Here is a 72089-nt window from a genome sequence, read left to right as displayed (position 1 = left end):
TATAATATGTAAATTAGTTTAAATATTTAATTAAAAAAAGATGATGTAGCATTATATATCTTTATTTAATTGGATAAGGGTACTGATACTTAGTTCTGTTCACCTAAAAAAAAATTACACATAGCTATTTTTTTTACAAAAAAGAAGAAAGAAGAACAAAAATTGTTTAAAAATTTAAAATTAAGTTTTTCTTTAAAAAAACCATAAAAATAAAAGTAAAAAAAAGAAAAATTTGATTTCAGGGATATACTGTTTTCGTTCTTCCATCTTTTCCAGGACCCTCACGGCCAGCATCGCCTTCTAAAACTCTGCCTTAACCCTTCCCTCTATCGCTATTTTATATCTCGTAAGTTCATTTTCGTCTCACTTCTAATATTCTACTCCTTACGAGAATTTTAATTATGAGTTTTACTTTCGATTTTTCCGTTGATTTTCACTTTAATCGATTCCATTTTTTTCTCCTTCTTATATTCTAATCTTTTACTGCTCTAGATTTCAAGCCCTAGTTCTTTTTCAATGGATTTTATCTTGTCAATTCCAACTTTTTGGTTTATAGAAGTTTTCATGATAGATGTTGGTGGTTGAATTGCAGGAGAAGGTGTTGCTGATTGATTTGGTTGTTTGAGAGAAGATGCATCCTCCTTTAACATTGCACAAACACCCTATGTGCGCTGAAGTGAGTTTGATTTATCACTATTTTAATGGTTAATTCTTTGTTATTAGAAGTGTTTATGATCTCATTGTTATTCTTAATAATGTGCTTGTTTCTTATGATCAATTTGATATATTTCTATGTTAATGTCATGTGATATTAATGGCTATTAGTAGTTGAATATGTGGTAAAAAAATACCAATGAAATGGTTAGAAATTTAGTTTGCTTCATAGCCGAGGCTAGAGATAGATACCACATGTGCAACCATGTTGTTTAAGGTCGTAGTTTGTAGGTATTCAGTTATGGATACATCTCCAACCAATGCAAGATCTAGCAGGTGGGACTTTCGGGGACCATATATGAGTTTAGACCAAGCTCACAAGAGATGGTTTTGGGAGTGTCCTTGTTCTATTATAAATTTGTAACCATTTGTTTTTTCATTGCATGTAGAAAGGGAAATTTTGGGAGTGTCTTGATTCTGTCATCAATATTCAAATTGATCTTTGTACTATCAATGATATTATTTCTATTTTCACTGACAATTGGACTCCTGAAGTTCGATTAGTCAAATCCCTAGTAGTAAACATGATTATTTGTTTCACATTTTGAGTTCAATCTCCAGCGGTAAATGTCGTTAAATGTGGAGATGCTTATGATTTATACTGTTAGAAATATTGTTGCAATATAAATATTGGCAGATCATAGTGAACTTTAGAGTTAATTTGTGAATTTACTCAGTTTAGAAGTTTAGATCATTTATCTTATTCTTCTGGTAATGAAAGTTATCCTATATGGTCCAGCAAATATGAACAAGTGTATTATATTATAGCATACTTTGGTTCAGGCTATGCTTTCATGTAGATTATTGAGGAGTTTCAAAAGTGTCATGTGGAACACCCTATTGCAAAATTCTTTGGCTAATGTACAGATTTGAAAATAAAATTGGATCGTTGCTTCAGAACAGAAGTGAGGTTTTCAGTTTTTATTATCTTTTCCTTATTTTTTGTTTTAAAGTTCTTTGCTTTGATCTGGTTTTCCTGTGGCATGTAACAATTATCTGTGTTCAAACAGAAAGTTGTGAAGAGAAAGGCCAACTTTGAAAAGAGCAAAGAATTCAAGGAACAATTGCGAGTTTTCAGGAAAGAAAATGCTGCAAGCAGCAGTCAATAGACGGATTCCCTGCTTCGTTGAAATCCAAAACGGTTGTGCAAAATACGATTCTTAGTTTTGTACGATGGTCTGATATGATATTTTGCCATTTTCAAACATTGAATTATCATATCATCAATATTGTTAGAATTATTGCCACTCCCTTGTTAGAAGGATTTCCTACATAATAGAGAGGTCGTATTGTTTCTAAACAAATGTATGAAAAACGTTTAAAATAGATTAAGATTTTTTTTAAAATTAATGACATATATTTTGTATAATTTAATTTTTATACACTCAACATTAATAACAGAGCTCTATTTGTTTGAAAAATATAGAGGATTCCTACAACACCATTACCTAATAGAAAGAAACTGAGCACTCAGATAAAGTTAGATTAAATTGTTCTATTTGCTTTTTACTCCACTAGAAGAGAACATCACACAAAATTAGTCGAGAACATATGGTGGAAGGATTAAAGAAAAAAACATTGCATATGTTGCTCATATAAAACATGTTTGTCGATACCATGGTAGAGGAATTATAAAGATATAACATTACATGTGGTTGAATTTGGGTCAAATCATGGATTTACTAATGAAACTTTGATTTACCGCAGAATCATGGTTCCAAACGTATGTATGGTTGGTACTCAGTTTGCAATTTGAAAATTTCAAAAGCATGACTATGTCAAGCTTCTTATTTTGTGCTCAAATTGTATGGCAACGAGAATAATAGAATAAAAACATGTTAAAGATTCACAACGGCATATTTTTTTATCATTCACAAAACTGTTAAGGATAAAATACTTTTTCACTAGCAACATTACAAAAAAGCACATAATGGAGAATCTAAAATATACAACTATGCTAATCATGAATAGTGATGATGCATCCGATAGAGATGATTTCTTCATTTTGATTTACTCGCGTTGGGGAGAAAAGAGCCTAAGTGCATCCCTCAGAGGTATTGCCTCTCTTTCACTCTCACCTGTCTTCCATACCTTGAAATCTAAGGGAGAAGAATTAGCAGATTTTGATTCACAATAGAGTTTGAGTACAGACAATGAAAATGGTCCTCTTATTCCACCACCGTAAACACCCGAACATAGCCAGCTAGATATTTCAGGAGTCTCCAATCTCTTTCTTCCGGCTGAAATTACTTCAGGACTTTCTACTCCTTTTCTTCCGCAGCTAGGAGTTTCAGGAGTCTCCAATCTCTTTCTTCCAGCTGAAATGACTTCAGGATTTTCTACTCCTTTTCTTCCTGCGGTAGTGACTTTAGGAGTCTCAACTTCCTTTCTTTCAGCTGAAGTGACTTTAATATTTGGATCATCTTCATCACTGTCACTTAACATAATAACATCTATGGCGGTGGCCTTAACAGAATCAGCAAGGGTAACACTCTGTCTTTCTTTTATTGTCTGATTGACATCCATGTTAACACTAAGATTTCTGTAATCTACATCAAAAGAACCAGATTTAGTGTTACTTGGTTGGACATACAAATATTCAACAGTGCCAGGAAAGACTGTACCAAAAATATACTTGGTACAAACACATGTATTGTTAGCTACATTTTATATATACTTAGTGGCAGATTAAAATTTTCCTGTGTGAAGAACCTCAAAGAAGGATATAGTCAATCAAATATCATAACAATAATAAAAATATCACCCTTGGATTATAAATTCACTGAGAAAGTGATCCTTTACTGCATAATAAAATATTAAAGGCTATATTATATTGAACTGATACTGAGATATCAGAGTACATGAGTAGAAAATGGAAACAAGCAACACAAAATCACAAGTAGCAGCAGATAAATGCCAACTTCCTGCCTGACTAGGCCCAAAGCCGATTCCATCAAACTATAATGCATCTTGCCTTCCATAAAAAACCATGTCCCTGCCCTCTTCACAACCACCTCCGTCTTCTATTCTTCCTGGGCCTTACTCAATTTCTAAAAAGCATAGCCTTCTCTAACCCTAAGTGCCCTCCATGTGTTCCTATCTTCCCTTTCCTGGAATATACCTTCCAGATCTTGGCGCTATAACTCAACCGCTGTACTATTGGGCTATTAACACCTGCCAGTATATTTGGCTCCTGAGTTGTCACTGTAGAGAGGATCTTGATGAAATGATAAATCACAGCATGACAAGAATGTGAAAATAACAACAGATGCAATATCATGAACACAATATAAAGAATATTTAAAAATTGAAGTAGTTATAAGCATGCAATATATATTTATGAAAGCAGAGACAATTTAGATAGAAAGCCTGACAGACCTACAACATCTGTTCTCTTATCCAGACATCGAGCAAAGCCATCATGTGTGGAATATTGTTCAACAGAGTTACGAGCCTCTCCGGTGGCTAATTCTGACGAATCATTTTGCTCAAGCTTATCTTTTCTGGAGGAATCTTCGGTTGATAGATTGGTATCAACCATTTCAGGAGTTACTTCTGGAATTTCACTTGATAAACGTGATTGTGCTGATGGAAACTCCAGATTATCTTTTCTGGAGGAGTCTTCTGGTGACGGATTGGTATCAACCATTTCAGGAATTACTTTTGGAATTTCACTTAATAAACGTGACTGTTCGGATGGAGATTCCAGCTTCATTTTTCGGTCCATGTACTGAGCAAGTGTATGGAAATATGGTTAAGGCACAAATTGTCAGCACTAAATTTGGGAACAATTCACAACATTTTGGATTTTAGCTTCTAAAATGACATAACATTAACAAAAATGTCATAAAAGGATATTCTCTCCTCCATCCCTTTTCATTGGCCAGATCAATACGATTTCGCAACACTGCTATCTCTCTTGAGATCCACTACCATATAAAGACAAATATCAGTAACAAAACATGATAGATCAGAGGTTCTTTTATATTTTAAAGGAATCAGAAATGTTCAATAATGTTAATAACCCATTAGATAAATGAACTGTTGGGGATAAAGGATTCAAGGGATAACGTAAGGGCGTATTTAAAAATTTTAGTATGATTTATAGATTTACCGCCTTCTGGCTCATGCTCAAGTAAATTTCACAATTATGCGAATGTAAATTCTATGATTGCATAGTAAGTTTTTTGAATGCTGGAAAATAGTAAGTGAGATTTTGCCCTTGCTGAATTTCATGATGCATAGCCAATGTTGACATGCTAGAGTCCAAGTAACTTCACTTTGAATATTCAGCTCTATCTTTACAATAGGAAAAAATGGATTTATTACACAGCACAATAATATTGATATGCAACATACATGCTTCGTCACATCTTCGTGCAGAGTTCTAGCTTTCTGCTCAAGCTCCAGCTGTGAAACACACAAGTGGTTATCATTTGGTCACTACAAATCCTATCAGTTACCATTTAACAAATAAAATTCTTACTCATAAGAAACACAGCTCACACAAGGGAAACCCCATAAAATAAATGCTGGCCAAAATGACAAAAATTAAAGATGACACAAAACTAAAGCAAAAAACACCTATATTATGAGACATTAAATCAATAGGATGCTTATGTTTCTCATGACAATAGGCTGAAAATTCTAACTATCTGAAAATTCTGAACAGATGACCATAATATAATAATAAATTCTAACTATTATGTTTCTCAAATAATATGCCCCCCCTAATATGCTGACTATAGGCTGAAAATTTAATATTATGTTTCTCAAGACAGTAGGCTGAACATTCTAACTACAGTACAGTCAGATAATATAATATGGTCCCCGTACATAAATATTTCTAACTATTAAAATCTGAAGACTTACGGGGACCATATTATCATTTGAACAGATGACCAAGCATAAATGACTCACACACAGCAAACTTACTGTAGTTGGCTTTTTGAGCAGACCATTACTCATTCTCCGATACAGATCTTGACATTCTTCCTGCGGATAATGCTTATAATTAGGAATCCATGGAATATACATGAACAACAAGGGTGAGTGCGAACTTTACAGCAGAATCCATGACCTATGCATAATTTCCTTGAAGAATACGGATCCACAAATCATATCAGATGACATCAACAAATATTGAAATGAATACCATATAATCCTTCACATAAGAAACCCAACTATGCTCTTACTTTGGAAATAATACACTATGTTCAACATCTTATAGAAAGTTTAGAAAATCAGTTTCCATTTTTACTTGGAAACTGCTACCCTGTATGCAACCAGGTTTCGGAAATGGGAGAAATTGCAGCAGAAAATACTGTTAGCACAGTATTAATACCTCAGAAAAGTCATCATCAGAAATTTTGCTGATAGGTACATCTTTTGGCACATTAGGAAGCTGGAGCAAAATTTCTTGGTTGATTTCGCCTTTTTTAGATGATCTATTAATTCCTGTGATGTGGATACAAATATCAATGTATGCATATGCATATAAGAAAAGTATGATATCTAGTAAAAGAACATCACTTGTGTTGACTTCCTTCTGCAGCAATGTAATATGCCAAGAAAGAACACTACTTAAACCATTCAATGTTATACTTCATTATTCTTTTCTCAAATTGTTTTGATTACAATGTATGACTTAGATATGTGCAATACTCTTTTCCTACCAATGAAAGCTTTGGATACAATTTACGACTTAGTTATGTGCAATATTCTTTTTCTACCAATTATAGCAAAATGTTGTCAAAATTACATGTATTTAAAAATACATGTAATTTAGAATCATGAAGCAAAACCAAATTTTTCTTGCACTTAATCAAATTTAGGTCTTAAATATACTATGAAAATTTTAATATTACTCAATCAGAAGAATAAAAAGTATTCCACTCTAATCAAACTTGAAAAAAGAGAGACAATCAGTACATATACTAAAGCCACTTGACACAACCTATCACTCTATACAACATATTCTATAACATTATTTTATAACAAAGTTGCCCATTTCAATATTTATTGTTTTAAATATTCCATTTTCTTTATTTAACTAGCATACTTTAAAGTGGTAATTCATTTCTAGTCAATTTTGAAGCCGGGTTACAATATACAACATCTATAATTCTACTCTATAACAAAATAGTTGTCTGCTTCAATATGTACAATCATGTATATTTCATTTTTCTTTCTTTAACTCCTTATTCTACCACAATGTTGACTAGGTTAAACGAGAATATCTTACTAAAAGCTGCAACATCAAAAGTATGCTAGTGTGCATTATTAGGGAATTGATGCTTATATTGAACTTATGACAACATTTTAAAAATAAGACCAAGAAAAATGGCAATATGATACTATGGCAGTGTACTTGAAAGCCTGAAGCTAGTATAATTAACTACTAGCAAAAAAAAGTCGTATGGTTGATTTTTTAAGACATGACCAAGATTACCTATTACTTGCGAGAGCAGATGGGAATTATTCTGTAAATAATCATTTGGGTCGGTTTTGGTTCTAACAAAACTTCCCAATACTTTGCCATCAAAGTTTTCTGGTTGCTTCAAAAGCTCCTCAATTAAGCTTCTCTTCAAGTAGACAAGTTTTAGGTTTGAACTAATTATAGCTGCAAATCCACTTGGAAGCTCTTGAGAAACTACGCTCAGACAAGATTTTGTAGTTGAATTCAAATGTCTCTGCTCAGAAAACTTGAATGCTTCTTTGTCACCCATTTCTTCTGAACTACTGACTATATCATCTGTTTCCTCAAAATTCTCTACAAAATGTGATGCAAGAAGGTTTTGTAAACTGTTTTTATTCACTGATTTCCGCCTTAGTAAATTCTTTAACTTTGCATCACATATTACCCTTTTCTTTTTCATGGGGTCAAAAAGCTTGTTTTTATGGCAGTAGTCAATGATGATCGAAGTAACATCAAGTTCTGAAAACGCTTTTGTAGTGTCTCTACCAATACTTTTAAGAAAATCTATGAGACTTCTTGAACCCCATCCATCAAAATCTTTTTTCTTATCTTTCCCTACTTTTCCTTTTGTTGATTCTAGCTTTTTCATGCACTTCTTCTTTCTCCCCGAAGATTTAACTCCTGTTGTGCTATCTAGGTTGTCACTATCAGAACCCATAAAATTACTCACATCAGATTCACCACTATCATCTTCCCCATCGCCTATTTCATATGAATCCATGTCACACTTCTTTTTTCTATTTTTAATGAAGTCACGGGCGATATAAGCATTCTGAGAATTCAGCCCTTCTTTTCTTTTAATGACTTCATAATATTCTACAAAGTAACTTTCAAATGTAGCTGGATCTTTCATATCTATTTTTTCCTGCAAATGAAAAAGCACATTATTATAAGATATATAAAGAGCAATTTTATACAGCCTGGATAAAGAAATGGACTTTCTTTACACAATTCAACGTTTCCAACCAACAAAAAAAATGAAATAAACAATTTTAAAGTTCAATGAGAAAAAATTTCAAACTTGGTTATAGTTTATAAGGTAAAATTCTATAACTAGGCCCAGGCTAAAACTTTATTCAATCAAGTGAAACATTCCATTCATCACAATTTAATTAGTAACCCACATTCAAAATAGAACCTGTTTGGATAATCTAGGATTATTTTCCAAACATAAATGGAACCTGTTTGTTGTTTTAAAGACATCAAAACAAAAACACTAGTAAAAATAGAGAACAGAATTAACAAAAAAAACAGAGGACAAATGCCTGTTTAATTTACAGCTCTAGCACAACAATCCTGTATAGTTTTAATTGGAAACTCTTCCCACAAACATTGACAATTGTGCATAAAATATAAAATTGTAAATGTACGTAAAATAAGCAAATAGCAAGGTTTTTGAATTTAGATTCCACATACTGTTGCAAATTTTTGTTTCTTTCTTTTGCTGTGCATAATAGAAGGCATGATTGAGAAAAAAAACTTACACCATCAGAATCAACGTCGGCATTTTTCTCAATTAGAAATGCAAGTTTTGAGCAGTGCCTACAAAATCCTCTGTTTCTTTTGACAAGAGCAAAATCAACATCATAGTAACATTTTCCGCAAACAGCTGTTGGGCAGAAGAAGCACATAAACTTTGATGCTTTACGGCATACGCAGCAATAATGTGACTCTATAAAAGTTATTCAAAAGTCATTCAGCATCAATATAATTAAAATACATTTTTCCATATTCTCTTGAACATGAACAGACAAAGAATGCATTTAATCACAAGTCACAAACAACTAATTACTAACATAGGTTAAAAAAAGGTTGCCAATTCTGGTGCAGTGTTCTATCGCAATGCTAGGAAAATAAATAAATATATCACTTAAAAAGTAAAATCTCTTAGAGTTGAAGATAACACCACCTTCTCAAGCATTTTTTACATAAATCAGAATTCAAGATATAAAGGTTCAAACAATATATAGTGTTTGAAAGCAAAATGTTGCAAATTCCTAAGATGGTATCCCGGGCAAGAACGTATTTTCCAAAAACATTTAAGACGGCCAATTGTCACGGTGGTATGAAATGCATAAATATGTACCAGACCAGTAAAAGTAAGGGAAATGTATTTGAATGCCCCATAATAAAGACAGAGAGATAAACAGGGAAGCAACTTACCACAACACCAATTATTGTTACTTGTCAAAAAGGAAGCATCTTCGTTCACGCATTCAGCATGATAAGTTTTAAGGCAATCCCTTTAATCAACCATAAAAAAAAGTAAGTCACAAAAAAAACAAAATGTCTGTACAAAATGATCCAAATATTCAACATTAAAGCATACTAATGATACTGATGACCAAACTTTGGTAGTAAACCACAAATCAATCAACAAAAAACTTAATAAAACCTAAATACCAGCAGCTTCTGTATTATAGCTACCTCACAGTTATCCTCTTTTTTTGCAAGGCTAATCACAAGGAATAAGATAGGAAACAAGTCCGAAATGACTGCTAGAAATTATAAAAACAACAAACAAACAGATGCTAAACTTATCCAACCGGAACATTTATCTGGGAGTTCAACATGAGGGAGCATTTTTACATTCCTTGAGGCCTTTCTATATGAGAAACACTCCGTGTGAGAGACACACCACATATTCACCAAAAATTTTAAGGTGATAAGTGTGTGGGTTCTGTCACTTATAAATACTCAATCTCCACTTTCTAATCAATATTCGATTTCCCCCATACTTTCTTTCCCAAAGTTTCCAACTCATTATTCTCAACAAATTTCACATATGATATTATGATATGATAAATGTTGCATAATCTGTTTCGTTTAAAGATTTTGTTCATACAGATTAAGAAAAACAAACTTCACAAATGTAAGAATGAATAAAGAAGTCATTTTGAAAATAAATGTCTTCCTCACTTTTCAATGTAGAAATTATGGTTATTTTTTCAATTGTGTCATTTAACTATTACTCAGCGCACTACTTTCAACACATTAATAAGGTTAATTTAGTAAAAATGCAATGTATTATGACAACATTATTACATTTCTTAATCGGTGTGCAAAAACCTTAAGTCATTTTGAAACCTAAAGGAGAGTATTATTTTTGGGAACAAAATTAGAATAAAAAAAGAATTCCATTGAAAACCTAAAATGTCAGTAAATAGGAAAATTTCAACCATTAAAACAGACGGATCATCCCCAAAAATGCACATGATCATGCTCATACAACAAAAACATCATTATGAACATCTAAAAAGGAATTTCTAGGGCATAAAACTAGGTTAACGTTACTTGATAATGATTATAGTAAGCATGAAAATTACCATAACCGAAGTTGATGAGAAAAATGAAATCAAACACTGAAAGTGATCCTGATTTTCCAAAATAAAAAATAGCATGCATTAATGTTACAGAACTTACTTAAAATCGCACACTCTCATGTTACCACCATCCTTACAAAAGAAACAACAATCCTCGGCGATTTCTTCCTTCTTTCTTTTAAGATTCCTTTTCCCCATTTTTTCTGTTAAAAAAAGGGTAAAAATGACTCAAGTTAGTTGATCAGGATTAGTTGTGTTCAACAATGAGGTCAATGTAGCCGAAGAAAATCAAAACAAGCGAAAATGTGGATGATCCATTTCACAGAAAAAATCAAATTAACAAAGTCGGAAAGCTAGGAAACTACATTATTAAACAACAAGTTGAAAAAGAAAATAGAGAAGAACGGAGAGAGTAAATGAAGGGTCGAAAAGTTACCTTGCAAGGAAGGATTAAGCTTCTAGGAAGGTGAAAATGTGTTTGAATGCGGTGTTGGTAATGGAAAAGGAAATAGGGTATATAACAAAAACGAGAAAGAGAGAGAGAGATGATTGTTGGCGTGGAAATGGAGTGTGAGTGGGAGGAGAATGGTAGTTTCTAGAAGTTTTAGTGGGACTCGCACGGAAACGAAACAACGGATTTTTGTGGAACGTACATATACCAACACTGGCGACTGAGTTCTAATCTTTATGAGTATTTTTTAGGATATGAATTCTCTACTACTAATAATATACTGTAATCTTCAAGTAGCACACTTTTGACTGATCGCTATTAGTCCGTTTTATGAGCGTGTATAAACATTTCACGGTGTAGAATTAATTTTGTATTACTAATCATGATTATTTATTCGGACAAATCTAATTTTTATATTATATTATATAGTGTTTTTCTTTTAAAACATGATAGAATATAAATGAAAATTTATTATTTCATTTATAAATACAAAAAATATTTTTTCCGTCGTTTTTGACTTTTCACATCTATTAAAAATATAATAATTATGATATAAAAAAAATTATAAAAGATTTTACAAATTATTTTTTATTAATGATATTGAAAAAATAAATTAATATGAAAGAATAATAAATATTTAAGAATATAATAAAAATAATATTAATGATTCATTAATATTATAAAGTGGTACAAAATGTTTTTTCAAAATAATTTATAATAAAAAAGGGATATAGTATATATAATGTAATGTGTATTTTAAAATTGAGTTTACTATCCTCTACTATTAATATAAGAAAAGTAATAACTAACTTAATTACTTATTAATTCAAATTAAAATTAATTTAATACCCTAACGTCTTTCACATATTAATTCATACAGTATATTTGGAATATAAATTAATTTAATAAAATTTAGTAATAATAAATATTTGAACATAATTGGATTACTAATGTATCGTTTTACTTTCTCAATGCTTATCAGCTTATTTTTAAAATATTTTCTCTTTCATAAACAAATATCTTTATGTTTATATAATTTTAAAAGGTAAAATTTTGATTCTTCACTTTACAAAGAAAAACAAAGGAGAAATAATCATTGTCGATGAAAATGATGCACACAAGCTATATTAGATGAAACTACTTCGCAGTCAAGTTTGTGACTTGAATCTTTCATAACATACTTTATGATTTTTTTTATGTAAATATGTCTATGTCTCTTATCACTCTTAATTTATGATTTTTTTATCAGAATTATATATATATATATCCACAGCATATGTTTGTTTAAATTCTACAATGATCCCTCATCGATTTATAACCATCCTTTTATGAATTTTTTTTTAAAATATCCAAAAATTTCAAAAAAATTTCAAAAATATCCAATTTTTCAAAATAATTACACAAATGACCAATTTTGGCCATTTTTTACACTTAGGCGCCACCCTAGTTGGCGCCTACCCTTAATGGATAGGGCAAGTCGCCACTAGGAGTGGCGCCTATGCCCTTTCCTATTTTTTTTTTTTTTTTTAAATGTTATTTTTTTTGTTTTTTTAATTTTTTTTTATTTATAAATTTATATTTTTTATTAATTATATTAATTTATGTTATCACATATATATAAATAAATTTTTTTACAAGATATATATATATATATATATATATATATATATATATATATATATATATATATATATATATATTAATCTATATATATATATATATATATATATATATATATATATATATATTAATATAATTTATAAGTAACTAATATTATTTGTAAATTTTTGGAAAAAAAATTAATTTATATACGTATAAAGATATGATAGACAATATTTTTAAAGATAAAGATAAAGATATAAAGATAATAAACAGAAAATATTTTTATTTAAATAATAGACAAGACAAATATTACAAAGATATGATTAATCACATATGATGTGGTCCCTGGTACGATCCGCACGGGGGAGGTCTAGTTACTCGCCTAGACGGTTCACGTGGTGGTGGTGCTTCCCTATTACCACCCCTTGCCCTAACGCGCCCTCTTGCCGCTTGCCGTTGTGGTTGGGTCGAAGTCCCTTCAGTGCTGTAGGAAAGACGGGTCCCCTCTGCGCCCTCGAAGCTTTGTCTCGGTGGGACAAACTGACTACTGCTGGGTGCGCCCTCGAATTGTGGTCTTTGGTAGTTTAGGGTTGAATCGGGTTGGCCAAAGTGCAATGTTTGTTGTGGTGTGTAGTAGTCCTGTTGGTAGTCCTCTTGTATACCCGTGTCGGGGCTAGGTGGAGGACTGGAAGAGCTCGGGAAATTGTCGTGATGGAAGTGTTGGGATTGGTGGAAGTGGGGGGATTGATATTGTGGTAGGTGTTGGGACTGTTGATGGTGGTGGGAATGTTGAGTTTGTTGTTGGTAGTCTTCATGGTATTGGGATTGAGTATGTGGTATGTATTGTTGATTTGGTTGGGGGGTGGACATGTGTTGTGGTGGTTGTTGTTGGTAATATGGTGGTGGTGGTTGTTGTTGGTAATAAGGTGGTGGTGGTTGTTGTTGGTAAAATGGTTGTGGTGGTTGTTGTTGGTAATAAGGTGGTGGTTGTTGTTGTTGGGAATACTGTGGTGGTTGTTGTTGTTGGAAATATGGCTGTTGCATCCGGGGATCGTCCAAATAGAACGGGTCAGACACAATCATTTCTGGATTGGTATTTGCTCTATACCAATCCACATATTCCCTTGTCGGCTTCATTTCGTTGGGCGCCACCGGAAATTGTAGAACATAGTGGGCACGGTCTTTCCACATTTTACGAAACTCCTTAGCAAATTCCTTCCAATTTTGGGCATACCACTGGTGGCTGACTTTTTTTAGATGCCAAGGTTCCATAGACATTGGGGGGCCTGGGATTTCTTGATGCATTCCGAATTGAAGCTTGACACGGTCACTTTGGTGCATCTCCACAGTGGTGAACCGCATTATGGCCGTTTTTGCTGTCCAAACAGCTGCATCTTCGGGGTTGGGTTGATGTTCCAATCCCAAATATGGCCTCCAAATAAACTGCAAAGAAAAAAGTAAATATGTTATTTATCGAGAATGCATGATATTAATAAATCAGTTAGAAACTGAGTGATTTAGTGGTAATACATCTTGTGCTCGGAGACGATCCAAGAGTTGACGATAAAATATAATTTTATTTTTGGGGGTAAGACTGTAATCCAGTCCGGTTGTAATGAACCTAAACAAAAAAAGATAAATAATATTAGTTACAAATATTTATAGAATAAATATACAAAATGAAATAAGATCATAAATTTACCTAGTTGCGTAGGGGAAGGAGTAGTCATTAGGATTTTCTGGGGCTAGCTTCGGCAATCTCCACCACCCCCATGTTTGGAGCAAAAAAGCACATCCAGAAAATGTACAGTGCTCATTTTGTGCATTTTTACACAAAGAGCTATATAGGAATGCTAATACTGCAGAACCCCAACTATATGTGCTTATTCTATCAATGTCCCCGAGCAAACTCAAGTACATAAAGTTTATGCTATTTCCCGTCCCTTCGGGAAATAGCAAGTTCCCAAACAATAGCATAATGTAAACCCGGGTTTTTATGACTTTTTCTTGTTCAGAGGATTCCTCAGTCAAAGTTATGGAGTCGTGGTACAATTTAATACCCTGACCCCTTGCTTTGGCAGACCCCTCACCCTCGACCAGATCTACCCCCAACATTTGAACACATATTTGGTTAGGCTGTTGAACATTTCCGGTCACAGGCTTACCATCTATTCTAAGACCTAAAAGCATGTACACATCCTCTAATGTGACGGTACATTCACCAGTTGGTAGGTGAAAAGTGTGTGTCTCAGGTCTCCAACGTTCACACAGAGCCAAAATGAATTTGGCATCAATGGTGGCATTTACGACATGCATAACATGATCAAAACCCGCACGCTCTATGTAAGGTACGCACCATGGGTCTGGATAAGGCATTGGGTGTGAACGTTGACGAAATTTCTTGGGATCCTTTAAAAACAAACAATATAAACAATCATTATATTGGACTTTTAAAAAACTAATTACAAACATACGAAAGAGGCAATGTTCAAGAAAAACTTACGAATGAGGCAATGTTTGCCCTAGTTCCTCTGTGTTCTTGGCCCATGGTAAGAAGAGACATGACTGCAATGCAGGAAGAAGCTTGGTGGATGAGAAGTTTCGCCTGAGTTCTCTGAATAAAAGTGTTAGTGGTTGATGAAAACTTGCAAGAATGACCCTCTATTTATACTCGTTTTCAAGTAGACTGAATATGCAAAAATGTGACAAGTGTAAGGCATGCGTGGTAGTGTTGGCATGCATTGGTGGAATCTGATGATGCAAAAATGTGACAAGTGTGAGGCATGCGTGGGAATCTTGCAGAATAGGTGCAGACTAGGTGGTAGTGTTGGCATGCATTGGTGCAGACTAGGTGGGAGTTGTCTTGTCTTGGGGAAGACTTGGTGGAATCTGATGATGCAAAAATGTGACAAGTGTGAGGCATGCGTGGGAATCTGCCAGACTTGGTGGTGAAGACTTGATGGGGAACAGGCATGCGTGGGAATCTCTGAGACTAAGTTCAGGCTAGGTGGATAGGTTGGCATGCATTAGTACAGACTAGGTGGGAGTGTTGCATTCAAGGGTGTGACACGTGTAAGGCATGCGTGGGAATCTGCCAGACTTGGTGGTGAAGACTTGATGGGGAACAGGCATGCATGGGAATCTCTGAGACTAAGTTCAGGCTAGGTGGATAGGTTGGCATGTGTAACACCCCAACTAAAATAAGCTAATTATTTAATTTAAATTAATATTTTATTTATTAATTTAATCGAATAATTGGAAGTTTGGATTAATATTATTATTTTTGGGAATAATAATTATTGGGATTATTATTATTGGATTATTATTTTATAATTGGAATAAAAGTGGAAATCAGTAAAAAGGTCCCATTGGGTAAAAAGGTTTATTGTTTTCACGTGGAAAGGAAAAAGAGGCAGAACGTGGAAAAGGGCAAAAAGAGAACCAGAGAACAAGGGATTGAAGGGAGGAAAAGCTTGAAGCTGCAGAATTTGCCGGATTAACTCAGGTAAGGGGGGTTTATCGTTGATTAACGGGTATTGTATGATAATATGTCATGGGTAGTGATAGACCTTTAATTTACCTTTGAATTGGATGATTATGATGAATTTGTGGAAATAATTGATGAACGAAATTGGGTGATAATCGAAAGAAATTCGTAGGAATTGTATGTGATAATGTCAGGAGTTGTGAAATCGAATAGGGAATGATTCGGGTTAGATGATATGAGTGATTTCTGTGTAAATTTGGACTGTGGAAGGTGAGATCGAATAGAACTCGTAGCAGGAAAAACCATAGCAGATCTGGAAATCTGGTTTCTGGTCATACGCGTATGGCACTAGGCAATACGCGTATGGGATGGCTGGTACGCGTATGGCGCTAGGCAATACGCGTATGGATGAGGAAGATGAAATTTTGAACGTAAAATGGTCTCTGGTGGTACGCGTATGGGGAAGTGATACGCGTAGCATACGCGTATGGAATTGGGCAATATGCGTATGGCTTGGTCAGGATTTAGGCAATACGCGTATGAGCATAGGCAATATGCGTATGGGCAGGATTGTGATTTCCTGTGCTGTTGTCGTGCAGTTTTTGACTGTTCAGGCTGAGTAGTGAGACTTAGCTGAGGTATGATGTAATAGGGATCGTTTCTCGTTGTTTTGAGTAGTATAGGTATTAGTAGAATGTGCTAATACTGTGCTTGATTTTATGGCATGTTGTGATATGCTTTTGTGATAAATGTGTTGACAATATGTGTTGGTTGGTATGCTTTATACTGTAAATGTATCAGTTATGTATGCATTAGCGAATAGACTGTTTTATGGCTTAGAGTGTGAGCATATGTCTATTCTTGAGTTGATGTTGTGGTTGCATTGCTAGGTGATTAGCATGCATAGTTTAGCCTTTGGGGCTGTAGCTAATTCCCATTGTGAGGAATTAGTGAGTTGTGGATTGTTGTTGATGTTTGCATACTAGATGAGTAGCGTGCATAGTCTAGCCTTCGGGGCTGTAGCTAATTCCCATGGTGAGGAATTAGTGAGTGAGTCACTAGATCTCAATGAGTGGGACTAGTGAGCTCAGTAGCCGTATCCAGAGGGATCGGTGAGCTTGAACTATATGTTCGAGAATAGTCGGTACCGCATGTGTAGAGTCTCATTGCATAATGAATGCATGGCATAGCCGGTGGGGCTGTAGCTAATTCCCATTGTGAGGAATTAGTGAGTAAATCGTTGTGTTGTGTTGTTGGTATGGAGTATGGGTTGAGATTATATATAGATATATATGCTATATGTTATTGCTGAGTATGATGTTGCGTTGATACTGCCGTTATGGAGTGTGTAGTCTGGTTGGGGTGATTTGATGCGTCATTTACTTAACATTACATAATGTCGTATAATGCCTGTTATATTGATTGAGGAACTCACCCTTACAACTCTTTTTCAGGTAACGAGCAGTGAGTCGAGTAGAAGCTAATGATTGGAGTCTAGTGTAGTCTCCTAGTGGGTCATGCTCTGATAGATGTAACATCGGGGTAGGATGTTTGAATATTTTATCGATTGGTTGTGAACCATTTTGCATGTAATATGTTACATGTTTGGAATAATTGAATTGATTTCTATCCGCTGCGTATTATGCAGATACTTTATGTTTTGAATTAAATAAATGAGCATGACAGGACCTATTTGATGGTTATTGTTTGATGATCGTGTGACACCCTTCGGGGCATAATTACTCTGATTATTATATGTTATTATTTTAAATTAATATTTTGGGGTATTTAGAAGGGTGTTACATTAGTGGTATCAGAGCATAGTCGGTCGTGTCGAGTCGTAGTTATTCTGTTTCCCCTGTACGGGATAGGTGTTGTGTAACCCTATCAGTACTTACTATTTTAGCTTGTTGGGTTTTCAGAATAGAGATGGCTGGAAGAGGTAGAGATGATGCTGCGATTGCTGAGGCTCTGGGTATGCTAGCTGGAGTACTTGGAGGAAATCCGAATGTGGTGGGAATGGGAGCTGCTCGTCAGTTGAGTGAGTTCCAAAAGAACAATCCTCCAATGTTCAAGGGAGCATACGATCCAGATGGTGCTCAGAAGTGGTTGAAGGAGATTGAGAGAATCTTCAGAGTAACTGAGTGTGCTGATAACCAGAAGGTCAGGTTCGGTACGCATATGCTGTCAGAAGAAGCTGACGATTGGTGGGTTGCTACCCGCACTGAGTTGGAAACTGCTGGAGATGCTGAGATTTCTTGGGCTGTGTTCAGAGAGAGATTTCTGAGGAAGTACTTTCCCGAGGATGTCAGAGGAAAGAAAGAAATTGAGTTCTTGGAATTGAAGCAGGGTAACAGGTCCGTTACGGAGTATGCTGCCAAGTTCACAGAGCTGTCGAAGTATTACACTCCCTATGCTGAGGCTGCTGGGGAATTTTCCAAGTGTGTGAAGTTTGAGAACGGGTTGCGTCCCGAGATCAAGCAAGCGATTGGATATCAGAGGATTAGAGTGTTTTCTGATCTGGTTGACTGTTGCAGGATTTTTGAACAGGATTCCAAGGCCAGAGCTGAGAGCTATCAGCAGAGGGTTGATAGGAAAGGCAAGAATCAGATTGATCGTGGAAAACCGTATACAGCTGGCAAAGGTTTTCAGAGGCAGAGTGGGATGAAAAGGCCTAGTGGGGGAGACTCTAGTGCTCCTGTTAAGTGTTACCGATGTGGTCGGGCTGGACATCGTGTTCATGAGTGTACCAGTGCTGAGATGAAGTGTTTCAAGTGTGGAAAAGGTGGTCATTTGGCTGCAGAGTGCCGGTTGAAGACTGTGACTTGTTTCAACTGTGGAGAGTTGGGTCATATCAGTCCACAGTGTCCAAAGCCAAAGAAAGAGAATCAGTCAGGAGGCAAGGTTTTTGCTTTATCGGGTTCTGAGACTTCTGCAGATGATCGTTTGATCCGAGGTACGTGTTATATTAATGGCTTTCCTCTTGTAGCTATTATTGACACAGGTGCGACTCATTCTTTTATATCTTTGGATTGTGCTGTGAAACTTAAGTTAGAGATATCTGAGATGCGTGGTAGTATGGTGATTGATACTCCTGCGAAGGGTTCAGTGACTACTACTTCTGTTTGTTTAAGTTGTCCCTTGAGTATCTTTGGTAGAGCCTTTGGGATAGATCTTGTGTGTCTTCCATTAGTGCAGATTGACGTTATTCTGGGTATGAACTGGTTGGTGTTCAACCGAGTTTCTATCAACTGTTTTGATAAGACTGTGATATTTCCTGAGATTGAAGAAGGAAAGAGTTTGTTTCTATCAGCCAGGCAGGTGAATGAGGAAGTGGCAGATGGGGCAGAGTTGTTTATGCTGTTAGCGACTTTGGAAGCTAAAGATAAACTGGTGATTGGCGATCTAGCTGTAGTGTGTGATTTTCCTGAGGTGTTTCCGGAAGAAGTGAATGAATTGCCACCAGAACGTGAAGTTGAGTTCTCGATTGATTTGGTACCTGGTACTAGACCAATATCGATGGCTCCGTACCGTATGTCTGCTGTTGAGTTAGCTGAATTGAAGAGTCAATTGGAAGATCTGTTGGATAAGAAATTTATTCGTCCGAGTGTGTCACCGTGGGGTGCACCAGTGTTGTTGGTTAAGAAGAAAGAAGGTACTATGAGGTTGTGTGTGGACTACAGGCAATTGAATAAAGTGACGATCAAGAATCGGTATCCTTTACCGAGGATTGATGATTTGATGGATCAATTGGTTGGTGCTAGTGTGTTCAGCAAGATAGACTTGAGATCTGGGTATCATCAGATACGTGTGAAAACTGAAGATATTCAGAAGACTGCTTTCAGAACGAGGTATGGACATTATGAGTATTCTGTAATGCCTTTTGGTGTGACTAATGCGCCTGGAGTATTCATGGAGTATATGAACAGGATCTTTCATCCGTACCTAGACAAGTTTGTAGTAGTGTTTATTGATGACATTTTGGTGTATTCGAAATCTGAAGAAGAGCATGCTGAGCATTTGAGAGTGGTTTTGGGAGTTCTACGAGAAAAGAAGTTATTTGCTAAACTGTCGAAGTGTGAATTTTGGTTAGAAGAAGTTAGTTTTCTTGGCCATGTGATTTCCAGAGGTGGTGTTGCCGTTGATCCTTCTAAGATAGAAGCGGTATCTAAATGGGAAGCTCCGAAGTCAGTTTCTGAAATAAGAAGTTTTCTTGGACTTGCAGGTTATTATAGGAAATTTATTGAGGGATTTTCTAAGTTGGCGTTACCGTTGACAATGTTGACTAGAAAGGGACAAGCGTTTGTTTGGGACTCAAAATGTGAAGAAGGGTTCCAAGAGTTAAAGAGAAGGCTAACTACTGCTCCTATTCTGATATTACCGAGTTCGTCGGAATTATTTGAGGTTTATTGTGATGCTTCATTGTTGGGTTTAGGTGGTGTGTTGATGCAGAATAAGCAGGTGATAGCTTATGCTTCGAGACAACTAAGGGTTCATGAGAGGAACTATCCGACACATGATTTAGAGTTGGCAGCTGTGGTATTTGTTCTGAAGTTGTGGAGGCATTATTTGTATGGGTCAAGATTTGAAGTTTTCAGTGACCATAAGAGTTTAAAGTATTTGTTCGATCAGAAAGAGCTGAATATGAGACAGAGAAGATGGTTAGAATTTCTGAAGGATTATGACTTTGGTTTGAATTACCATCCGGGTAAAGCAAATGTAGTGGCTGATGCATTGAGTCGGAAATCATTGCATATGTCTATGTTAATGGTTAAAGAGTTGGACTTAATTGAGCAGTTTCGAGATTTGAGTTTGGTGTGTGAGAGTACTCACAATAGTGTTAAATTGGGAATGCTGAAGTTAACAAGTGGTATTCTGGATGAGATCAGAGAGGGTCAGAAATCCGATATGCTTTTGGTTGATAAGTTGACTTTAGTGAATCAAGGTCAAGGTGGTAAATTCAGAGTTGATGAGAATGGTGTTTTGAGATTTGGCGATCGGGTGTGTATTCCGGATGTTACTGAGCTTAAGAAGAGTATCCTGGAGGAAGGACATCGTAGTGGCTTGAGTATCCATCCTGGAGCTACGAAGATGTATCATGATTTGAAAAGGTTATTTTGGTGGCCGGGAATGAAAAGAGAAATTGCGAGTTTTGTTTATTCCTGTTTGACTTGTCAGAAGTCAAAGATTGAGCATCAGAAGCCGTCTGGGCTAATGCAACCGTTGGCTATTCCAGAGTGGAAGTGGGATAGTATCAGTATGGATTTTGTTGCTGGTTTGCCGAGGACAAATAAGAATTTTGAGGCTATTTGGGTGATTGTTGATAGATTGACGAAGTCGGCTCATTTCATTCCGATCAGAATGGATTATCCGTTAGAGAGGTTGGCTGAGTTGTATATTGAGAAGATTGTAAGTTTGCATGGTATTCCGTCGAGTATTGTTTCGGACAGAGATCCTAGATTTACATCAAAGTTTTGGGATGGGTTGCAGAGAGCTTTGGGAACTAAGCTGAGATTAAGTTCTGCATATCACCCGCAGACTGATGGTCAGACTGAGAGGACGATTCAGTCATTAGAAGATCTTTTGAGAGCTTGTGTTTTGGAAAAAGGAGGTGCTTGGGATTGTTATTTGCCTTTGATTGAATTTACCTACAACAATAGTTTTCATTCGAGCATTGGTATGGCACCGTTTGAAGCTTTGTACGGTAGGAGATGTCGGACGCCTTTATGTTGGTATGAGTCCGGTGAGAGTGCTGTGGTTGGACCGGAGATTGTTCAACAAACTACGGAAAAGATTAAGATGATTCAGGAGAAGATGAGAATTGCTCAGAGTCGTCAGAAGAGTTATCATGATAAGAGGAGGAAGTCACTTGAATTCCAAGAGGGAGATCACGTGTTTCTTCGTGTTACTCCGATAACTGGTGTTGGTCGAGCTTTGAAGTCGAAGAAGTTGACACCTCGATTTATTGGTCCTTATCAGATTTTGGAGAGGATAGGAGAGGTAGCCTATCGTATCGCCTTACCACCGTCGCTTGCGAATTTGCATGATGTTTTTCATGTGTCTCAGTTGAGGAGATACATTCATGATCCGTCGCATGTTGTCCAAGTAGATGATGTACAGGTGAGAGATAACCTGACTGTTGAAACATCACCTATGAGGATCGAGGATCGAGAGTTGAAGCAGTTGCGGGGTAAAGAGATTGCCTTGGTGAAGGTAGCTTGGGGAGGACCAGCAGGTGGCAATGTGACTTGGGAACTTGAGAGTCAGATGAAGGAGTCTTATCCGGAGTTGTTCGCTTGAGGTATGTTTTCGAGGACGAAAACTCTTTTAGTGGGGGAGAGTTGTAACACCCCAACTAAAATAAGCTAATTATTTAATTTAAATTAATATTTTATTTATTAATTTAATCGAATAATTGGAAGTTTGGATTAATATTATTATTTTTGGGAATAATAATTATTGGGATTATTATTATTGGATTATTATTTTATAATTGGAATAAAAGTGGAAATCAGTAAAAAGGTCCCATTGGGTAAAAAGGTTTATTGTTTTCACGTGGAAAGGAAAAAGAGGCAGAACGTGGAAAAGGGCAAAAAGAGAACCAGAGAACAAGGGATTGAAGGGAGGAAAAGCTTGAAGCTGCAGAATTTGCCGGATTAACTCAGGTAAGGGGGGTTTATCGTTGATTAACGGGTATTGTATGATAATATGTCATGGGTAGTGATAGACCTTTAATTTACCTTTGAATTGGATGATTATGATGAATTTGTGGAAATAATTGATGAACGAAATTGGGTGATAATCGAAAGAAATTCGTAGGAATTGTATGTGATAATGTCAGGAGTTGTGAAATCGAATAGGGAATGATTCGGGTTAGATGATATGAGTGATTTCTGTGTAAATTTGGACTGTGGAAGGTGAGATCGAATAGAACTCGTAGCAGGAAAAACCATAGCAGATCTGGAAATCTGGTTTCTGGTCATACGCGTATGGCACTAGGCAATACGCGTATGGGATGGCTGGTACGCGTATGGCGCTAGGCAATACGCGTATGGATGAGGAAGATGAAATTTTGAACGTAAAATGGTCTCTGGTGGTACGCGTATGGGGAAGTGATACGCGTAGCATACGCGTATGGAATTGGGCAATACGCGTATGGCTTGGTCAGGATTTAGGCAATACGCGTATGAGCATAGGCAATACGCGTATGGGCAGGATTGTGATTTCCTGTGCTGTTGTCGTGCAGTTTTTGACTGTTCAGGCTGAGTAGTGAGACTTAGCTGAGGTATGATGTAATAGGGATCGTTTCTCGTTGTTTTGAGTAGTATAGGTATTAGTAGAATGTGCTAATACTGTGCTTGATTTTATGGCATGTTGTGATATGCTTTTGTGATAAATGTGTTGACAATATGTGTTGGTTGGTATGCTTTATACTGTAAATGTATCAGTTATGTATGCATTAGCGAATAGACTGTTTTATGGCTTAGAGTGTGAGCATATGTCTATTCTTGAGTTGATGTTGTGGTTGCATTGCTAGGTGATTAGCATGCATAGTTTAGCCTTTGGGGCTGTAGCTAATTTCCATTGTGAGGAATTAGTGAGTTGTGGATTGTTGTTGATGTTTGCATACTAGATGAGTAGCGTGCATAGTCTAGCCTTCGGGGCTGTAGCTAATTCCCATGGTGAGGAATTAGTGAGTGAGTCACTAGATCTCAATGAGTGGGACTAGTGAGCTCAGTAGCCGTATCCAGAGGGATCGGTGAGCTTGAACTATATGTTCGAGAATAGTCGGTACCGCATGTGTAGAGTCTCATTGCATAATGAATGCATGGCATAGCCGGTGGGGCTGTAGCTAATTCCCATTGTGAGGAATTAGTGAGTAAATCGTTGTGTTGTGTTGTTGGTATGGAGTATGGGTTGAGATTATATATAGATATATATGCTATATGTTATTGCTGAGTATGATGTTGCGTTGATACTGCCGTTATGGAGTGTGTAGTCTGGTTGGGGTGATTTGATGCGTCATTTACTTAACATTACATAATGTCGTATAATGCCTGTTATATTGATTGAGGAACTCACCCTTACAACTCTTTTTCAGGTAACGAGCAGTGAGTCGAGTAGAAGCTAATGATTGGAGTCTAGTGTAGTCTCCTAGTGGGTCATGCTCTGATAGATGTAACATCGGGGTGGGATGTTTGAATATTTTATCGATTGGTTGTGAACCATTTTGCATGTAATATGTTACATGTTTGGAATAATTGAATTGATTTCTATCCGCTGCGTATTATGCAGATACTTTATGTTTTGAATTAAATAAATGAGCATGACAGGACCTATTTGATGGTTATTGTTTGATGATCGTGTGACACCCTTCGGGGCATAATTACTCTGATTATTATATGTTATTATTTTAAATTAATATTTTGGGGTATTTAGAAGGGTGTTACAGCATGCATTAGTACAACAACATGACAAACAACCATTAAAATCTAAGAAATTACAATAGTTAACACTATGTCGTCTGATCCATGCATCATTTGGATGCAATCAATGTCGCTTTCAACTTCAACCCACCAACGTATCGTTTCTCCAGTTTCAAATGAGAACCTTGTTCTAAGCCTCTGAATCCTTCTGATGACTTCACCAGGTTGGTAATCTCCCTCTAACCAAGACATCAAGGACCTTTTTAGTTGGTCCAACGAACGGATGTTCCAAAATTTCATCTCCATTGGAGGTTTCAAAGGCGAGAAAATAACATGCCCATCCCTTTTTAAGATTACTGGTTCAGGATCCGGGCGCCTTGATGATGTTCGCTGCCATGACGACGGTCTTGGGGATGCCATGAACTCAACTTGATACAGAAAGTGATAGGAAACAGTGGTGAAGAAAATGCAAGGAAATAACACTTTATTTATAGGAAAAGATCTGGGTTGTACACCAGTCTACCTAACCCTAATTAGTGTCGCACTTGATTACTTAATCTTATAGGGAATTAGGGTTTCAATTAGGTCATAACTACCAAACTCTAATTATAACCGATCAATAAACCCTAATTATAATTGATAAATTAACCTTAACATGATTAACCCTAATTCTTCCAAAAAATTTTAAATAATAATAATTACTTATAAATTAAATTAGTATATATATAAATTAATATATATATCTATATATATATATATATATATATATATATATATATATATATATATATATATATATATATATCTTGTAAATAATTTTATTTATATATATGTGTTAATATAAATTAATATAATTTAGAAAAAATATAAATTCATAAATTAAAAAAAAAAATTTAAAAAAAAAAACATATTTAAAAAAAAAAAAAATTTAAGGGTAGGCGCCACTCCTAGTGGCGACTTGCCCTACCCTTTAAGGGTAGGCGCCAACTAGGGTGACGCCCATGTAGGAAACTAGGGCAAAAATTGCCCATTTTGGTAATTTTTTGGAAAAAATGGATATTTTTGAAATTTTTTTAAAAATTCTGAATATTTTAAAAAAAAATTCTCCTTTTATCATCATTCATAGATAAAACATTATCAATCTATGAATTTTACTAGATTACTAAAGTTTTTATATATGAAACATATAGAAATATCAGCAAAATTGTGAAATTTGTATCAAGAGAGCAAATGAATTGTATTCCTAAAAGTTAGATTGAAAATATAATTTCTTCTCAATTTTGTTGTTATTAGGATTTATAATTAGTTGATATAGTTATTTGACTTTTTAGTATTGCTTTATTCTATTAATATTTAAAAATGTAGATTGAATCTTGAATAGATTGAAAGTAACATGATGAGGAGTTAGTTAAATGTAGACTCTATGTATAGTTAAATTGAAGTAACAGTACTAACTCAACTTTATTGGTGAAGTGTGAATTTTAAAGATGACCTAAATCAGCTAAAACAAAACTTCATTTTTTAAGAGATTAACCCTGAGAGATGATACTAATTCAAATGCTCTTAAGATATTTTTAATATTACATAAGTTATTGGGATGTTACACAACATATAAAACCATCCATTATCACCTAAGTTATGTTTTTTTAAATTGACAATGTTTATTTATTTTTTATTTGGACAGATAACACTTTTAACTTGGTTTGAAATTTAGTTTGACAATGTTACGACATTATGGTAAAATAGTTGGTCATATGCTATACTATAATGAAGTTGTTATATGAGCTTTTAAATAAGGCTAACATAAATAGATATTTGTAAGGATGTTTCTTGGAGATCCTAAAACTTATTGATATTAATTTTTATTTTAAATATTTGATCCATTTATATTTATTATGTTAATTTCTTTAATAAATTTGTTGCCCTTAGTAATATTATCACAATCATAATAGTGCAACATTTATATTGGTATGTGTGAACCTGATATATATCTAACCGTAGTGATGATGTTAGCATGATAACTCTCAAATCTCTAATGGTAGAATGTATTGTAAATAAATATTTTGGTAAATTACTCCGAAACAATTTTCATGATTCATTTTTAATTATATTTTAAAATGTGAACTAATAATATAAGAATTTTGATTACTGCTCCTATTATTATAATTAGTATATCTAGGAGTGTGTAAAAAACCCGGTTATTCATAGCCAAATTGGTATCTAAAATGATGCATTTTAAAAAACCAAATCAAATGCTAAAATAAAAATTTGGGTATCTATTTTGTTATCCAAATATAAACCGTTACCCATTATAAAAATTTGGTTTTGTTATTGGTATCCAAATTTTACTATGCGCTAAATTTTTATATTGGTATGTTTTGTTAAACTGAAATACAATTTTCATATTATTTTAATCGTATTTTACAAGGAGGAAATATGTTATATTTATATACACAGAAAACATATTTCTAATTATAATTAAATCAGAATAATTATAGTCAAATCATGGTAATTAACAATTAATAACTATATTCCTATTATAGTTCCTAAAATCTTGTTGACAGCTAACGCCAACACTCCCCCTTAAGTTGGTGCATAGAGATCTCGAATGGCCAACTTGTCAAGTGCGTTGTAGAAGTCTCTGCTACATACAACTTTTGTGAGTATATCTGCTAATTGATCTTCAGATTTAACAAACGGGAATTGAATTATCTTGGTCTCCAAATTTGCTTAATGAAGTGTCGATCTATTTCCACATGTTTTGTCCGATCATGTTGAACCAGATTATGAGCAATTTCAATTGCAGACTTGTTGTCACAAAAAAGGTTCATCACATTGTTCAGAGCAAAGCCAATTTCAATTAACAATCTTCGAAGCCAAAGAAGCTCACAAAGACCTTTAGCCATCCCTCGAAACTCTGCTTCAACACTTGATAATGCTACAACCTTTTGTTTCTTACTTTTCCATGTAACCAAATTTCCTCCAACAAAGGTAAAATAGTCTGAGGTGGATTTTCTGTTGGTGATATCTCCTGCCCAGTCAGCGTCTGTATAACCTTCAACTTGTACATGATTACTCTTTGTGAACATCAAGCCTTTTCCAGGTGAGGACTTCAAGTACCGCATGATTCGAATTACCGCGTCCATGTGATCTTTGCTCGGGTTGTGCATAAATTGACTTACTACACTTACCGCATACGCTATATCAGGTCGTGTATGAGATAAGTAAATAAGTTTGCCAACCAATCTCTGGTACCTTCCTTTGTTTGTTGGCACTTGGTCTGGATATTCTCCAAGTTGGTGGTTCTGGACAATTGGAGTATCTACAGGTTTACAGTCTAGTAGCCCAACTTCTGATAAAAGATCTAGGATATATTTTCGTTGAGATAAAAAGATGCCTTTCTTCGACCTAGCAACTTCAATACCTAGAAAATATTTGAGCCCACCTAGATTTTTCATCTCAAATTCGGTTGCAAGTTGTTTTTGAAGTTTTGCTATTTCTTCAGAGTCATCTCCTGTAATAATCATATCATCTACATACACAATCAAAGTCGTGACCTTACCTTGACGATGTTTCAGAAACAACGTATGATCTGCGTTGCTTTGTTGGAAGCCATATTTTTTTCATTGTCAGGTTCAATCTCCCAAACCACGCTCTAGGAGATTGCTTCAAGCCGTACAAACTGCGTTGCAATTTACACACCACCTTAGTCTCATAATTTGTCATGTATCCCGGAGGGATATCCATATATATTTCTTCTTTCAAGTGCCCAGGGAGAAATGCATTTTTCACGTCTAACTGATGCAATGGCCAATCCAGATTTACTGCCAGAGATAACAGGACTCTAACAGTGCTCAACTTGGCAACAGGTGAAAAAGTTTCTTGATAGTCTACGCCATATGTTTGTGTAAAGCCTTTAGCCACTAATCTTGCTTTGTGCCTTTCAATAGACCCATCAACTTTGTACTTGATAGAGAAAACCCACTTACACCCTACTGGTTTCTTTCCTTTTGGTAAAGGGACAAGAGTCCATGTCGCATTCTTGTTTAATGCCTCCATTTCTTCATTCATAGCTTGAACCCATCTAGGATCTTCAATGGCCTCTTCAACGTTGCTAGGTACATTGTATGAAGATAGCTCATTTGTAAAATTTTTAAGGGGTTCAGACAAGTCCTTCATAGAGACATAATTAGCAATTGGATACCTTGATCTATGATCCTCTTCTTCAGGAGAGTAACGCTTCAGTGGTTTTCCCCGATTATGCCTGTGAGGTAATTCATAGCTAACAGAGATATCACCATTATTATTATTATGAGATATAGGAGAGTTTACCTCAATGATATTCTCAGGGATGGATCGTTGAGTACTGGAGAGGGGGGAATTCCGATACTTCAACTTCAGGACTCATATGGTCTGTTTGAGTTTGACAAGAATCACCAAAAACTTCAGTTGAAGGTATATCAATATATTTGAACCAGTCAAATGTCGACCAATTCGACTCTTCTTCTGGTGTCTCCCCCTAAAGAAAAGAATTGGGTGATACAGATGAGTAGAAATGGTCGAATTCCAAGAATGTAACATCCATAGTTATATAAATGCGTCGAGTAATAGGGTCATAGCAACGATACCCTTTCTGGTGTACACCATATCCCAAAAACAGGCAGCGAATGGCACACGGATCAAGCTTTGTACGCTGGTTTTTATGTAGGTGAACAAACGCAACACACCCAAAGACTCGAGGTGGCAGCATTTGTATTGTAGGCAGCGGTACAAATGTGGACAAGGTCTGCAGTGGAGTTTTAAATTCAAGGACCTTCGATGGCATCCGATTGATGAGATATACTGTTGTAGTAACAGCGTCAGTCCAATGGTGGTGAGGCACATGTGCTCCATGTAACAGAGCACAGACAGTTTCAAGAATATGGCGATTTTTTCGTTTTGCAACACCATTTTATTGTGGGGTTTGTGGACACGTGGTTTCGTGAATAAGTCCGTATTTTTTGAGATACTCATGGAATTGATGATTTACAAACTCCCCACCATTATCAGAGCGAAGGATCTTAATTTTCTTTGAGTATTGAGTTTGAATCATTTTATGGAATTGTTGAAATATGTGTATCACTTCATTTTTTTGTTTCAACAAATAAATCCAAGTCATTCGAGTGCAATCATCAACAAATATCACAAACCACCGATAACCAGAGATAGAAGATTTTGGGGATGGACCCCATACATCAGAATGGATTAAAGCAAACGGAGCATTACTTTTATTCATACTTGATGGAAAAGTAACTCAATGACTCTTGGCTAAAATACAAGCTTCACATTTGAAGTTCAACAAAGATGTATCTGAAAATAAGCTTGGGACACAGATGTTTCAGGTAGCCAAACGAACGATGGCCTAATCGGCGATGCCAAAGTAAGACTTGCTCCATTTTATTGTTTCTTGGATAATGCATGTGATGCGCTCGGCCTACACTAAAATCCTCCATATAGTAAAGTCCCCCTCTCTTAGTACCACGCCCCAATGATCTCCTTCGTGAGAATATCCTAAAGGAAACAAAAAAACGGATAAATCAGCACAACACAGTTCAAGTCTTTTGTAACTTGACTCACATACAACAACTTATGAGATAGAGAGGGAACAAGTAGTGTATTTGAAAGCGAAAGGGTTGGTGATAACATCACAGTTCCAGCCCCTGTTACCGCCGATAAACCACCATTTGCGTTGGCAATACTTGAGCGCCGAGGGGTTGAACGTTCAGAAAAATCAGCAACATCGAACGTCATATGATCGGTAGCTCCGGAATCAAGTATCCATGCATTAGAGTCATCATCATGATTAGAGCAAATCAAAAAATTACCTTCAGTGGTGTGGGAACTTGATTTTGGAATGAGGGAAAGATGGGGTTCGACAGTAGCTACTGCAGCTTTTCCCGGGTTGCTATCAGTTGTATCGCGACGCTTTCGAGCCTGAAAATCTGTCCACCAGTCTGGATATCCATGAAGCTTAAAACATGTCTCGCTAGTATGTTTGTTACCTCCACAATGAGAGCACTTGCCATTAGATGGTTCTTTATGTTTGGATTGAGAAAGTATCTTACTGCTATGTAATTTGAGACCCTTAGATGCAAGAACTGCTCCAGATAATTCATTGGAGTTGTTTGTCATCACTGCCTGACGAAGAGCTTCCCTCCTAACATGTGCATATGCTTGCTCCACTGTTGGAAATGGTTTCATTTGTAAAACATCGCTTCTGATATTATCTAAGCGGTCATCAAGTCCATCCAAAAACACATACACTCGTTCTTCTTGGATAAGTGTATTGTAGTGTTGGATATCAACTTGACATGTCATCGGATTTGAACAACGAAAATCTATCTCACGCCAAAGTCCTTGGAGATCGTTATAATATTTTTCAAGAGAACCACCGGCTTGTAAGACGTGTCACCCGTCGCCGAAGGTCATACACCTGGGAGGTGTCACCGCCATCAAAGTACGTGGTGGCAATTGCATCCCACACCAGCTTGGCAGTGGAGAAGCGAATAAAGTTACTGATTAGAGAAGAGTCAATTGAGTTGATTATCCATCCCTTAACAATCGCGTTATCAGTCCGCCAACGTCGAAACGTATGATCTGTTTGAGGGGGTTGCGGGAGATCTCCATTGATATATCCTAGTTTGTCTTTGCCCGAGATATACATCTCGACCACCTGGGACCAAAGGGGATAATTGTTGCCATCTAACTTGATGCCAATCGGTGCCACCGTATGGTCAGAGCCAATTTGTGACGGGGCTGACGCACGGTTCAGAACTTCCGTCATTTTCGTCGTCAATTCAGCAAGAATGAAAGACGAGGTAACCTCATCGGAGTTTGAATCCGAGTCGGCCATGGAAGAAGGATGGAAAGTGTTACCGTAGGTCAGGATTAAGACCTGGCGGCTGATACCATGTTAAACTGATATACAATTTTCATATTATTTCAATCGTATTTTACAAGGAGGGAATAGGTTATATTTATATACAAAGAAAACCTATTTCTAATTATAACTAAATCAGAATAATTATAGCCAAATCATGGTAATTAACATTTAATAACTATATTCCTATTATAGTTCCTAAAATCTTGTTGACAGCTAACGCCAACATGTTTTCATGTTTTATTACATTATAAATCAATTTTATATTTTAAATTTTTTTAAATTTTATAAAAAAATTATTTTAAAAATAAAAATCAGATTTTTTTCTTTTCACCAAAAATATTATATTTGGATTTTTTTTAGAAAAAATTATATTTGATATTTTTTTTAAGATAAAATTATTATATTTTTCTAAATAAAAAAGATATTTTTAAACAAAAATATGTTGTATTTTTTTCAGTAAAAAATGTTTTTAAAAAAAAATAGATTTTTTTTATTTATTTTTATTCTCAGAATATAATTTTATTATTTTCAGTTTTTTTTATATATATTTTTTTTCTTTTTCCTGAATTTTATTATTTTTTTTCTAAAAGAAATTGTTTTTTTTATGTTTTTTAAATTAAAAAAAAATATATTTGAAAACCTCATAAAATTTGTTTATAAACAATTATGAGAGATTTTAGAAATTTGAACAATGTTTTTGATGAATTATTTATTTTATGAACAATTATGATTTATAGAGATATGATTCATAATTATTTTATTTTATGACCGTTTTTATGTAACACATCATACTTTGAAATTATTTTTAATCGAGATATTATTTGTAGTGATTATAAAAGTCAAATTTAAAGTAATTTTTAAAAATAAATATTTTTTTTTATATAAAATAGTTTTATAATTAGTGAAAATAAAAAAGTTAGTTAAAAGAAAATAAAATTATTTTTGATATAAAATTGATTTTTTAAAAATATAGTTTTAAAAACTATTTTTTTTATAAAATTGGTTTTGAAATTGATTTTTTTAAGAAAATAAAAAATTGGTTTTAAAGAAATTGATTTAAAACTTTTTTTTTTTGAAAAACCGGTTTAAAACCGAACCGATCCAATTATAAACCGATTTCTAAAAAATAAATTGGTTTTATGAAAATGGTTTTAAAAACCAAACTGAACCATATATATGGTTCAATTTAATTTGGTTCATGATCCATGCACACCACTAATTATATCTGTATCCCCGATTAATCTACTTAAACGATTTATTTTATATCCTTTATGGTCATTTTTGTGTGATAAAGTTTTGTTAATAATAATTATTGCTATTTAAATGTTGTTTTTATAAATGAAAATGGAAGAGTTTGATATTCAAATTTTTATTGGTTAAGGGGTTATTGTTATTAAAGGATTTCTCTTTCTCATATTTTTTTTATCCTTTTCTCTATATTCAAAATTTTTTAATTTTTTTTATTGACTATTATTTATAAAATTGATTAAAAATAAAATAATCATTTTAAATTAAATTAAATTAAATATTATTTTATTTTTAGAAATCTGCTTTAACGTAGCATATAAAATATTTTAATCATATGATTTGATTACATAAAAGTTAATTCAATCAATTAAGTCTGATTTTTATTGACTTTATTTTTAAAATATAGTTTGGTATAAAAAATACTTACCTCATTCCAATAAGAATTTAAAATAATTTATTTTATTTCAAATTTAATAAATAATAATAATAATAATAATAATAATAATAATAATAATTGATTACACTTATTAATATATAAATTTTTTTTTTGAAAGATTAGTAAAGAAAATATATCAATTAGATTTATTAGTTATTTTTTTAAAATATGTGGAAAATATTACCGGTGATAAGAGAAAAGAATACATATTTTTATCCTTTATTAGAATTAATTGTGTTATTTATAAAAAAAGTAAAATTGATTATTTAGTATTTATGATATAACTTGTAAGACTATAAATATATATGTTTCTTTCTTTTTTTATTACATATAAGTGTTATTGATATTCATGTTTAAGAAAAAATGACTTGAACGGATCTTTATTATCAAAATTTGTTTGGCTTTTTTTTATCTATATTCAAACGGTTTTAGTAAAGTGACAATAATAATATTATAATCTATATTATGGGTTAAAAATGTGACAATAATAATGATAAAAAACGAAAATTGACCTAATCATTTCTAATAAAAATATAAGATAATTCGTTTTTATTTAAATCTAATAAATAAAAATATTTATTTAATTTTTAAATAAAATTACTCTAAAATATTAAGATATTATAATCATTTAAAGAACAACTTATTTATGAATTTAGTTTAAATATTAAAACTATACTAAATCACAACTTATTATTTTTTTTACATGTCAAAAGAAACATTTAAGAGGATTTTTTTTCCTTATTTTAACTATTCTCCTATTTAAATGATATTAACATTTTAATTTATAAAAACATTAGAATTTTTTACTCTTATTCATTCTGGACACGAAAATACAAAGAAATCACTGCTGGAATCCCTCATCAATTCCACACTCATAGAGCTTAAACCTGAGTTTTGCTTTGAGCTTAAACCTTCAACCTTACTCAACGAACCAACAATCATACACAACAATCTGAAGAGTCAGAGAGGAGGAGAAGTTTTAGAAAAATCAGGACAGAAAGAAATAAAGAGAAAAGGCCCTGGAACTTACTCGAGGTATCCGGTGCGAGGTCTTTTATCTTCTCCTGAATATATTTTCTTGCTTGCACGTTGATGTATTGTTGTTTATTTGCTTCGATTTTATTGTTGAACTTAGATTTTTGCTACGATTTACAAGTTAGGGTTCAAAATGGGGTAGGCTCGATCTCCATGTTTGTTTGTTTTCTGTTTAATCTGTTAACATATTTGCATTGAGGGAAGGATTTAAGTGAAGGTTTGTGTTAAGAGTTTCTGGGTTTGGAACAAATTAGGTGTTTTCTGAAAAATTGATGAACACCTTCATGGTGTTCATCATGGTGTTCTTCCATTATTGAGACCTTTGATTCATTTTTCTGGAGAATGCACGTGGTTTATTTGTTTGAGAGAGAGATGATTTTTATTAAATAAGTGTGTTTACCAAAAAGAAGAAAGAATGACAAAAAATTGTTTAAATATAAAATTAAGTTTTACTTAAAAAAAAATTCATAAAAATAAAAGTATCTTCTTCTAAAACTCTGCCTTAACCCTTCCCTCTATCGCTATTTTGTATCTCGTAAGTTGATTTACGTTTCACTTCTAATATTCTACTCTTACAAGAATTTTAATTATGAGTTTTATTTTCGATTCTTCCATTGAATTTCACTTTAATCGATTCCGGTTTTTTCTTCTTATATTCTAATCTTTTGCTGATCTAGATTTCAATCAATTCCAACTTTTTTGGGTTATAGCAGTTTTTTAGTACAGGGAAATGGACATGAACATGATAGTTGTTTGTGGTGAATTGCAGGAGAAGGCGTTGCTGATTGATTTGGTTGTTTGAGAGAAGATGCATCCTCCTTTGACATTGCACAAACACCCTATGTGCGCTGAAGTGAGTTTGTTTTATCACTTCTTTTAATGTTTAGTTTTTTGTTATTAGAAGTATTTATGATCTTGTTGTAGTTCTTAATAATGTGTTTGTTACTTATGATCATCAATTTGATATATTTCTATGTCAATGTCATGTGATAATGGCTATTAGTATTCGAAAATGTTGTAAAAACATTTTTACATCGGCATTTAGCACAATGAAATGGTTAGAAATTTACTTTGTTTGATAGGGGAGGCTAGAGATAGATACCACGGTGCAACCGCGATGCTTAAGGTCATAGTTGGTACTTGATAGGCATTCAGTTATGATTCTCCGAGCAATGTAAGATCTAGCAGGTGGGATTGTCAGTGACCATATGAGTTTAGACCAAGCTCACAAGGGATGATTTTGGGAGTGTCCTTGTTCTATCATAAATTTCTAGCCATTTGATTTTTCATTGCATGTAGAAATGGAAACTTTGGAAGTGTCTTGGTTCTGTCATAAATATTAGAGAGGGTGTCGGGGTGATATCTATAATAGAAAAGACGGTGAAAAATAGACTTAGGTGATTTGGGCATATAGACAGAAGACCTGTAGATTTTGTGATTAACGATTTGGATAAAAACATGGTTCTGGATAGAATATTATGGCGAAAGACGATCCATGTAGTCGATTTTACTTAATAGGATAAAACTTGGTTATTGTTGTTGTCATTGTTCTTTGTACTATCAATGATATTATTTCTATTTTCAATGACAATTGGACTCCTGAAGTTGGATTAGTCAAAACCCCCAATAGTAAACAATGATTATTGGTTCCACATTGAGTTCAATCTTAGGCGGTAAATATTGTTAAATGTGGAGTTGCTTATGATTTATACTGTTAAATGTGGAGTTGCTTATGATCATAGTGGACTTTAGAGTTAATTTGTGAATTTACTCAGTTTAGATGTTTAGATCATTTATCTTATTCTTCTGGTAATGAAAGTTATCCTATATGGTCCAGCAAATATGAACAAGTGTATTATATTATAGCATACTTTGATTCAGGTTATGCTTTTATGTAGATTATTGAGGAGTTTCAAAAGTGTCACGTGGAACACCCTATTGCAAAATTCTTTGGCGAATGTACAGATTTGAAAATAAAATTGGATCGTTGCTTCAGAGCAGAAGTGAGGTTTTCAGTTTTTATAATCTTTTCCTTATTTTTTATTTTAAAGTTGTTTGCTTTGATCTGGTTTTCCTGTGGCATGTAACAATTATCCGTGTTCAAACAGAAAGCTGTGAAGAGAAAGGCCAACTTTGAAAAGAGCAAAGAGTTCAAGGAACAGTTGCGAGTTTTCAGGAAAGAAAATGCTGCAAGCAGCCGTCAATAAAAGGATTCCCTGCTTCATTGAAAACCAAAACTGGTGTGCAAAATACGATTCTTAGTTTTGTACAATGGCCTAATACGATATTTTTCCATTTTCAAACATTGAATTATCATATCATCAATATTGTGAGAATTATTGCCACTCCTTTGTTAGAAGGATTTCCTACATGATAGAGAGGTTGTGTTGCTTCTAAACAAATGTATGAAAAAAATTTAAAATAAATGAAACAAATTATTGTTAAAGTTTTTTTTTTTAAATTAATGACATATTTGTATAATTTAACTTTTATACACTCAACATTGGCAGCGCTATCTATTTGTTTGAAAAATATAGAGGATTCCAGCCACACCATTACCTAATAGAAAGAAACTGATCACTCAAATAAAGTTAGATGATAACATATGGTGGAAGGGTTAAAGAAAAAAACATTACATATGTTGCTCATATAAAACATGTTTGTCGATCCCATGGTAGAGGAAAAGCATGACTAGGTCAAGCTTCCTATTTTGTGCTCAGATTGTATGGCAACGAGAATAATAGAATAAAAACATGTTAAAGATTCACAATGGCATATTTTTTTATCATTCACAAAACTGTTATGGATAACATACTTTATTACAAAAAAGCACCTAATGTAGAAACGAAAATATACAACTATGCTAATCATGAAAAGTGATGATGCATCCGATAGAGATGGTTTCTTCATTTTGATTTACTGCTCACGTTGGGGAGAAAAGAGCCTAAGTGCATCCCTCAGAGGAATTGCCTCTCTTTCACTCTCACCTGTCTTCCATACCTTGAAATCTAAGGGAGAAGAATTAGCAGATTTTGATTCACAATAGAGTTTGAGTACAGACAATGAAAATGGTCCTCTTATTCCACCACCGTAAACACCCGAACATAGCCAGCTAGATATTTCAGGAGTCTCCAATCTCTTTCTTCCGGCTGAAATGACTTCAGGATTTTCTACTCCTTTTCTTCCTGCGGTAGTGACTTTAGGAGTCTCAACTTCCTTTCTTTCAGCTGAAGTGACTTTAATATTTGGATCATCTTCATCGCTGTCACTTAACATGATAACATCTATGGCGGTGGCCTTAACAGAATCAGCAAGGGTAACAGTCTGTCTTTCTTTTATTGTCTGATTGACATCCATGTTTACACTTAGATTTCTGTGATCTACATCAAAAGAATCAGATTTAGTGTTACTTGGTTGGACATACAAATATTCAACAGTGCCAGGAAAGACTGTACCAGAAACATACTTCGTACAAACACATGGTATTGTGAGCTACATTTTATATATACTAGTACTTTAGTGGCACATTAAATTTTTCCTGTGTGAAGAACCTTAAAGAAGGATATAGTCAATCAAATGTAATAACAAAATAATAAAAATATCACCCTTGGATTATAAATTCACTGAGAAAGTGATCCTTTACTGCATAATAAAACATTAAAGGTATTATTATATTGAACTGATACTGAGATATCAGAGTACATGAGTAGAAAATGGAAACAAGCAACACAAAATCACAAGCAGCAGCAGAGAAATGCCAACTTCCTGCCTGACTAGGCCCAAAGCCGATTCCATCAAACCATGTCCCTGCCCTCTTCACAACCACCTCCGTCTTCTATTCTTCCTGGGCCTTACTCAATTTCTAAAAAGCATAGCCTTCTCTAACCCTAAGTGCCCTCCATGTGTTCCTATCTTCCCTTTCCTGGAATATACCTTCCATATCTTGGCGCTATAACTCAACCGCTGTACTATTGGGCTATTAACACCTGCCAGTATATTTGGCTCCTGAGTTGTCACTGTAGAGAGGATCTTGATGAAATGATAAATCACAGCATGACAAGAATGTGAAAATAACAACAGATGCAATATCATGAACACAATATAAAGAATGTTTAAAAATTGAAGTAGTTATAAGCATGCAATATATATTTATGAAAGCAGAGACAATTTAGATAGGAAAGCCTGACAGACCTACAACATCTGTTCTCTTATCCAGACATCGAGCAAAGCCATCATGTGTGGAATATTGTTCAACAGAGTTACGAGCCTCTCCGGTGGCTAATTCTGACGAATCATTTTGCTCAAGCTTATCTTTTCTGGAGGAATCTTAGGGTGATAGATTGGTATCAACCATTTCAGGAGTTACTTCTGGAATTTCACTTGATGAACGTGATTGTGCTGATGGAAACTCCAGATTATCTTTTCTGGAGGAGTCTTCTGGTGACAGATTGGTATCAACCATTTCAGGAATTACTTTTGGAATTTCACTTAATAAACGTGATTGTTCGGATGGAGATTCCAGCTTCATTTTTCGGTCCATGTACTGAGCAAGTGTATCGAAATATGGTTAAGGCACAAGTTGTCAGCACTAAATTTGGGAACAATTCACAACATTTTGGATTTTAGCTTTCTAAAATGACATAACATTAAGAAAAATGTCATAAAAGGATATTCTCTCCTCCATCCCTTTTCATTGGCCAGATCAATACGATTTCGCAACACTGCTATCTCTCTTGAGATCCACTACCATATAAAGACAAATATCAGTAACAAAACATGATAGACCAGAGGTTCTTTTATATTTTAAAGGAATCAGAAATGTTCAATAATGTTAATAACCCATTAGATAAATGAACTGTTGGGGATAAAGGATTCAAGGGATAACGTAAGGGCGTATTTAAAAATTTTAGTATGATTTATAGATTTACCGCCTTCTGGCTCATGCTCAAGTAAATTTCACAATTATGCGAATGTAAATTCTATGATTGCATAGTAAGTTTTTTGAATGCTGGGAAATAGTAAGTGAGATTTTGCCCTTGCTGAATTTCATGATGCATAGCCAATGTTGACATGCTAGAGTCCAAGTAACTTCACTTTGAATATTCAGCTCTATCTTTACAATAGGAAAAAAATGGATTTATTACACAGCACAATAATATTGATATGCGACATACATGCTTCGTCACATCTTCGTGCAGAGTTCTAGCTTTCTGCTCAAGCTCCAGCTGTGAAACACACAAGTGGTTATCATTTGGTCACTACAAATCCTATCAGTTACTATTTAACAAATAAAATTCTTACTCATAAGAAACACAGCTCACACAAGGGAAAACCCATAAAATAAATGCTGGCCAAAATGACAAAAATTAAAGGCGACACAAAACTAAAGCAAAAAACACCTATATTATGAGACATTAAATCAATAGGATGCTTATGTTTCTCATGACAATAGGCTGAAAATTCTAACTAATGTTTCTCAAATAATATGGCCCCCCCTAATATGCTGACTATAGGCTGAAAATTTAATATTATGTTTCTCAAGACAATAGGCTGAAAATTCTCACTATAGTACAGTCAGATAATATAATATGGTCCCCGTACATAAATTTTTTTAACTATTAAAATCTGAAGACTTACGGGGACCGTATTATTATCTGAACAGATGACCAAGCATAAATGACTCACACAGCAAACTTACTGTAGTTGGCTTTTTGAGCAGACCATTACTCATTCTCCGATACAGATCTTGACATTCTTCCTGCAGATAGTGCTTATAATTAGGATTCCATGGAATATACATGAACAACAAGGGTGAGTGCAAACATTACAGAAGAATCCATAACCTATGCATAATTTCCTTGAAGAATACGGATACACAAATCATATCGGATGACATCAACAAACATTGAAATCAATACCATATAATCACCTTCACATAAGAAACCCAACTATGCTCTTACTTTGGAAATAATACACTATGTTCAACATCTTATAGAAAGTTTAGAAAATCAGTTTCCATTTTTACTTGGAAACTGCTACCTTGTATGCAACCAGGTTTCAGAAATGGGAGAAATTGCAGCAGAAAATACTGTTAGCACAGTATTAATACCTCAGAAAAGTCATCATCAGAAATTTTGCTGATAGGTACATCTTTTGGCACATTAGGAAGCTGGAGCAAAATTTCTTGGTTGATTTCGCCTTTTTTAGATGATCTATTAATTCCTGTGATGTGGATACAAATATCAATGTATGATATCTAGTAAAAGAACATCACTTGTGTTGACTTCCTTCGGCAGCAATGTAATATGCCAAGAAAGAACACTACTTAAACCATTCAATGTTATACTTCATTATTCTTTTCTCAAATTGTTTTGATTACAATGTATGACTTAGATATGTGTAATATTCTTTTCCTACCAATGAAAGCTTTGGATACAATGTAGGACTTAGTTATGTGCGATATTCTTTTTCTACCAATTATAGCAAATTGTTGTCAAAATTACATGTATTTAAAAATACATGTAATTTAGAATCATGAAGCAAAACCAAATTTGTCATGCACTTAATCAAATTTAGGTCTTAAATATACTATGGAAATTTTAATATTACTCAATCAGAAGAATAAAAAGTATTTCACTCTTATCAAAGAGAGACAATCGGTACATATACTAAAGCCACTTCACACAACATATCACTCTACACAACATATTTTATAACAAAGTTGTCCGTTTCAATATTTATTGTTTTAAATATTCCATTTTCCTTATTTAACTAGCATACTTAAAGTGGTAATTCATTTCTAGTCAAATTTGAAGTCAATCATTACAATATACTAGTGTCATTTCCCACAATATAGCCTTCTATACAACATCTATAATTTTACTCTACAACAAAATAGTTGTCTGCTTCAATATGTACAATCATGCATATTTAATTTTTCTTTCTTTAACTCCTTATTCTACCACAATGTTGACTAGGTTAAACGAGCATATCTTACTAAATGCTGCAACATCAAAAGTATTCTACTGTGCATTATTAGGGAATTGATGCTTATATTGAACTTATGAGATCATTTTAAGAATAAGACCAAGAAAAATGGCAATATGATACTATGGCAGAGTACTTGAAATCCTGAAGCTAGTATAATTAACTACTAGTAAAAAAAAGTCGTATGGTTGATTTTTTAAGACATGACCAAGATTACCTATCACTTGCGAGAGCAGATGGGAATTATTCTGTAAATAATCATTTGGGTCGGTTTTGGTTCTAACAAAACTTCCCAATACTTTGCCATCAAAGTTTTCTGGTTGCTTCAAAAGCTCCTCAATTAAGTTTCTCTTCAAGTAGACAAGTTTTAGGTTTGAACTAATTATAGCTGCAAATCCACTTGGAAGCTCTTGAGAAACTACACTCAGACAAGATTTTGTAGTTGAATTGAAATGTCTCTGCTCAGAAAACTTGAATGCTTCTTTTCACCCATTTCTTCTGAACTACTGACCATATCATCTGTTTCCTCAAAATTCTCTACAAATGTTTTTATTCACTGATTTCCGCCTTAGTAAATTCTTTAACTTTGCATCACATATTACCCTTTTCTTTTTCATGGGGTCAAAAAGCTTGTTTTTATGGCAGTAGTCAATGATGAGCGAAGTAACATCAAGTTCTGAAAACGCTTTTGTAGTGTCTCTACCAATACTTTTAAGAGAATCTACGAGACTTCTTGAACCCCATCCATCAAAATCTTTATTCTTATCTTTCCCTACTTTTCCTTTTATTGATTCTAGCTTTTTCATGCACTTCTTCTTTCTCCCCGAAGATTTAACTCCTGTTGTGCTATCTAGGTCGTCACTATCAGAACCCATAAAATTACTCACATCAGATTCACCACTATCATCTTCCCCATCGCCTATTTCATATGAATCCATGTCACACTTCTTTTTTCTATTTTTAATTAAGTCACGGGCGATATAAGCATTCTGAGAATTCAGCCCTTCTTTTCTTTTAATGACTTCATAATATTCTACAAAGTAACTTTCAAATGTAGCTGGATCTTTCATATCTATTTTTTCCTGCAAATGAAAAAGCGCATTATCATAAGACATATAAAGAGGAATTTTATACAGCCTGGATAAAGAAATGGACTTTCTTTACTCGATTCAATGTTTCCAACCAACAAAAAAAATGAAATAAACAATTTTAATGTTCAATGAGAAAATTTTCAAACTTTGTTATAGTTTATAAGGTAAAATTCTATAACTAGGCCCAGGCTAAAATTTTATTCAATAAAATGAAACATTCCATTCATCACAATTTAATTAGTAACCCACATTCAAAATAGAACCTGTTTGGACAATCTAGGATTATTTTTCAAACATAAATGGAACCTGTTTGTTGTTTTAAAGACATCAAAACAAAAACACTAGTAAGATGTTTCCAAAATAGAGAACAAAATTAACAAAAAAAACAGAGGGCAAGTGCCTGTCTAATTTACAGCTCTAGCACAACAATCCTGTATAGTTTTAATTGGAAACTCTTCCCACAAACATTGACAATTGTGCATAAAATATAAAATTGTAAATGTACGTAAAATAAGCAAATAGCAAGGTTTTTGAATTTAGATTCCACATACTGTTGCAAATTTTTGTTTCTTTCTTTTGCTGTGCATAATAGAAGGCATGATTGAGAAAAAAAACTTACACCATCAGAATCAACGTCAGCATTTTTCTCAATTAGAAATGCAAGTTTTGAGCAGTGCCTACAAAATCCTCTGTTTCTTTTGACAAGAGCAAAATCAACATCATAGTAACATTTTCCGCAAACAGCTGTTGGGCAGAAGAAGCACATAAACTTTGATGCTTTACGGCATACGCAGCAATAATGTGACTCTACAAAAGTTATTCAAAAGTCATTCAGCATCAGTATAATTAAAATACATTTTTCCATATTCTCTTGAACATGAACAGACAAAGAATGCATTTAATCACAAGTCACAAACAACTAATTACTAACATAGGTTAAAGAAAGGTTGCCAATTCTGGTGCAGTGCTCTACTGCAATGCTAGGAAAATTAATAAATATATCACTTAAAAAGTAAAATCTCTTAGTGTTGAAGATAACACCACCTTCTCAAGCATTTTTTACATAAATCAGAATTCAAGATATAAAGGTTCAAACAATATATAGTGTTTGAAAGCAAAATGTTGCAAATTCTAAGACGGTATCCCGGGCAAGAACATATTTTCCAAAAACATTTAAGATGGCCAATTGTCACGGTGGTATGAAATGCATAAATATTACCAGACCAGTAAAAGTAAGGGAAATGTATTTGAATGCCCCATAATAAAGACAGAGAGATAAACAGGGAAGCAACTTACCACAACACCAATTATTGTTACTTGTCAAAAAGGAAGCATCTTCGTTCACGCATTCAGCATGATAAGTTTTAAGGCAATCCCTTTAATCAACCATAAAAAAAAGTAAGTCACAAAAAAAAACACAATGTCTGTACAAAATGATCCAAATATTCAACATTAAAGCATACTAATGATACTGATGACCAAACTTTGGTAGTAAACCACAAACCAATTAACAAAAAACTTAATAAAACCTAAATACCAGCAACTTCTGTATCATAGCTACCTCACAGTTATCCTCTTTTTTTGTAAGGCTAATCACAAGGAATAAGATAGGAAACAAGTCTGAAATGACTGCTAGAAATTACAAAAACAACAAACAAGCAGATGCTAAACTTATCCACCTGGAACATTTATCTAGGAGTTCAACATGAAGGAGCATTTTTACATTCCTTGAGGCCTTTCTCTATGGGAAACACCAATTGTAAGAGGCACACCACATATTCACCCAAATTTACCCAAAACTTTAAGATGATAAGTGTGGAGATTCGGTCACTTATAAATACTCAAGTCTCCACTTTCTAATCAATATGGGATTTCCCCCATACTTTGTTTCCCAAAGTTTCCAACTCATTATTCTCAACAAATTTCACATAAGATATTATGATATGATAAATGTTGCATAATCTGTTTCGTTTAAAGGTTTTGTTCATACAGATTAAGAAAAACAAACTTCACAAATGTAAGAATGAATAAAGAAGTCATTTTGAAAATAAAGGTCATTCTCACTTTTCAATATAGAAATGATGGTTATTTTTTCAATTGTGTCCTTTAATTAATACTCTGTGCACTCCTTTCAACACATTAATAAGGTTAATTTAGTAAAAGTGCAATGTATTATGACAACATTATTACATTTCTTAATATATGTGCAAAAACCTTAATCTACACCCATTTCGAAGAGTACTATTTTTGGGAACAAAATTAGAATAAAAAAAGAATTCCATTGAAAACCTAAAATGTCAAGTAAATAGGAAAATCTCAACCATTAAAACAGACGGATCATCCCCAAAAATGCACATGATCATGCTCATACAACAGAAAACATCATTATGAACATCTAAAAAGGAATTTTTAGGTCATAAAACTAGGTTAACGTTACTTGATAATGATTATAGTAAGCATGAAAATTACCATAACCGAAGTTGATGAGAAAAATGAAATCAAACACTGAAAGTATACTGATTTTCCAAAATAAGAAATAGCATGCATTACTGTTTCAGAACTTACTTAAAATCGCACACTCTCATGTTACCACCATCCTTACAAAAGAAACAACAATCCTCGGCGATTTCTTCCTTCTTTCTTTTAAGATTCCTTTTCCCCATTTTTTTCTGTTAAAAAAGGGTAAAAATGACTCAAGTTAGTTGATCAGGATTAGTTGTGTTCAACAATGAGGTCAATGTAGCCGAAGAAAATCAAAACAAGCGAAAATGTGGATGATCGATTTCACAGAAAAAATCAAATTAACAAAGTCGGAAAGCTAGGAAACTACATTATTAAACAACAAGTTGATCATGGAAGGACGTGCTCCCAATGTGCAATATACAATCAATGGGAAACCATATAATATGGGGTATTATTTAGCAGATGGTATATATCCCGAGTGGGCTACATTTGTCAAGACTATTTCAATGTTATAGGGAGAAAAGAAAAAATTATTTGCTTAACATCAAGAATCGGCTAGAAAAGATGTGGAGCGAGCATTTGGAGTGCTTCAATCTCGATTTGCAATTATACGTGGCCCAGCGCGTGCCTGACACATGGACACTCTCAAGCATATATGGTATGCTTGCATCATATTGCACAACATGATTGTGGAAGACGAACGACATACATATGGAGGTAATTTTGATTACTCTTATGATAATATGGATATCAAAAACTCAACAACTGAAACATTTAGCGGTCCTCATCCGAATCTTGCAACAAGACTACAAAAAAGAGCAAGTATTCAAGAAAAACAAGTTCATCGTAAACTTCAAGGAGATCTAGTCGGATATATTTGGGAACGTTTTGGACATGAAGATGATGAAATTTAAGTTTGATTAATTATGTGATGTTATTTATTTTTATTGTTTTTAATTATATATCATGTATTTGAGATTAATTTTAATTATCATTTTAAATTATAAGTTTAATTTATTTATTTTTTTATATCAAATTTAATTTAAAACACTAAAATTATTATTTTAATTAATATAAAATTTAATATGAATAAAATATAAAATAAAATTGTGAAATCCAATTTGAGTTCTTCATAGTTGCACTATTGGAGTGAAAAAGTAGTTGAGTTGATTCAAACTAACGTGACTTAATAGATCCCACGGAAAAACCCAAAAATGCGTTCACGATTGAAGATACTTCTTAGTAATATTATAACAATCATGAATGAACAACATTTATATTGGTACGTGTGAAGATGATACTATATAACTTTTTGATTATTGTTATTCTAAAAAATCATTCATCTAATTGTAGTGATGATGTTAGCATGATTGCACGATGATTTGAAATTAACTTTCAAATCTATAATGATAGAATGTAAATAAATATTTTGATAAACTATTCCGGAACAATTTCCATAACTATTTTAAATTATATTTTAGAATCTGAACTAATAATATAAGAATTTTGATTACTATTATTATTATTATAATTACTATATTTATGTCTCCAATTAATCTAATTAAACAACTATTTATTTTATATTCTTTATGGTCATTTTTGTGTGATAAGTTTTTATTAATAATAAATTTTGTTATTTATATTGTTTTTATAAATGAAAATGGAAAAGTTTTTGATATTCAAATTTTTATTGGTTAAGGGATTATTGTTATTAAAGGGTTTGTCCTTCTCTTATTTTTTTTAATTCTTTTCTCTATATTCAATTTTTTTTAATTTTTTCTATTGACTATTATTAATAAAATTATCTAAAAATAAAATATTTATTTTTAGAAATCTGCTTTAATATAGCATATAAAATATTTTAATCAGATGATTTGATTACATAAAAATTAATTCAATCAATTAAGTCTGATTTTTTTATTGACTTTATTTTTAAAATATAATTTGGTATAAAAATCCTATATGATATTATGACGTGATACAATGAAAAAAGAAAATACTTACCTCATTCCAATAAGAATTTAAAATAATTTATTTATTTCAAATTTAATAAATAATAATAATAATTAAAATTCATTACACTTATTAATATATAAATGATACTTTTGAGAGATTAATAAAGAGAATATATTTATTAGATTTATTAATTTTTTTTTTAAATATGTGAAAAATATTAGAGGTGATAAGAGAAAAGAATACATATTTGTATCCTTTATTAGAATTAGCTGTCTTATTTGTAAAAAAAGTAAAATTGGTTATTTAATATTTATGATATGTTTTCTTTTAATCTTAAAAATATGCAAATCAAACTTATAATAAAAAAGATAGTACATTTTTTTCAAAACCGTACTACTTATTCTAAAATAACTACATATTTGTAAGACTATAAATATACACGTCTTTTTTTTTTTACCTATACGTGTTGGCAATTTATCTAGATTAATTATCTTGTTTCATAAATGTGTTAAAAGTATGAATATTAAATTTATAAAATATTCTCTCCAGTCTCAAATATAAAAAATAAAAAAATTCAATGATCTTAAATATAAATAAAGTCAATTATTATATTTATTATATAAGAAATATTTTTCTTATAGTGTGAGTTTTTTTAAAAAAAAATTATATATGAGACCAGAGGAAATAAATGTTATTGATATTCATGTTTAAGAAAAAAATTATTTGAACGGATTTTTATTATTAAAATTTGTTTGGCTTTTTTTTCTTTCTATATACATAGCTATTATTTTTTATAAAAGAAAAAATATAATTTATATCATTTATATTCAACGTTTTTACTATAAGGTAATTGAGTAAATTAGGTAATTGAGTAAAGTGACAATAATAATGGAATATTAAAATCTATATTATGAGTTAAAAATGTGACAATAATAATGATACACTATTAATATTAATATTGGGAGTAAAAAATAATATACTTGAAAAACCATATATGACATTATGACATGATAAAAAAAACGAAAATTGACCTAACCATTTCTAATAAAAATGTAAGGTAATTCATTTTTATTTAAATCTAATAAATAAAAATATTTATTTAATTTTTAAATCAAATTATTCTAAAATATTAAGACATTAAAATCATTTAAAGAGCAACTTTTTTTTATGAATTTACTTTAAATATTAAAACTATACTAATTCACAACTTATTATTTTTTTACATGTGAAGAAACACTTCAGAGGATTTTCCCCCTCATTTTAACTATTCTCCTTTTTAAATGATATTAACATTTTAATTTATAAAAATATTAGAATTTTTTATGATAAAATGTTAGCATTTACACTAAAAAAAATATTACAAATATTTTTTTTTATAAAAAAACATGAGACATTTAAGATTAGTGAATATACAAATTTCTTATGAGAAATGCAAATTTGACATTCTTTTTAAATTTGAAACATCACTAGAAGAATGTGAATTAATATTCAAAATTATCTCATTAAACTAAAACCAGCATTTGTTCTAACTAAATGGTTTTATTTTACTATTTTTAATTTTTGTCTTATTTCGGAACTAACTATAACATTTTATATATGGTCAACATTTAAAATTTTGTAAGCAACTTTCATGTATATCATCTCGCACATTAAAAAAATCTAGGAGAAAATATATTTAAAACCTATGGGCATGTTTGTTGCGTTTAGGTCCTCCCAACAAAAGTATGGAAAAAAAATGAAGAAAGACCGACATAGTAGAGTTTTTGCACTAAATATATTTTGTGTGCCATGTAAAAATGAGTGAGGACGGGGCTGGGTAGACATGATAAAGGGTGTGGGTCTCAATCATAGACTCGCCTGACAAAAAATAAAAGAAAAATAGATATGTCCGACGGGGCGAACCTATTTTGCCACATGTAACAATTTGTGCCACTAACATACATATTTTTGTTGATTGCATCAAGAAGATTGTAATTTATCCTCTTATCTGATTTTCATGTTCTAGCTAAACAATGATATTAAATTATGTGTAAATTTGAGCAAGGTGTTGAACAATCTCCAAATTCTCTTTACTTTTTGCACTAAGTGTCTTAATATTTTTTAAGCTTTTAAATTTTGATGCAATGTGACTATAGTTTAGTCTAAATTTTGAGTTACTAATCCTCATCACATTAAGCTACAATAGATCAAATTTTTTATCTTTGGTATTTAAATTTTTTTAGTTCTGGTGTGTTAGTCAATTTAAGTTTAAGAGGTATAAGTTATTCCTTTTCCCCCATCTTATTTCATTCAATTTTTTATAAGGAAAAGGCTTTAAATGATCAAGTTTATTGCAAAAAGAGCATTTATAAATCAATGATTTAATTTTTTCCTTCTATTTATGATTTTTTTAGGCACATATGATTTTCTTCATCCTTTTTAAGGAGGCACTCTGCGAGAGTCTTCTGATGTATCATCGAATATATTCTTAAAGACATTTGAATCTCTTGATATTGATCTCATTGATTCATCATTCATTGTTACTTCTTCAGAGGAGACTTGGTATGGGGGATCTTTGAATATTCTTCCAGAAGTTGACTATTTGCATAATCTTCTAGGTATTGTCTCTTCATCGTCTCTACTTTCAAAGATTCTACTTATTGAAACTTCTTCAAATATTCTACTGGATAAAACTTCATAATAACATTCATCTGATGATGACTCTTCGGATGTTCGTTCATCTATTGAAATTATTTGTTCAAAGAAAACCACTATGGTTGTGTTTACTAGTATTTTTAGTAAATTAAATCACAAGTTTAGTTTACTTAATGGATTAAACTCAGAAAAAAAAATTCTAAAGACAGTTTGTGCAGAAAAGTACAACGAAAAGTATTTGTGATTGGACCTTAGATGTTTGAATGTCGAATAATTGGATACAAACTCTAATTGAAATAATGCATAATTACTTTGGAAGAAGAAAGTAAACAAAAGCATAATAAATATCATCAAAGTAAATGCTTGAATTTAAAAGACTTAAAGAAAGGACGTAGACTCATACATCTTCTCACAAACTGTTTCTTTCTATGACTTGGATATTTTAGTTCTACAGAGAATAAGTAAAATTTGTGACATTTGTTGACATGAATAGGCTCGCCTTATATATTATTAGAATGTTAACCGTCAATAATGGTTATCTTCGCAGACATCGACGTGTATCCCCCTATGCGTGCTTCAGTCTTCTGGCTTGCTTTTATCATACCCCAATTTTATCCTACCATTCATTTGATTTTACTTATTGCATTATATAGTGTCATGATCCAATTTTGTCCTACCTAAATTGCATTTCATTTTCTTTTTATTTGCACTTACATGACCATTTCATTTGGTCATTCCCCTTTTTCATCATGCAAGAGTTCATCTACAAAAATCCATTAAAGTCGAGTGTTTTTTTATCCTTGATCAATACTTTCATCCCTTTTTACATTGTCTTAATGAAAATTCATCATATTGGCTTGCATGGTATTAACTTCCATTTGCATCATTAGTTGACCGTTGGCTTACATATGGAAAAAGTCAAAGTCAATGTTTGACCTTAGACCTTGTTTCATAGTATTATTTAATACATATTCTTAGTCTTTCCATTTATTCCAACTTTGATTAACCTTTTATTAATGCATACTCTAATCTTTTGTCATGTTGCTAAATAGGATTAAAAGCTTTATAAAGTAAGAAAGACACTGTTTTTTTTCTTATTTAATCAAAGTTAGCTTATTTTTACATTGTTTTTTCTTAGAGTTATTTTAGTGCATCAAAAAATAAATAGGAACAGATTATAAAATTATTTTATTTTACAATTGGTCATCTGTACTACATTTTTTTTTGTATTTCATTTAAATAATCAAGAGCTTTTTAGGAAAAAAAAATAGAATTTAGCTAAGTTAGTGTTATTCTCATTGCACTTCACATGAAAAAAGAATAGACTTCCAAATGGATTTATTTTTTTACATCATATTAATAATAAATAAATAATAATACAAAAAAGAGTGAGAAGAAAAATCAGCTTATGTACATGCGTGTTCTTCATGCTTGTATCCATCACATACCATGACCATCCCATGCTTCTTCCATGTACCTCAACATCACATCATCACCATGAAACTTCCTCCTACAACTAGACGAGCTTTCACATCTCTCATTCACAATCTCAAAGCTTTCAGGTTCTTTTTCCAGATACGCCAATCATATAAGAACTTCAATGGAACCTTGGGTCTCCTACTTGACGAGGCTTTAGATTTCTTCCAGTTAATCACCATCATCAAAGAGTTGGAAATTTATTACCATTGACTTTAATAATCATTGGCGTTGTTGTCATCAAAACACTTAGGAAGGTTGTCAAAAGGATTATCAACTTCATACATGCAAGAACCTAGATCCGCAAATGTACACTACGCCAAAAAGTGCTTTTGGCAGCACCAAAAAGAAAGCGCTTTTTAAAAAAAGCGCTGTAATAGCTTGAAAAAAATTCGCCTATGTAAAGAAAGCGCTTTTAAGGTAAAAGCGCTCTTATAGGTCTCCACTTATGAAAGCGCTTTTAAGGTAAAAGCGCTCTTATAGGTCTCAGTCTCACATCTATGAGTTTCACACTTATGAAAGCGCTTTTAAGGTAAAAGCGCTCTTATAGGTCTCATGGGTTTCACACTTATGAAAGCGCTTTTAAGGTAAAAGCGCTCTTATAGGTCTCAGTCTCACATCTATGAGTTTCACACTTATGAAAGCGCTTTTAAGGTAAAAGCGCTCTTATAGGTCTCATGGGTTTCACACTTATGAAAGCGCTTTTAAGGTAAAAACGCTCTTATAGGTCTCAGTCTCACACACTTATGAAAGCGCTTTTAAGGTAAAAGCGCTCTTATAGGTCTCATGGGTTTCACACTTATGAAAGCGCTTTTGAGGTAAAAGCGCTCTTATAGGTCTCATGGGTTTCAGACTTATGAAAGCGCTTTTAAGGTAAAAGCGCTCTTATAGGTCTCAGTCTCACATCTATGAAAGCGCTTTCATGGTAAAAGCGCTCTCATAGGTCATTTATAAAAATTATAATAAATCTAATATTACAAAATCCCTGACTTTCAGAAATCCCTCTTTCACTCTCTCTCGTTCGAAGCTCTCGCTGCCCTGGAAAAAATTCCACAGAGTACCTGGAAATCTCAACGATAAACACTGCAAATTTGAAAGAGACTGCATTCGAAAGAGAAGGATTCAATACCTGGAAATCTCATTGCGTTTTAAGGTTAGGTTTTCGTGTCTTTCTGTTTTGCCCTAGAAGTCAAAGAATAGGTGGTCGATTTTGGTTTGAATGGACTTGCATTGCTACATTATGGGTTATTTATTTGTCAGTATCGATTATTAGAGTTTGTGACTATGTTTGCTTAATATTCTGTAACTTACCGAAAGTTTCATCTTGTTCTGATATAAATGATATTCTGTAACTTGCATCGCCATTGACTTAGAAATAATGTTGGGAGTTCTAATAGAATCAGTGCCTTTTCAACATTTGTTTAAATTTGCTGAGAAAGTAGGAAGGAATGAACTGATATGTTTGCACCATTGTATCCTCATATTCTAACTATTACTGAAATTTCAGAAAGTGATTTTGATGTTAAATGTTGGATACTCAAATGGAATAACTTTGTCTGCTACAGTGATATATGTGATATGGTTTCAAGAACTTAGAGCAATGTCTCATATTTTGGCAATCCTATTACATGTTGGTTTGAATGAACAGTTAAACTTCAAAATGTACATTCATATTTTGGCATAACTTTGTCTGCTACAGTCATATTTTGGCAATCCTATTTAATGTTGTAAAATGATGTTTTAATATTATGTGAATTTTTAAGATGGTCACTGTAGTGTAAAATGAACCCTGATGGACTATATGTGAATTGTTCATGTGCATCATATAAGTTTCTTGAATTGTTTTATACGTTATGACTTATCCTTGATGTTGTTTTATATGTACAACGCTCATTCCCTGTGTTTCCGTGAGTTTGACCTTCTCGACGTTGCTGTTCGGTAAATCCGAGGTAAATTTCTTCCTCAAATTACTGGTACACTGTGATGAATTTGTCTGAAATTGCGTGAATATGTTGTGTTTTCTTGCTCCGTATTCATTCCGTGTATACTTTGGGTTTTGACAGAAACGCGTTATACCGTTTTGTACCCTAATTACTTTGCGTTAAAACCATGGATAAGACATGGATGTATTCCAATCGATTGTCGAAAGAGTACGAGAATGGGGTATCGAAATTTGTTAAGTTTGCTATTGCGCACGCCAAAGACCCCAATCGAATGACATGTCCTTGCTTGAGTTGCTGTTATGGGAGTCAGGTTGACGCGGTTCAGTTGGCATCGCATTTACTACGGTATGGAATTGATAAAAGTTATACATGTTGGAATTTGCATGGTGAGAAAAGTAACGAGAATGTTGAATCGGGGTATAATACGACCTATGCTTCAAACAGCGATTGCACAGATACATATGATTATGATCGAGTCGAAGAGATTGCAGAAGCGCTTGAAGAAGATCTTAAGGACTGTCCCAAAATGTTCGAGAGGTTGGTAAGCGATGCAGAGAAACCGTTGTATAATGGTTGTACAAAATTCACAAGATTGTCTGCGTTATTAAAGTTGTACAACTTAAAGGCGGGCAATGGATGGTCGGATAAAAGTTTCACAGAGTTATTAGCTCTTATGAAAGATATACTACCAGAGGATAATGTTCTTCCCAATCGAACGTATGAGGCCAAAAAGATGTTGTGCTCTATTGGCATGAGCTATGATAAGATACATGCCTGTTCAAACGATTGCGTTTTGTTTCGAAACGAGTATGCATCGTTAAATGAGTGTCCTAAATGTGGTGCCCCTCGATATAAGAAAAAGTTGTCTCCAGCAAAAGTCTTATGGTATTTTCCTATAATTCCGAGATTTAGACGCATGTATCGTAGTGAAACCGATTCAAGACACTTGACTTGGCATGCAGATGAAAGAATTATTGATGGAAAGTTTCGACATCCGGCAGATTCACCCCAGTGGATGAAAATTGATAATGATTATCCTGAATTTGGAAAAGAAGCAAGAAACCTTCGCTTGGCATTGTCTACTGATGGAATGAACCCACATGGTATTCAAAGTATCTCGCATAGCACATGGCCTGTGATTCTTATGATTTATAACCTACCTCCATGGCTATGTATGAAGCGTAAGTACATGATGTTATCTATGTTAATTTCTGGGCCTAAACAACCAGGGAATGACATAGACGTATACTTGACACCCTTAATCGAAGATTTAAAGTTTTTGTGGGAGAACGGTGTGGAGGTTTATGATGGGTATAGGAAAGAAAGTTTCAACTTGAGGGCGATGTTGTTTGGAACAATTAATGATTTTCCAGCATACGGAAATCTATCAGGGTACAGCATTAAAGGTGAAAAAGCGTGTCCTGTTTGTGAAGACGGAACCGATACGATGCGATTGGACCTTTGTCATAAGAATGTCTTTCTCGGTCATCGTAGATTCTTAAATTCTAATCATCACTACCGTGGGTGGAGAAAAGCATTCAATGGAAATACAGAAGAAGGTAGAGCTCCAACAATGTTGACAGGTGATCAAATTTTTGAAAAGGTGAAGGACGTAAGTACTAAGTTTGGCAAGCCTTTTGCACATACACTTGTCAAGAGTGGGTGGAAGAAAAGGTCAATTTTTTTTGAACTGCCATATTGGAAGTCTTTGTATGTAAGACATTTCCTCGATGTTATGCATATTGAAAAAAATGTATTTGACAGTGTTATTGGTACGTTACTCAATATATAAGGAAAGTCTACCTTCTTCTGTATTTCCATTGTAAAAAATGTATTTGACAGTGTTATTGGTACGTTACTGAATTGGGACCCGTGAAGAAAGGAAAACAAACATATCTACCACCTGCTGTTTACACTCTATCTAGAAAGGAGAAAAAAATATTGTGTAAGTTCCTAAGTGAAGTTAAAGTTCCAGAAGGCTACTCATCAGATATTAGAAGACTTGTGTCTATGAAAGACCTCAAGTTAAAGAGTTTAAAGACGCATGATTGCCATGTTATAATGGAACATTTTCTACCGATAAGTATACGTTCTATTCTGCCAGAAAAAGTAAGAAGCGCAATAACTAAATTGTGTTTTTTCTTCAAGTCAATTTGCAGTAAGATGATCGATCCTGCGATCTTACCAACATTGCAAAAAGAAATAGTTGTTACTTTGTGTGATCTTGAAATGTATTTTCCTCCCTCGTTTTTTGACATAATGGTCCATCTAGTCGTTCATCTTGTGAAAGAGACACAATTGTGCGGACCAGCTTATATGAGATGGATGTACCCTGCTGAACGTTATATGAAAATATTAAAAGGGTATGTGAAAAACCGAAGTCGACCAGAGGGTTGTATTGCCGAACGATACATTGTTGAAGAAGCGGTTGAGTTTTGTACAGAATATTTGTCAAATGTTCAATCAATTGGACTCCCCAAATCTCATATTGTTGAAAAAAAAGAAGGTAAACAGCTAATTGGAAATAAAGTTGTGACAGTATCAAGGGTCGAACGAGATCAAGTGCATTTGTATGTTCTGCACAATGAGATTGAGGTTGAGCCGTATGTTGAAATGCACAAGGGTGTTCTTCGAGGTTTAAATCCGAATAGAAATGAGAATTGGATAGTACGAGAGCACAATCGAAGTTTCATACCATGGTTTAAGGAACATATTTATTCAAAGTATCGTTCAGATCCCGCTTCAATAACAGAAAGGTTGAGATGTTTAGCATATGGTCCAAGTTTGGTTGTGTTTTCTTATAGCGCATACGCAATTAATGGATACACATTTTATACCAAAGAACAAGATGATAAAAGTACTATGCAAAATAGTGGTGTCACCTTGGTAGCTGAAGCAATGCACATATCAAGTGTGAAGGACTTAAACCCGAAATTTGCAAATCTGTCATATTTTGGGGTTATCGAGCGCATTTTGGTGTTTGATTATGAGAAGTTTCAGATTCCTATATTTGGTTGCAAGTGGGTTGAAAATAATAATGGCATACGAGTGGATAAGTCAGGATTTTTGCAAGTTGATCTTAATAGGGTGGGTTACACAGATGAGCCTTTCATTCTAGCCTCTCAAGCTAAACAAGTATTCTATGTCACTGATCCGACAAGTACGAAATGGTCTATAGTGCTTTTATCTAACAAAGTAATTGATGAAAGAATTGGAGATCAAGGTGATATTGATGTTGAGATTGAATCTTTTACCATAAATGATCAAAATGAGAATGAATCATGTATTAGAAATGATCATAATGAGGGTATTTGGATCAATCCAACCGTCCGCGTTGTTAAAAGAAAAGTAGAACATATTCCTACCAAGAAAAGAAAGAGACGTTACTGAAAAAGGTAATAGTATAATTATAGCCTATGTCATTCAAGAAAATTTAATTATAGCCTATGTCATTTTATATTATTCAATATATATATGGATTATTGATTATGGATTTTTATATTTTTCATTTCATTTTTATTTTTTCTTTATTACAGGTTAAATGGCTAGTGATCAAGAAAACTCATAAGATGCAAATGCTCCTGATGATACTTCAGAAAAAGAAATTACACGAGGCATCACTATTATGAAGAGTATCATTCGTGATAGAGATAAAGCAGTAACATATAATGTAAATTGGAATGCTGATAACCAACTAATTGGGTCTAATGCTGCAAAGTTGGCAAGCTACATTGGTACACTTGTTCGTATGCACATTCCAATCACTGCTACAAGATGGAGTAATAAAGAGTTGGGTAGCGCTAAAGATAAGATTTGGACTGAGATACTGGTACAATATATGATTGTTTATATTTTCTTTATATTGACGATAATGTGTTTAAATTACTTATACTAACACACTCTATTCCAATATTTTTTCGTAGAGGTCTTTTAACATTGAAGATACAACTATCCGAAAAAAGTATATACTTCAATTGGCCGGAAAAAGACACAGAGGGTGGAGAACGTTTTTAACAAACAAGTATCTTAAGGACAAAGAAAATTTTTTTGTTGAATATGATCCGGAATATCCAGTGAAGTATGCGATCTTCATTACAGAAGAAGAATGGGTTGCTTTTGTAGCCCAAAGAAGAGACGAAAATTTCAAGAAAGTGAGTGCCACAAATCGCGAGAGAGCGTCAAATCCCACATATGCATACAAAAAAGGGCGTTTGGGATATGCACGCTTAGAGGAAAAAATTGTAAGTATACAAAAATGCTACGATCTTATTAATTGTCTCAATGTGTTATAATTGATTATCTTATTATTTGTGTCAATGCGTAGTTAGACGAGACGAAAAGTGACGCAACATCACTTCCGCCACATGTTTTGTGGAAAGAAGCTCGTGTGGGAAAGGATGGAACTGTTAGGGATGACGTTCAACATATTTATGATGAATGTGTAAGTAGAACATTGTGTCTTTAATTAAATCAAAAGTTTAATAATATATAATTAATTTTTTTATCTCCACTAATAATTTCCGATATGTAAATGAATTTCAGGAGACCCTATCTCAATCGATAAGCACAGCTGAGGACCAGGAGAACAGGAGCGTACTTAGTAGAGCACTAAATGTTCCTGAGTATCCCGGTCGGGTGAGGGGTAAAGGGCATGGTTGTACTCCAACTTCCTTGTATAAGAATCCAAGGAGAAGAAATCCTAGCAATCAAGAAGTGATGGAGACGTTGCAGGCATTACAAGCGCAAGTTCTTCAATTGCAAAAGGATAATGAGAGATATAGGTGTATGGAAAAGTGCAGTTCACAGTTGAAAGAAACTAGTGAGAAAGCCAGTATCAATTGTCAAAATAAATTTCCCGAGGTAATTATATATGTTATTTTGAAATTAAAATAGCACATTTATGTTAATTGAAATATATACACATTAAAAGTAACATATTTATTATTGGTTTAGGGCATTTCATCTTGTCAGCTATACTTATCGTCACCGACTTATCGCCTAGTTGGCAAGGGAAAAGTGCACAACACTTCGGGAGATTTACTTCACCATAGACCGCTCCCGGATGGACACCTTAAAGTATCGGTTGATGTTGTATTAGATAAGGATGCGTTGCTACCGATACCTGACATTGTTTCAGAGGCAACATTGCTGCGAGATGCAATAGGATCATTTGTTGCATGGCCCTTGGATCTCATTTTCATTGATGATGAGGTATGTTGAATTCAAAAACCACTATGAATCTTTTAGTATTCAAATGTCAATTCTGAACCGTTAAGTTAATTTTTTTTACATGGTAATTTTAGACGCCTACAAAACCCGCATCTAAGGATAAAGGGATTTTGCGGCACAACGAGTCTGTTGCATCACAAAAAGAGGTATATTGAAAGTGTTAATTATATGATCCGAATCAAAAAATGCATGATTTTATAATTTACCTATGTTATATGATTTATAGGTATTTGCTCAAGGGTCACAACAACTGAGCCAGAAAATTGGTAGTCGACAGAAAAACAAAAGGGATCTTCCAGTGACTTATTTGCCAAAAAAAGGTGCTTTTGTGCCTCGATACCAGATATCTCTTGAAACACTTGTTGACTCATCAGATATGGCAACAGCTGGTGCTATTCGCTTACTGGATATGGAGGAAGATATCTTTGGTTATTCATGCACTGAAACAATCGGAAAAGAAGATCTGGAACATATTTTTCGGCATCAAGAATTAGGCGTCGGTGTTATACACACATACATCCGGTAATCCGATCTATATATTATTTAATTACTTGAACAATTTATTTACACATTTCAATAAAAATAGTCTAATGTTTATTATGTTTTTATTGAAGGTTCTTGTATGACAATTTCATGCGCGGGAATGATCAATTGTCAAACAGATTCCGTTTCGTGTCTTCCTCCCTGGTCAACAAAGCATTAATTTGTAGGGAACCGGATTCATGTAGAGAGTACTTAGTCAAGAGATTCATGGCCAGCAGTACAAACAACTTGTATCTTTGGCCGTATAATTCAGGGTTAGATTTTAATTCTAAGTTTATTCTAATCTTTAATTGTTTCTTTTACGTAAAAAATTTCCATATAAACTTTTGTTTTAATTTATAGGTGTCACTGGTTGTTGCTTGCTATTGATCCTTTAAAAGAAGTGGTATATTTTCTGAATTCGATAGATGGTGAATGGACAAATTATCCGGATATGAAGCAATTAGTTGATACGTAAGTGAGACTGTTCTAAATATTCGTGTATATTTATGTGAGATTGTTCTAAATATATGTTTTTATTTTGTTAGATCAATAAAAGTGTTCCGATCTCAAAGACAAGCTCGAGTACCACGTACTAAATCCAGCAACATTACGTGGATAAAAGTGCAGGTACTTTAATTTTCACAATTTTGCTTATAATAGTGATGCTACTTGATAAGAAAAGATAACTATACATTCTTATTTTTTTTTCTATGTAGTGTCCTCTACAGCGCAACGGTATCGATTGCGGATACTTTGTAATGAGGTTTATGAGGGAAATCATTAATATGAATCAAATAGAGATTCCAATCACGGTATGGATTTATAACTTAGGATTTGTTTTAATATTTATCGAATATTTCATATTATTTATTACTTTTAACTAAATCATGCATATTATGTTTTGTTATGTAGTACTTTGATGAATACAAGTGTGCTCATTACACGAGACTGCAGTTGGAACAAATCAAGGAGGAATTGTGTCAATATTTTATTGAGAAAAGATTAATTAGTATATAATGGTTTCAAAATAACATGAATACTTTGATGAAGAATGGTTTCTGGTTGGCAAGTGTATAGTTCTTTATATTTTTAACAGATTAGTTATGACTCCAAATAGGCCGTATAACATATTAGTTTTGACTTGTGTATAGTTCTTTATAATTTTAGTGATATCTTTAATTTCATGGATAGATTAATGTGTTCATTCTTGTGTTGGTTTGCTTTAAAAAATTACAAATGCTTGAATTATGACTCCAAATGTGTTCAGTGCCTATCTATCCTTGTGTTGGTTTGCTTGAATTATGACTCCAAATGTGTTCATTCTTGTGTTGGTTTGCTTGTGTTGGTTTAAAAAATTACAAATGCTTGAATTATGACTCCAAATGCTTGAATTAGAGAGGCTTGATTTACAGGTTTATGGGATTATTCCCAAAAAATATTACAGGTTGAAATGGTAGGCTTAAACTGAAGGCAGCGTTTTGTTATTTTACTAGAGGAAAAGACAGCGCTTTTTAGTAAAAAGCGCTGCTAAAGGTTGTCAATAGAGAGCGCTTTTTACTAAAAAGCGCTGCTAAAGGTTGTCAATAGAGAGCGCTTTTTAGTAAAAAGCGCTGCTATAGGTTGTCAATAGAGAGCGCTTTTTACTAAAAAGCGCTGCTATAGGTTGTCAATAGAGAGCGCTTTTTAGTAAAAAGCGCTGCTATAGGTGGTATATAGACAACCTTTAAGAGCGCTTTTTACTCAAAAGCGCTGCTAAAGGTTGTCAATAGAGAGCGCTTTTTAGTAAAAAGCGCTCTTAAAGGTTGTCTATATACCACCTTTAGCAGCGCTTTTTACTAAAAAGCGCTCTCTATTGACAACCTTTAGCAGCGCTTTTTAGTAAACAAAAAGCGCTGCTAAAACCTATAGCAGCGCCACCTACGGCAGCGCTTTTAAGCGCTTTTAAAGGCCAAAAAAAGCGCTCTCATAGGTCTTTTTTGGCGTAGTGGTATAACATCATTAGACACACTTCTTGATCAAATATCTACAATGACTTCATCGAACGTCGCTTCGCATGAGGTGTTATCCAACAAAGATATCCTTTGATATCTTGATCTTTAGGAACTTGTTCACAACTTGATTACCATAACACCAAGCTTTGATATCTTGATCACAATTTGATCATCACAAAAAATCTTGACATCTTGGACATATCTTGAGAATATCTTGATCATTAGAACAAATGACACCTTGATATTCAAGCATCACTACTTGATTACATCAGACATTGATCTTCAAGCACCACCATTTGAACACTTCAAACCTTGATCTTAAAGAATCACCACTTGATCACATATATCCACAAAGGTGAAGCCGACAATAATTATTTCAACTCAACTTGATTATTGGTGGTGGAAAACTCAAAACGTAAAAATACTTACATTGTTAGACTGACTTTGTTCTCCAAGATTAAGTTGGTCCCACTTCCTCGACTTTTGGATAATTTATCTTTAAACGCTACCCAAGTACGAGCTAGTTCTGGACTTCATAGGGTCAAATCTGCTATAAATTCTGAGAATAGTTGTACTTTTAGTGCTTTCTTTGATTCAAAGGAAACATCAAATTCTGACATCTTGATGTAGCACTTTGCTAGTCTCCTTGCTATATTCGGACAATGAAGTACTTATTTCAATGGTTAGTCAATTTAGAAAATTATGGCATGGGCAATGAAGTAACGTCGTAGCTTCCTGGATGGAGTTAATAATGCCAATGCCGCCTTTTGTATCTTTTGATAGTGTATCTTCGGTCCAGACAAGGCTCTAGAGATAAAATAGACTAGACTTTGGGAGGAATTTGGCTTTCTTACGAGGACATTGTTAATCGCTTAACCAGACATGACCAAGTAGATCTGTAGATGTACAAAACTTCCCTAACGAAAGGTTGAGATAGTACTAGTGGATTTGACAAGGATACCTTCAACGAAGAAAAATCCCGTTGACATTCAGGGGTTCATCCAAAATGTGTTTCTTTCTTAATAGTTTGTAGAATGGAAATGCATGTTGCACCAATTTCGAGATGAACTTATTTAAGGTTGTTAGCATCCCGTTCAACTTCCACTTCCTTCTTAGTTGTTGGTTCCACCATCCAAATGAGCGTCTCACACTTATCTTGGTTTGCTTCAATGCCCCTCTCTGTCAAATAAAATCCTAAAAACTTGTCAGATCTGACTTCAAATGTACAATTTTTATGGATTAAGCTTCATATTATACTACTAGAATCTTCAGAATACACGAGCAAGATGATGATCATATAACCCCTTCTCACTATATTATGATCATTTCGTCCATGGATACCTCAACTATTTCACCTATTTCTTCTTTGAAAACCTTATTAATCATCCTCTGATATCTTGCCCTTGCATTATTTAGGCTAAAATGCATTACATTATATTGGTAGTTGGCTTCTTTGTTCATGAAGGCCGTTTTCTCTCTATCCAACTCATATATGGGTATTCAATTATAGCTAAAGTATGCATCCATAAATGATAAAAGTTTGTATTTGACCGAATTATCCACTAACTTATCTATCCTTGAGAGTGGGTATGAGTCTTTGGGACACACTTTATTGAGGACAATGTAATCAACACACATTCACCACTTTCCAAAAGCTTTTCTTAACGAGCACCGCATTGGATAACCATTTGGTGTACTTTACTTTAGAGATAAAGTTAGAGTCTAGGAAACCCTAGTCTATCTTTATGGTTGACTCAACCTTCTTATGATACTTCCACCTTCTTATTTATGACACATACCCGACACCAGGATCGATGTTTAACTAATGGCATGATACACTAGGGTCAATTCCAGGCATCTCGTGGAGAGAGACAACGAAGAAATCAACGTTGGCCATTAAGCATTCAATTAGACCTTTCTTCACCCTTATGGGTAGGTCATACCTTATCCTCACCGACCATGTTGGGTTATCGCCTAGCTGAATGACTTCGAATTTGTCATTTGGAACTGTCCTCAAGACTCTCATTTTGATCCCGGTCGAGAGACCAGATTTATTGTCTTTTATAGTTTTGTCTTTGCGTACGTTAAGATCGACTAAGTTGGTGGCTTCCTAAGCTTTCTTCCTCATCTTCTTAGGGATGATGGTCATTGATAGAGAATTCTTCATTGTTGCTTCATGTATTTGTCGTGCCCCACGCATGTCACGACAAATACATTGTGATACTTCATCTTCAAGTGGATAAAGGAATCCACAACGTTCAGCGTTGCTAGGAACGACCTTCCTAGAATGTCATGGTAAACGCTTCCACAAGGAATCACACAAAGAGAATGTTCATGATTATCTTGTTTCTACCTTATCCCAAGGAAACCAATAGATTTATACATCTACATGGACGAGTAGATGAATCATTGAATTCTATGAGGCTCTGGCCTTCGCACGACCTAAGATATCGTCTGCTTAAGCCTATCTCTATAAAGATGACGAGGTTTATTAAGTTGCATGAACTTTCGTCATCAATGAGGATCCCTGAGACATGGCGATTACTTATGGCAACAATAATGATTAGGGAAAGCATTGCATTAGAGGTTCCTTCCACCTTTTCGTGGTCTTGTAACCCTAAGATCGGCCTATCACACTTTCTTTTCTTAATTAGCGATGTTAATTTGAGAGAACTATGTGGTGGAGATTCTTCCTTCCTTAGCAGATATCAACTGATTGCATCTATGACGAACATCAATTGTGATCTTGAATTGGAGGATTCGAAAGTACTTTTGGAAACAATATCAGAATTTGCTCCTTCCATCTTAGTGTAACTATTATAATGGTTGAGAGTTGAATAAGAAGAGATATGATTATGAAAATTCGCAGGAATTAAAAGTTGACTCCTACATCTGACGTCATTGTTCAATTATAGAGCCATCATTTTTGGTGAATTGATGAGGTAGATTCTTGACGCAGTGGTGCAGATCTCTAGTGTGGTAACATGGGGGTGAACTGCAAGATTAGCACTTTGACGCCCAATTCAGTGAGTAAATGAAAAAGGTAGAGTGAATTATGATCAGAATCATACCTTAGACTGCAAACATGATAATTTGTATATGATGGATGGTAATTGATCTTATATCATATTGGGCCTATGGGGTGCCCAGAACAATATATATTTTGGTCCCCTCACAGGACATGCGCATAAAGGTACAATTACAAGTACCAAGATGAAATACGCGAGGAACATGTATGACCTTTCTCAAGCACGAAACATGTAATTCCGACCTCTTCCTTACTTTCCACTGTTATATCTAATCACACGATGATCCACTCGAAGCGCCAAATTAATTAGAAGCAGTTCTAACCGCCTAGACTATATAAAGCGTTGCACGTGCCATATTTCATTCACTGAATTGGACGTTTGAGTGCTAACCTTCTAGAACTGCACCTGAACCTTATTTCATTACATCATCAACTATTTCTGTTTCATAATGGAACAGTGACATTGTCTGTGAAAATCTGACATCTAATTCTCGTGAAACCCCACGAGAAACCACCGTCTCTTCACCTAAATTTAGAAAACATCCTGTCTCTTTTCCTTGGGATTAGGTCTTCCATGTTTTCTCGTTACTTCTTTAACATAAAAAAATATGCATCTTTCTCACTTTGCCGTTACACAATCTTCACCATCTTCGATTAATGACACTATTATCCCAAAACATGATTATAAACCTCAATTACGTAGTCATACTATATTTTAACTAAATCTAAAGTCTTAGAGACCACGATTGACCTTGGTAGACCTGATAAAGATTCAATTGACTCATATTTGATTGTGTATGCACTCATCTAACCTTACCTTAGTTAAGACAGCTTTAGCTATTGGCTCATATTTGATCATGTATGCACTCGTCTAACCTTACCTTAGTTAAGATAGCTTTAGCTAACCCTAAAATCGTTGATCTCTGAATTTTGACCAACACTTTAATTCTTTTAGGTGTAAACATTATTAAATGGAGAAATATTAACAATTTGGGATATTATGCAGTATTTTCTGTGTAGTTTTTATCGGTCCTGAATTAGCTGTCTGCTGAGTCTTTATTGTGTATCCAAATAATTTCAGTTTGCTATAGTGAACGGGTGATCAGGTCCATCATAGTCTGCCTTCTAGGTCAGCAGGTTTTTTAGTAAGGCAATAAGCTAAGAGAATTTTGATGAAGCTGTTCTATGTGTTCTCTTCTGGAGTTTTTCTCTAACATTTATTCAATGCTAATATGTGCTCAATTTCGAAGCAGGTTAAAAGGATCCATGAACCATATATATAATAAACAAAGTTCTTGTAATACATAGATACATTTAATATTATTGGCCACACCTATCTTGAGCATAAAACATAGAAAATTTAACTGCTAAATTATCATCCTATAACACAACAAGCATAAGCGTAAGCTAGCCACGGAAAGCAGGAGCAATATGGTCAGTGCCCGTAGCAGTAGTGGTGCTACTTGCTGGAACATCATACATACTGAACAGCTTGTAAGAGGAAATGACAGAAAGAATGACATAGCAAACCAGTGCTACAAACGTTATAGCTACCGAAGCTGCGACCTTATGACAAAACTGACCAAAAGAACCACAAGCTGAACTCCACACTGTTGCACTGTCTCCATTCTCAGCCAGGAACACCACCTCCATCGACGAAGCTCCCGCGCTCAAAACTATGTATGTTAGTGCCTAAGAAAGAGAACATACACAAAAATATTTCAATCTTTCTAATGCCATTTATATGCTGAAATGCATCTTAAAGGACTAATCGTTGAACCTGGTCGAGGAAGAAGAAAGTCCAAGCCCGAGATATAGTAGGGCGGGGGACAGCAACAAGAACAGCCGAAAGTAGGGAATAACCTGCGCAAATACCATTCGCGTGAACCAAATACCTGCAACCCTCAATTTTGTTAACAAAATACTCACATGCAAAATGTTTTCAGTAAAATATTTATATACCTGAAAGCTCCAAGGTCAGTGTAGGAGACAGAGCCATTATCGTTTTCTTCGGAGTTTTTAAGCATGAGGACAAGAGCGGTAACGCAAAGGCCAATGGGAAGTAGACGCAGGAAAGTCTCGGCAGTGCGTAGGAAGGTAGTTGTGTTACCTTCTAGCTCCTGATCACTTGTTGCAGTAACAGCACGTCCCATCATAAGCTGCATGGGAGATCTTGTAGCTGTAACAACAATACCAGTTCCTTTCTCCATCATCAAGATCTATGGATTACACAGAGTTACCTTACGTCTTTTATGTTGCTGTCTATTGTTTCTGGTGTGGTTTTGATGAGTTTTGATAAGGGCAGAGAAACATGTATCTGTACTAGAGCAACTACTATTTGAGGTTTGGTCTTGGAGGGTAAGGTATGTGAGGAATTAATTAGGTGAAGTTAAGAAGAGAGTAAAGAGTGGAGGATGGGACAAGTAGGTTAGGTATGGAGAGACTGAATAAGCAATGAATGCCATTATGACAATCTACATATTCCAATGACATTTTGATAGCCTTTTCTCTCTTTCTATACTTACATTTCCCCCTATTAATATAACCAACAATAGCCTCTTTTTGTCTAAGCATAGATAGGAGTATTTAATGGGGTTAACAACCATTTCTATTCAATGTCAAATAGATAGGATTTTTTTCCTTTAGTGTATAAGATTGTAAATAGATCTAAAACTGTTAGTTTTATTATTTTTATTTGTTTTTTTAACATGTTACTAAATAGTCAGTTTAATAATTAAGATATTATTTATTTTTCAGTTAACTTATAAAATTAATTGGCTTGCTTTCTTAGACTTGGGGTTATTAGAAAATATGTTTTATTCAATACCATTCACTTATTTATTTAGGTAGGAATTAAAAGAAAACTTTTAGATGTGAAAGATAAATCCAAATGACTTGTTGATGATGAGTCTTTTATTATTTTTTAACTTGATAATTAGGTAAATGATGCTTTTTCTATTCGCTCTAGTCATATTTTTAATTTTAATTTTTACTTTTATAGTGAGAGATTTCATATTCAATGATTAATCACACATTTGTGCTTATGTACATCATTTCTAATTTGTATAACCTGCCCAACAATTTAATTATTTTTAATTTAAATTTTTTTGACAAATTTGTTTGGATTCATAGTATCGATGTGGCCTTCAATTTTAAAGAAGGTTGTAAATTTCAAAGGGCTCTTAGTCAAATGACACAAAGATAATCTAGCATCTATGTCTTTACTATTTGGAGACTAATTTATAATAAAGTTATCAAATGTGGTCTTTGTGGTACTAGCATGAAATCATGTTTATATTTTTTTGTTTGTGACCTTTGCTAAATAACTTTGGAATTGGTTGTAGAATATCATTGATATCTTTATTGGGATTTTTTTTTAAATAATCAAATTTTTCAAAAAAAATACAAAAATAATTATGTTCTAAAAAAAATACCAAAATAATCAAGTTTGGTGAGGGTGTGCCGGGGGAATTGACGCACCCCCAAAACAAGCAAGAAGAGGCGCCAGACTTGGTTATATATATATATATATATTTATGTATATATAGATATATTTTCGTATTTTTTTTTGAAAAACTTGATTATTTTTAAAAAAAATCCTCACAACTAAAGAATTTTAAAATGGATGCCAATTCTGTGAACTGCTATATATATATATACATACATAAAATATTTTTTTATACAATACTCTTTTTTATCAAACAATTCTTTTTATAAAATAAAAAATATATATTTTATTTAATTTTATTATAATCAATTTTAAATAAACATAAATATTTTAACTATATACGTTCATACTTGATATGTCGAATGAATATTATCTATATTTTATATTTAATGTTATAATATAAAATTGCGATTATACTCTTAAGAAATTAAAATGCAAATATTAAATAATATTCTTAACTTATATATTTTAAAACAATGATAAAATTAAATTAAATATATATTTAGTTAATTTAAAATTTTAAAATAGGTATAAAAGTTTTAAGTGAAAATAATTAAGACAAATATAGAGATGAAACAAATTAATCTACTGTAATTATACATTATTTTAAAACTAAGTGAAAAAAAATTCAACTAAGTTTTACTAATTTATTAATCTACTGTAATTATACACGGTATATTAAATATATGATGAAACAAATTAACATGAAGGGTTTGTGGTGCAATGGTAACATGTGTAACTCCTGAACAGAAGTTTCTGTGTTTGATTCTTGTTGGTTGCGAAATTAAGTTTTCTTTTCACTAGCAACAACACTCAGGCGCCAGACTCTTGGAGGGCCAATGCAGGCGCCACAAGCATTGACGCGTGGCGCCTCCTCTTAAAGGTATGTGGATGCGCCAATTTCCCCGACGCATCCTCTACCAAACTTGGTTATTTTGATATTTTTTTTGAAAACATGGTTATTTTCGTATTTTTTTTGAAAAACTTGATTATTTTAAAAAAAAATCCTCCTTATTGACACTAGTATTCTAAAGTGTCATTATTAATATATTTAACACTACTTAGTTTTGTAGGATCAATTTAAAATTTCAAAGATAAGAAAATAGATTGAATATTGACTATCAATCTATTAATCAAGTTGTTACACACTATTAATCAACTTTGTTATAAATATATATTATTCATTTCATTGACATATTTTGTGCAGTTTTGATATCATACTTTCCGTCGCGACTCAAACATAATGGATAGTTCAAACATTTTAGTATGTATGATAGTATTTAAGAGGAAGATGTAGAAGTTGATTACGCTAATGGTTATGCCGATGATTCACATTGGGGTTTTGCAATTCTTCCTCTGTTGTAACCAATCTTTCATTATCTAGAAAATGTAAAAATCAATATTTCAATTATCTACCAAAACAAAAATCAATTCAAACATACAATAATTAAGGGTAAAATATGTTTTACAAGCATGTAATACAAATACTTACCATATTTTTCTCAAGTGCTTTTTCAATGTTTTCCTTTTCGATACTTATAACCGACCCATTCAAAACAAGTGGAAAAAAAACCTAAAAACAATAAGTGTTTTCCCTAAATATAAGTGGTTGAATCCCCAAATCTATAACAAATATTAAAAAATGCATCTTAAAAATTTCAAGATAGCAGATGGTGCTATAAAGTTATAAAATCTATATATCTATAAAATGACAGAAAACCTATTTAAATGTCTTTGTGCCTTGTTTTCCCTCTCTTTCAACACTATTGAAGACTCATATAAACTAGCAATCAGAAAGATCTAAACAACAAGACCACAATTATATAAACTTGGTTATTTTAAAAAAAAATCCTCCTTATTGACACTAGTATTCTAAAGTGTCATTATTAATATATTTAACACTACTTAGTTTTGTAGGATCAATTTAAAATTTCAAAGATAAGAAAATAGATTGAATATTGACTATCAATCTATTAATCAAGTTGTTACACACTATTAATCAACTTTGTTATAAATATATATTATTCATTTCATTGACATATTTTGTGCAGTTTTGATATCATACTTTCCGTCCCGACTCAAACATAATGGATAGTTCAAACATTTTAGTATGTATGATAGTATTTAAGAGGAAGATGTAGAAGTTGATTACGCTAATGGTTATGCCGATGATTCACATTGGGTTTTTGCAATTCTTTCTCTGTTGTAACCAATCTTTCATTATCTAGAAAATGTAAAAATCAATATTTCAATTATCTACCAAAACAAAAATCAATTCAAACATACAATAATTAAGGGTAAAATATGTTTTACAAGCATGTAATATAAATACTTACCATATTTTTCTCAAGTGCTTTTTCAATGTTTTCCTTTTGGATACTTATAAACGACCCATTCAAAACAAGTGAAAAAAAAAACCTAAAAACAATAAGTGTTTTCCCTAAATATAAGTGGTTGAATCCCCAGATCTATAACAAATATTAAAAAATGCATCTTAAAAATTTCAAGATAGCAGATGGTGCTATAAAGTTATAAAATCTATATATCTATAAAATGACAGAAAACCTATTTAAATGTCTTTGTGCTTTGTTTCCCCCTCTTTCAACACTATTGAAGACTCATATAAACTAGCAATCGGAAAGATCTAAACAACAAGACCACAATTATATGTATCAATTGAATCTAAATTATCTAACTGTTTAATAAATCCTGTAAATACCATATTTTCTATTTTGGGAAGTAGAACTCGAGAAATGCAAGTAATATGTACAGTATACCAAAATTAATAATCTATGGTTATGAACACGAAGTTGTTTGTGAATATTCACAATGGTTACCTCAACCTCTTTAAATAGAAATAATGTTTTACATTGTTAGTCTTCTTCAACTACTAGTGATTTACCAACAATAGAAAAATCCTATAGCAAAACAAACATTAATACAGTAAATAGAACTATCATATCCCTAACCATAAACCCCCTACTACGTGCATCCCATGTAATTACTAATTCTCATAATAGATCATCTGATATTGAGAATTTATTTGATATATCCAACGCTCACTTGAATGAGGTGAATTTAATTTTGACCTGTTGAACAGGTGTTAACCTTTCGTTAATACTTCTCAACATAACTAGCACACAACTATGCCTCATACGTACTTTAAGGTTATGAAAAAAATTGGTTAATTTCATTGATAGATAAAAAGCAATAGTAAAAATACAATTACTTGATGTCTTATTTACTTAAATTTCTGTTGACTTTCTTTATGATGGCATGTTTAAGAAATGAAGAACTCAAGCTGATAAACCTTAAACCTTATTCCTACAACAATAAAATAAATAAATTTAAAAGAACCCAATAACAAACTTTTAAAACTAAAATTCATTCGTTATCCTAATTCATAACAAACTTCACAACTAATTTTCACAATAATAAACCTACAAAATATGTTAATTCGTGAAAAGAAATGGAGAAGATTGAACCTTGTTATGATGCAATGGAGGATATTCATTTCGTTGAGAAAAAAAATTAAACATTGTCTTTCGCACCATTGAGAGAGGAGACGAAGAAGCGTCAGTCTTGAAAGATGAGAGTAGAGCTGTCAAAATGGGCTAGCCCATATGGACTAACCCGCTCGGTCCAAAAAATCATAGGGCTTGGGCCTTAAAATTAGAGTCCATATTTTTCAGGGCTTTTTTAGTCCAACTCTAAAAAGCTGCTATCCATTAGGTCTAGTCCATATGGGGTGTGGGTAGCCCATTCGACCCGCATAACTATAAATTTTTTTAAAAATATATTAATACTTATATTATTTTACTCTAAAATAAAAAATTGATTTTTATCACCTCACTAAATTTTATCTCTATTCTATTCAATCTTTTTCTTTTAAATCTTATACATTAATATAATCAACAATCTTTCCTCGTATTTTATTAGTTTATCTTATGTTAAATATTCAAGTATTATTTTATACAATTTAGACATGTGTTATATTTAAAACCACATTAAAGTATTTATAAAAGATAATATAGTACTTAAAATTATAATATGTTAAAATAATATAATTTTTAATTTCATTTATAATAAATATTATGGAGTTTTTATTAAAAAAAAACCGTTTAGGGTCGGGTAGCTCAAAGCCCATCTAGGGTCGAGCTCAGGTAGTAATTTTTGATCTCATATTATAACATGACTTTTTTTGTCCTGCCTTAAAAAACTCGAGGTCCGCTAGGGCCGACCCATTTAGGATCGGGTAGCCCATTTTGACAGTTCTAGATGAGAGGAAGAAGCATGATAAAGATGTTACTTCATTGAGAGAGAAGTTACAACATTGATGTGAGAGAAATGAGATGCATTTGCATAATGGAAATTGAAAGAGAAACTCTTTTTGACTTAACCCTCAGAGACAAATCAAAATGGCTTAATTGCCCTTAATTGTTAGTTGATAACAAAATAATCAGTATTTATGAATAACATGTACGGTGTAGGTTAATAGTGGATGTCAAATATCATTTCTATTTTTTTTAGTGTATTGAGATTGTAAATAGATTTAAAGGTGTTAATTTTATTATTTATATTTATTTTTTTAATATGTTATTAAATAGTCAATTTAAAATTTATTCTTTTACTAGTCAATTTAATTTATAAAATTACATGACCTGCTTTCTTAGACCTAAAGACATTAGAAAATATTATTTATTCATTATCACGATCACTCCTCTATTTAGGGAGGAATTAAAAGAAAATTTGCATATGTGAAAGATAACTCCAAATGACTTGTTGGTGAAACGAGTTCTATTAATTTTTTATTTGATAATTAGTCATCAAATGATGTTTCTACTTACTCTAGTCTCAATGCTAAGGTGAGAGATTTCATACTCGATTAATCGTATATTTTTACCTTTATTATGCATATTATTTCTAATATGTATAACTCGCTCAACAAGATAATCGTTCTTAAGGTTAAATTTCCTGACAAGGTAGTTTGGATTCATAGTATGGATGTCTCCTTCAATTTTAAATAAGCTTATATATGTCAAAGTTAGATGCTTCCTTGGATCAAAATGGTTTGACACAAAGATATTCCACCGTATAAATCTATCACTATTTAAAGGCTAATTTATAATAAATTATTTACGGATGACAATTTGTATTCTAGAGGTTGTGTCGTTGTTTTTAAATGTGATCATTGTG

General features: G+C 33.2%; 4 protein-coding genes and 2 pseudogenes across 8 annotated transcripts; 3 read left to right on the top strand and 3 right to left on the bottom strand.

The window, feature by feature from the left end:
• Positions 1-208: 208 nt before the first annotated feature.
• On the top strand, positions 209-2083 carry LOC127084307 (uncharacterized; annotated as a pseudogene).
• Positions 2084-2534: 451 nt separating this feature from the next.
• On the bottom strand, positions 2535-11266 carry LOC127084304 (uncharacterized protein At5g08430). 4 transcript variants are annotated; one of them, XM_051024721.1, is made up of 11 exons: positions 10952-11266; positions 10616-10718; positions 9356-9435; positions 8677-8864; positions 7166-8057; positions 6059-6171; positions 5650-5709; positions 5074-5124; positions 4573-4643; positions 4093-4454; positions 2535-3263 (listed from the first exon to the last, which is right to left on the bottom strand). In XM_051024721.1, the coding sequence occupies exons 2-11, from the start codon at positions 10711-10713 to the stop codon at positions 2725-2727; spliced, it is 2454 nt and encodes an 817-aa protein (XP_050880678.1). In that variant the 5' UTR covers positions 10714-10718; positions 10952-11266; the 3' UTR covers positions 2535-2724. The 4 variants fall into 4 exon arrangements, with proteins under 4 accessions (XP_050880678.1, XP_050880679.1, XP_050880680.1 ...); XM_051024722.1 differs by having other exon boundaries at positions 8677-8801; positions 10952-11242; XM_051024723.1 differs by lacking the exon at positions 2535-3263 and adding an exon at positions 3464-3918 and having other exon boundaries at positions 10952-11242.
• Positions 11267-33867: 22601 nt separating this feature from the next.
• LOC127084306 (uncharacterized) lies at positions 33868-36568 on the top strand. 2 transcript variants are annotated; one of them, XM_051024727.1, is made up of 4 exons: positions 33868-34129; positions 34892-34975; positions 36021-36125; positions 36231-36568. In XM_051024727.1, the coding sequence occupies exons 2-4, from the start codon at positions 34931-34933 to the stop codon at positions 36327-36329; spliced, it is 249 nt and encodes an 82-aa protein (XP_050880684.1). In that variant the 5' UTR covers positions 33868-34129; positions 34892-34930; the 3' UTR covers positions 36330-36568. The 2 variants fall into 2 exon arrangements, with proteins under 2 accessions (XP_050880684.1, XP_050880683.1); XM_051024726.1 differs by having other exon boundaries at positions 33870-34122.
• A 300-nt stretch (positions 36569-36868) lies between these two features.
• Positions 36869-45031, bottom strand: LOC127084305 (uncharacterized protein At5g08430-like; annotated as a pseudogene).
• An 11262-nt stretch (positions 45032-56293) lies between these two features.
• LOC127080414 (uncharacterized) lies at positions 56294-59264 on the top strand. Its single transcript, XM_051020735.1, has 10 exons — positions 56294-56501; positions 56596-56913; positions 56997-57113; positions 57215-57532; positions 57626-57883; positions 57976-58047; positions 58128-58423; positions 58516-58698; positions 58787-58897; positions 58972-59264. The coding sequence occupies exons 1-10, from the start codon at positions 56298-56300 to the stop codon at positions 59060-59062; spliced, it is 1968 nt and encodes a 655-aa protein (XP_050876692.1). The 5' UTR covers positions 56294-56297; the 3' UTR covers positions 59063-59264.
• A 5435-nt stretch (positions 59265-64699) lies between these two features.
• On the bottom strand, positions 64700-65928 carry LOC127084301 (CASP-like protein 2A2). Its single transcript, XM_051024719.1, has 3 exons — positions 65408-65928; positions 65226-65340; positions 64700-65137 (listed from the first exon to the last, which is right to left on the bottom strand). The coding sequence occupies exons 1-3, from the start codon at positions 65656-65658 to the stop codon at positions 64853-64855; spliced, it is 651 nt and encodes a 216-aa protein (XP_050880676.1). The 5' UTR covers positions 65659-65928; the 3' UTR covers positions 64700-64852.
• Between the last annotated feature and the right edge of the window lie 6161 nt (positions 65929-72089).

This window comes from Lathyrus oleraceus, chromosome 5 (genome assembly GCF_024323335.1).
Source record: "Lathyrus oleraceus cultivar Zhongwan6 chromosome 5, CAAS_Psat_ZW6_1.0, whole genome shotgun sequence".
Lineage (NCBI taxonomy): Eukaryota > Viridiplantae > Streptophyta > Magnoliopsida > Fabales > Fabaceae > Lathyrus > Lathyrus oleraceus.
This window is presented reverse-complemented; position numbering and strand designations above follow the sequence as displayed.

Bases quoted from the DNA above. Each gene is read 5' to 3' on its own strand.
- LOC127084304 (XM_051024721.1), bottom strand. From the start codon at position 10,713: ATGGGGAAAAGGAATCTTAAAAGAAAGAAGGAAGAAATCGCCGAGGAT. The intron at 6,172-7,165 runs GTAATCTTGGTC...TCCACATCACAG, and splicing joins TCTGCTCTCGCAAGTAATAG to GAATTAATAGATCATCTAAA. The intron at 4,455-4,572 runs ATATCCTTTTAT...ATATTTCCATAC, and splicing joins GAAAAGGGATGGAGGAGAGA to ACTTGCTCAGTACATGGACC.
- LOC127084306 (XM_051024727.1), top strand. From the start codon at position 34,931: ATGCATCCTCCTTTGACATTGCACAAACACCCTATGTGCGCTGAA. The intron at 34,976-36,020 runs GTGAGTTTGTTT...GCTTTTATGTAG, and splicing joins AACACCCTATGTGCGCTGAA to ATTATTGAGGAGTTTCAAAA. The intron at 36,126-36,230 runs GTGAGGTTTTCA...GTGTTCAAACAG, and splicing joins ATCGTTGCTTCAGAGCAGAA to AAAGCTGTGAAGAGAAAGGC.
- LOC127080414 (XM_051020735.1), top strand. From the start codon at position 56,298: ATGAAGAGTATCATTCGTGATAGAGATAAAGCAGTAACATATAATGTA. The intron at 57,533-57,625 runs GTAATTATATAT...TTATTGGTTTAG, and splicing joins GTCAAAATAAATTTCCCGAG to GGCATTTCATCTTGTCAGCT. The intron at 58,898-58,971 runs GTAAGTGAGACT...TTATTTTGTTAG, and splicing joins ATGAAGCAATTAGTTGATAC to ATCAATAAAAGTGTTCCGAT.
- LOC127084301 (XM_051024719.1), bottom strand. From the start codon at position 65,658: ATGATGGAGAAAGGAACTGGTATTGTTGTTACAGCTACAAGATCTCCC. The intron at 65,341-65,407 runs GTATATAAATAT...TGAGGGTTGCAG, and splicing joins ACTGACCTTGGAGCTTTCAG to GTATTTGGTTCACGCGAATG. The intron at 65,138-65,225 runs GTTCAACGATTA...TCTCTTTCTTAG, and splicing joins CTTTCTTCTTCCTCGACCAG to GCACTAACATACATAGTTTT.